The 53,127-nt window shown below is 34.2% G+C and overlaps 2 protein-coding genes and 2 long non-coding RNA genes across 7 annotated transcripts; all 4 read left to right on the top strand.

The window, feature by feature from the left end:
- Positions 1 to 11,148: 11,148 nt before the first annotated feature.
- On the top strand, positions 11,149 to 44,374 carry LOC124448598. Of its 4 annotated transcripts, XM_046999558.1 has the most exons (17): positions 11,149 to 11,166; positions 11,451 to 11,644; positions 15,975 to 16,045; positions 16,128 to 16,173; positions 16,394 to 16,579; positions 17,135 to 17,190; positions 17,472 to 17,634; positions 17,748 to 17,844; positions 18,217 to 18,292; positions 18,907 to 19,032; positions 20,996 to 21,221; positions 21,425 to 21,533; positions 21,799 to 21,888; positions 22,395 to 22,484; positions 23,529 to 24,235; positions 24,328 to 24,706; positions 43,960 to 44,374. In XM_046999558.1, the coding sequence occupies exons 2-17, from the start codon at positions 11,489 to 11,491 to the stop codon at positions 44,253 to 44,255; spliced, it is 2,874 nt and encodes a 957-aa protein (XP_046855514.1). In that variant the 5' UTR covers positions 11,149 to 11,166; positions 11,451 to 11,488; the 3' UTR covers positions 44,256 to 44,374. The 4 variants fall into 4 exon arrangements, with proteins under 4 accessions (XP_046855514.1, XP_046855516.1, XP_046855515.1 ...); XM_046999559.1 differs by lacking the exon at positions 11,149 to 11,166 and having other exon boundaries at positions 11,314 to 11,644; positions 22,431 to 22,484; XM_046999557.1 differs by lacking the exon at positions 11,149 to 11,166 and having other exon boundaries at positions 11,314 to 11,644.
- Positions 32,517 to 34,462, top strand: LOC124448607. Its single transcript, XR_006949170.1, has 4 exons — positions 32,517 to 32,618; positions 33,440 to 33,716; positions 33,933 to 34,066; positions 34,286 to 34,462. It is a non-coding gene; the product is annotated as an uncharacterized LOC124448607 (long non-coding RNA).
- LOC124448609 lies at positions 40,501 to 41,644 on the top strand. The gene is made up of 4 exons (XR_006949172.1): positions 40,501 to 40,662; positions 40,790 to 40,890; positions 41,051 to 41,117; positions 41,612 to 41,644. It is a non-coding gene; the product is annotated as an uncharacterized LOC124448609 (long non-coding RNA).
- Positions 41,658 to 43,907, top strand: LOC124448602. Its single transcript, XM_046999563.1, has 4 exons — positions 41,658 to 41,840; positions 42,296 to 42,344; positions 42,925 to 43,505; positions 43,583 to 43,907. Exons 1-3 carry the CDS (start codon positions 41,673 to 41,675, stop codon positions 43,386 to 43,388), a joined length of 681 nt encoding a protein of 226 aa, XP_046855519.1. The 5' UTR covers positions 41,658 to 41,672; the 3' UTR covers positions 43,389 to 43,505; positions 43,583 to 43,907.
- Positions 44,375 to 53,127: the final 8,753 nt, after the last annotated feature.

The raw sequence follows: 53,127 nt of genomic DNA, 5'->3' as shown, positions 1-53,127 counted from the left end.
TGGTCATATTAATGGGATGGCTGCTCATTTGCGTCGTTTGAATGATAAGGCTCTTTTTTACCCATTGCTACAGCCACAGATTAAATTTAGCGATTTGTGAGTCTATTAATATAATGGATGTAAAATCGATGCTCAATAGAGTTAAAAAAGTTTCTGATTTTTTTAATATTTCCCCTACACGACAAATACCTTTAGAAAAGAATATTGACCTTCATGGTTCTTTATCAGCCGGTAGGAAAAAGAAATTAATAGATGTGTGTCGAACTAGGTGGGTTGAGAGAATCGACGGCTTAGATACTTTCCAGCAGCTTCTTATTCCTGTGTTTAAAACGTTGAGAGAAATGAAGAAAAATGTAGATAAAGATCACAGTCTCAATGTTTCTTCGGATGCCTCTGAACTTCTTGATCTTTTGGAAAAGTTTGATTTTGTTGTTGCCCTGGTTATTTGTAGAAATGTGTTTGATTCTACAATTGGTGTTACTCAGCTTCTTCAAGGGAAGAGTATTGACATTATGGATGGTTTACATCTTATTACATCGTTGAAAACTTTTGTTGTTAATGTTAGGAATTCCATTGATAAGTATCACGATACATGGTATGAAGAGTCTCTCGCACTGGCTCGAGAATTAGATATTGATGAAGCAAAGCCAAGGACAGTGGGAAGACAGACAACACGAGCTAATGTCCCCTATAAAACTACATCTGAGTACTATAAAAGAATTTTTCTATTCCACTTGTTGACCACCTAAACTCTGCGTTGAAAGCTCGTTTCAATACTGATAGCGTTAATGTGTACAATGGGCTTAGCATTGTACCATATAAAATGATTTCTCTTCTTAACAATGGCATGAATTGGAAAGAAAAATTCAAAGTTGTTTCCAATTTTATCACGATGACCTACCCAATCCATTGGCTTTGGACTCAGAGATTTTGCTTTGGGAAACTTATTGGGTTGATTACGAAGGAACCATTCCAGACTCAATTTCAGCAACTTTAAAAGCTTTAAAATTTGAAGGCTTTGAAAACATCAAAATTATTCTTCGTATTCTTGGAACCCTTACTATCACATCTTGCGAATGCGAACGCTCTTTCTCAGTTTTGCGCGAACTGAAAATTATAAGCGAAGTACGATGGTTTCAGAGCGTCTAAACGGTTTGGCCATGATGAGAGTTCATCAAGAAATTGTGCCCGAAACGTCAGAAGTTATCGACAGATTTGCTATGGATAACACAAGATTAAAGTTCGTATAGTCATTATTAACAACAATCAAACATCAAACATGAAAACAAGAAACTTAAAATAATAGCATCATTAAGGCAAAGTTTCGCAACCATTTAACTAAATGGCAGTCAAGTTGACTGTCCATGTCTGGCTGCTTTTTAGAAGCATGCCTAGGCATGCTGATGAGCTCTGATATTGAGCGAAACAGTCAGAATTATTGATTATATTAAGTGCTTCTTTAATCCGAAATCCTTGTTTTGCCACTGCTTCTTTTAAGCGCCGCCCCCTGTTACCGCGCTGCTCTTACGATCAAAAAAAGTTACAGCGCTGCGGCGCTAAAAAGAGCACTCATAGTAATGCTACTTTGAGGGAGGTAAACGATTGGCCTGTATCCGCCACTGAATATAAATGTATAATGAAAATCTTTGTAATGTGAAAATCACTGTATATTACACTTGATGGTCTCCATTGTGCAAATATCCGACGTATTCAAAAACACTTCAATCATTAAGGAATGATTCTTGCAATGATAAAAGTCGATCAATCATTAACTTGGCAACCATATACTGTAACCAAAAATGACAGGACAAAAATCGATTGCTATAAAAGCCAAAACAAGCAATGTTTGTCTGGGAAAAGGTATAAACCTGTAGATTAACCAAAAAAAGAACGTGTGATGAAAAAGTAGAGTTGGAAAAAGCTGTGGTAAGTATCTTTTAATTAAATAGTATGATTTTGACTGGTTAGTCAAAATCATACTGTTTAATCATACTGAGAGCAGCATTGGCTTCTACGGGATTAACCAATGCTGCTCTCACTGAAACAGTTCTACAGGATTTCATAACCAATTGGATTGTTCTGTAGGTATTCTGGATTCAACCATCTGGTGTCTGGTGTGACAAATGTGTCACAATCAAGAAGACAGTTAAAAATGTATAAGATAATAGGCTGGTTCTAAAGGGCTATTCAAAAAACATTTAATACGCAGTGAACCAAGTGAAATTATTCACACGTTTTTCAGCCACAATAAGTTTAAGAAGAACCAGCTGTAACATTAATAATACGTCTAGTGACTGTTTACAACCAAAGAGCCCACAAAACATTTACAAATCTACAATTACAAATATTATACAATTATTCCCATTGCACAAAAATAAAAGTTTCTTCGGATTTCACAAACATTATCTTACAAACAACTCTACCTCAACACAAACGCATATATCACAAACATCTTGAGCAAGCCACTAACCAACCAGCAAACTAAAATTTTAAACAAAGGATTAAATTACAACTTTAAGGACGCGAACAAACTTGACTACGTTGCCGAAAGAAGACATTGGTGACAAAATCACCAATAACATTTGCCACAAACGACCAGTCACCCTAAACAACTAAAAACTACGAGCAATTAAAAACCTACAAAACGACGACCAAATGATCATATTATGAGCTAACAAAAAAAGCAAAACAGTTATCATGGACAGATCAGATTACATGGACAAAGCCAAACCCTCCTACAAGACACCACCACCTACGAACCTCTCCACACAGACCCCAGCAAAATGACCACCAACCGCATCAACCAGAAACTGAAACAACTAAAACACAGAAAGAAACTGACCAAAAACGATTACAGAAGAGTCCACCCTATGACGCATCCACCGCCAAAACATCAGAAAGGACTGCCAGATTTCTTCGATCAATTAATATTAACGTCGCCTACAACCCACACAAAAACTCAAATCGTGTTTCACAAAACATAACAGATACCAGGGGAAAGCAGCCAGTTTTACCAAACATAAAAACAAAACATCAATTCGTGATACAACTGACGCGATCTACATGATACCATGTAAAGACTGCTCAAAGCAATACATAGGAGAAACATCAAAGAAAATCGAAACAAGACTCACAGAACACAAAAACACCATAAAACGACAAGATCCGAACTCTCTACCAGCAGGACATACCCATGGAAACAACCACACATTCGACTGGACAAAATCTAAAGTACTCGGAGGTTCGCAAAGACTAAACGCGCACATGAATTTAAATAAGCTTGGTACTGTAAAGATAACGACACAATAAACAGACATATCGACATACCCATCATATACTCACAACTTAAGAAAAAGGACAATAAAACTACAAACAACACCCAAACTACATCATCACTATTTAATAATATTAACACCGATCATATTCACAATACACCAAAACCCATGGCAACACATTTCACCCCATCCAATCACATTACTCCTCCCCCTAATCAAATTAGACGCTCTAAGCGTCTACAAGCTAAAAACAAGTGTAAATAGATAAATCCTTTTTCCGATGAAGGCTCGAAGCAGCAAGTCAAAAGCTCAATAAAATTATTTTTGAAATCCGGAGAAACTTATGTTTTTGAATAATATAATGCCTGGATTGCTAATCTTTAAACATAATTATTCACATGTATATGCTCTTCTCAACTTCTTATATCCAAACAACATAGTATGCACAGTCTCGGCGTTGGCAGATTGTAAGCCATCTTGTCCGCGATTGTTATTTTGCACTTTTGACATTGTAAGACAAATAACGGACGACATCCTTTATTCACATTAAAACTGGCTTGATTCATGATCGATTTTATTGATCATGGCTAAACATATTTAAACAATTCGAGCAGATTTACACATTTTTGACGCTTCAGTGAATTTAGAGTAAGATAGTTTTTACTGCATTTTGCAGATTTTTCAACACACCTAATTCATCTGGCATTTTCGGAACTACTTGTATATATATGTACATATATTACGGACAATATTCCTGGATAAAAGAGCGCTCAATATTCTATATATTAGAAGAGCGTAAGATAAAATGAACTAAAATAAAATGGACAATTGTTTGCTTTTGCTACTCGGAGTTTCACGCCGTAGGGCGATCTTCAGGCAACTGGCAGATTATATATTATTTGCTGACTATATACATCGACTAAAAGGTGTTAAGTTACATGACGGCATGCACTAAACATATCGGAACGTTTATTTAAAATGTTCTTTTTACGTCCTTTCAGGATAAGTAGCCTTTCTTCAAGGCAAAGACGGCAGGTTCTTCGGTTTTTGTTCGGAGGTGGAAGTTGTTTGATGAAGTCCCATTTAATGTTGTAGTTACGTTTGTTTTCTTTCAGTGTCCACGTGTATTTAGAAAGTTCTGTCTCGTTGAGGTATTTAATGTTCGTAATTGATTTAATGTGGTTTCGATATCGTGTCTTAAAAGCGCATGCAGTAACACCTATATAAGTTTTTGTTTCGTTGTTGTCAGTCGTTGTCACGTCGGCTTTGTAAATCACGTTGGGTTTCAGGCAATTGCCGTTTGTCGGGCATAGGTGTTTCTGTCTGCAGTTACATTTCTTTAGGGGGTTGTTCTTGTGGGTGCCCACGACTTCCTACAACTTATCGACTAACATTTCCCACCAAATACTATACTCTCCAAGATATTTTACCGACACACAATACGCGTAAGCTACAGCTGCGGCGAAAACATGAAAACTTTCATAACCAGACACAACAAGACTATTTTAAAAAGACTTAACCCAGAAACAACCCAGAACAAAAACTACCCCATAAAGAAATGTAACTGCAGACAGGACATCCTGACAGGACGTAAAAAGAACATTTTAAATAAACGTTCCGATATGTTTAGTGCATGCCGTCATGTAACTTAACACCTTTTAGTCGATGTATATAGTCAGCAAATAATATATAATCTGTCAGTTCCCTGAAGATCGCCCTACGGCGTGAAACTCCGAATAGCGACAGCAAACAATTGTCCATTTTATTTTAGTTCATCTTATGTACATATACATATACTTTGTTTGAGTGTTCGAGTACGAAATTCACAATCGATGCAAAAATTATCAATTCATACAATATTTGACATACCGCGCTAGCTATGTTTGTGACTGCCTGCCATACGTGGGGGGATATTATGTGGAAGAATGTAAATAATATTTCATTTTGGAAAATAAAGTCTTATGGCATCATTCCATATTATTTATTCTCTAGTAAAGTTAAAAGTCTAATACATGAAATTTTGAATTATCTGGCTTGCAGTGATGTATTGTGCAACCACAGGCTCAGCTATGTTTGTTATTTTCAGATAACATCTGTAATTGCCACTTAACGTAATTAAATCACAAATACAAAACATTTTCTAAGTACTCTTACGTCTTAATAAAATTATAACAATGATTAAACAAGTCACGTCTTGTTATTTTTCTTGCGAAAAGCGGAAAATTTTGCCAATAAATCCGGACTTGTCATAATTAGTCGACGTTGTTTGTAAGACGCTTATAAAAAATGTTTATTAGACTCAGAGGTTAGTTATGAAACATGTCTAGTAAGTTCTATAGAAGTTAAAAATAAACATCATAAATTCCACAGGCATTAGTGCGAAAAGTAAATTGGTTGCAAAGTTAAAATAGTTTTTGTTGAAGATTTTTTGTAGAGTCGAAGAGGGCGAGAAATGCAACGTTTTGTTTTTACATTCTTACAGTATGGTGGATTTATACAACAGGATTTTTTTATTGAGATTTTTTTCGTAAATTTTTCGATTGGAGTTATACTTCCTGTTGGTTTTATGGTGACTTATTTACAGGCATCCATACAAATACTAGATTCGCTCTTTAAAATATGTTCATCTGACGATAGATATGAAAGACGACCGTCTACAGAGTTTGGTAGTTTCCAAAGTACACAAAATTTAACAAAACATTGCTATCTTTTTATGTTATACCGAGTCTTATATCCATTAATAACAAAGTTTTGTATTTGACTTTCACAATCGATGCAAAATATAAATATTCATAGGAAATTTGACATACTGCGCTATCTTTGTGACTGCAAGTCGTATGTGTGGGAAAATTATTTAAAAAATGAGAAAAATGTTTCATTCTCGTTTCAAGTCTAAGTAGAACCATTCCACTTACAGATTTCATCTCGTGAAGTTAAAAGTTTAAAATATGAAATTTTAGCATTGCAGTGATGTACTGTAGAGTTCCAAGTATAGAGACGATTATTATTTTCAAATTACATTTCTGCCACGTAACATAATTAAATTACAAATACAAAGCAAATCTTTCACTTTCTAAATAGCTTGCGCAACGTTAAATTCTGCTTAAGGAAAATTACTGGTCGAATAATTTATATAATTGTCATGAAGAGTCTAAGTGCAGTTTGTAAAAAACTTTGAGAGGAAACTCACTGAAAAGGAAAGAGGATTTGTCAGAAGTTCGATATTTTTAACACCGGCAGGTTGTTGAGCACTTTTAAAAAAAACAATTTTAGGTGTTAAACCAGTTCTGTCGTGCAATTTCTTCGTGTGAATTTCAACAATGGCGGAATCGACTCGACAGTAAAGACAACGACACAATAAACAGACATATCGACATACCCATCATATACTCACAACTAAAAAAAAGGACAATAAAACTAAAAAACAACACCATAAGTACAACATCACTCTCTAATAATATCAACAGCGAACATATTCAAAATACACCAAAACCCATGGCAATGCAATTCACCCATCCAATCACATTAATTCACCCGCTAATCCAATTAGACGCTCGACGCGTCTACAAGCTAAAAGCAAGTGTAAATAGAAAAATTCTCCTTCAGATGAAGGCTGGAAGCAACGAGTCAAAACCTCAATAAAATTATTTGTGAAATCCGGAGAAAGTTTTATTTTTGAATAATATGATAACTCAATTGCCAATCTTTAAACAGAATAATTCACATGTATATGCTCTTCTTAACTTCTTATATCCAAACAACATAGTATTTACAGTCTCGGCGTTAGCAGATCGTAAGCCATCTTGTCTGCGATTGTTATTTTGCTACTTTTCATTTTGTACGACAAATAATGGACAACATACTTCTTTCACATGAAAACTGGCTGGATTCATGATCGATTTTAACGATCATGGCTAAACATATTTAAACAATTCGAGCAGGATTTACACAGTTTTGACGCTTCAGTGAATTTAGAGTAAAATAGTTTTTACTAGATTTTGCAGGATTTTTCAACACACCTGTTCATATGGCATTTTCGCGACTACTTGTATATATATGTACATGTATACATACCTTGTTGGAGTGTTTGAGTACGACATTCATAATCAATGCAAAATTTATCAATTCATATAATATTTGACATAACGCGCTAGCTATGTTTGTGACTGCCTGCCATTCGTGGGCGGATATTGTGTGGAAGAATGAGAAAATTATTTCATTTTGGAATTAAAGTCTTATAGCATCATTTTATATGATATATTGTCTAGTAAAGTTAAAAGTCTAAAATATGAAATTTTGATTATCTTGCTTACAGTGATGTACTGTGCAACCACTGGCATAGGTATGTTTGTTATTTTCAGATAACATCTCTAATTGCCACTTAACATAATTAAATCACAAATACAAAACAGCTTCTAAGTATTGTTACGTCTAAATAAAATCAAAACAATGATTAAACAAGTCACGTCTTATCATTTTCCTTGCGCAAGCGAAAAATTTTGCCAATAAACTCCGGACTTGTCAAAATTAGTCGATGTTGTTTGTAAGACGCTTATAAAAAATGTTTATTAGACTCAGAGGTTAGACATGAAACATGTCTAGTAAGTTCTATAGAAGTTAAAAATAAACATCACAAATTCCACAGGCAATAGTGCGAAAAGTAAATTGGTTGTCGACTTTCGCCAACGCAAATACTGTAGCTAAAGTTAAAATAGTTTTTGTTGAAGATTTTTTGTAGAGTCGAAGAGGGCGAGAAATGCAACGTTTTGTTTTTACATTCTTACAGTATGGTAGATTTATACCACAGGATTTTTTTATTGAGATTTTTTTCGTGAATTTTTGGATTGGTGTTATACTTCCTGATGGTTTTATGGTGACTTATTTACAGGCATCCATACAAATACTAGATTCGCTCTTTAAAATATGTTCATCTGACGATAGATATGAAAGACGACCGTCTACAGAGTTTGGTAGTTTCCAAAGTACACAAAATTTAACAAAACATTTCTATCTTTTTATGTTATACCGAGTTTTATATCCATTAATAACAAAGTTTTGTATTTGACTTTCACAATCGATGAAAAATATAAATATTCATAGGAAATTTGACATACTGCGCTATCTTCGTGACTGCAAGTCGTATGTGTGGTAAAATTATTTAAAAAATGAGAAAAATGCTCCATTCTCGTTTCAAGTCTAAGTAGAACCATTCCAATTACAGATTTTGTCTCGTGAAGTTAAAAGTTTAAAATATGAAAACTTTAGCATTGCAGTTTTGTACTGTAGAGTTCCAAGTATAGAGAAAATTATTATTTTCAAATTACATTTCTGCCACGTAACATAATTGAATTACAAATACAAAGCAAATCTTTTACTTTCTAAGTAGCTTGCGCAACGTTAAATTCTGCTTACGAAAATTACCGGTCGAATAATTTATATAATTGTCATGAAGAGTCTAATCGCAGTTTGAAAGAAACTTTGAGAGGAAACTCACTGAAAAGGAAAAAGGATTTGTCAGAAGTTCGATATTTTTAACACCTGCAGGTTGTTGAACACATTTAAATAAAACAATTTTAGGTGTTAAACCAGTTCTGTCGTGCAATTTCTTCGTGTGAATTTCAACAATGGCGGAATCGACTCGACAGTAAAGACAACGACACAATAAACAGACATATCAACATACCCATCATATACTAACAACTAAAGTACAACCTAAAACTACAACATCACACTCTAACACCGGTCGAATAATTTATTGAATTGTCATGAAGAGTCTAAGCGCAGTTTGAAAGAAACTTTGAGAGGAAACTCACTGAAAAGGAAACAGGATTTGTCAGAAGTTCGATATTTTTAACACCGGCAGGGTGTTGAACACTTTTAAATAAAACAATGTCAGGTGTTAAGCCAGTTCTGTCGTGCAATTTCTTCGTGTGAATTTCAACAATGGCGGAATCAACTCGACAGTAAAGACAACGACACAATAAAGACATATCAACATACCAATCATATGCTCAAAACTAAAGTACAACCTAAAACTACAACATCACACACTAATAATATTAACTGCGAACATATTCAAAATACACCAAAACCCATGGCAACGCAATTCACCCATCCAATCACATTACTCCACCCGCTAATTTAATTAGACGCTTGACTCATCTACAAGCTAAAAGCAAGTGTAAATAGAAAAATTCTCCTTCCGATGAAGGCTCGAAGTAACGAGTCGAAAGCTCAAGAAAATTATTTGTGAAATCTGGAGAAAGTTTTATTTTTGAATAATATGATAACTCAATTGCCAATCTTTAAACAGAATAATTCACATGTATATGCTCTTCTTAGCTTCTTATATCCAAACAACATAGTATGCACAGTCTCGGCGTTGGCAGATCGTAAGCCATCTTGTCTGCGATTGTTATTTTGCTACTTTTGATTTTGTACGACAAATAATGGACGACATACTTCTTTCACAAGAAAACTGGCTGGATTCATAATCGATTTTAACGATCATGGCTAAACATATTTAAACAATTGGAGCAGATTTACACAGTTTTGATGCTTCAGTGAATTTAGAGTAAGATAGTTTTTAGTAGATTTTGCAGGATTTTTCAACACACCTGTTCATATGGCATTTTCGCGACTACTTGTATATATATGTACATATATACATACTTTGTTGGAGTGTTCAAGTACGACATTCACAATCAATGCAAAATTTATCAATTCATACAATATTTGACATAACGCGCTAGCTATGTTTGTGACTGCCTGCAATTCGTGGGGGGATATTACGTGGAAGAATGAGAAAAATATTTCATTTTGTAATTAAAGTCTTATAGCATCATTCCATATGATATATTGTCTAGTAAAGTTAAAAGTCTAAAATATGAAATTTTGATTATCTGGCTTGCAGTGATGTACTGTGCAACCACAGGCATAGGTATGTTTGTTATTTTCAGATAACATCTCTAATTGCCACTTAACGTAATTAAATCACAAATACAAAACAGCTTCTAAGTATTGTTACGTCTAAATAAAATCAAAACAATGATTAAACAAGTCACGTCTTATCATTTTCCTTGCGCAAGCGAAAAATTTTGCCAATAAATTCCGGACTTGTCAAAATTAGTCGATGTTGTTTGTAAGACGCTTATAAAAAATGTTTATTAGACTCAGAGGTTAGACATGAAACATGTCTAGTAAGTTCTATAGAAGTTAAAAATAAACATCACAAATTCCACAGGCAATAGTGCGAAAAGTAAATTGGTTGTCGACTTTCGCCAACGCAATTACTGTAGCTAAAGTTAAAATAGTTTTTGTTGAAGATTTTGTGTAGAGTTGAAGAGGGCGAGAAATGCAACGTTTTGTTTTTACATTCTTACAGTATGGTGGATTTAAGCCACAGGATTTTTTTATTGAGATTTTTTTCGTAAATTTTTGGATTGGAATTATACTTCCTGATGGTTTTATGGTGACTTATTTACAGGCATCCATACAAATACTTGATTCGCTCTTTAAAATATGTTCATCTGACGATAGATATGAAAGACGACCGTCTACAGAGTTTGGTAGTTTCCAAAGTACACAAAATTTAACAAAACATTGCTATCTTTTTATGTTATACCGAGTCTTATATCCATTAAAAACAAAGTTTTGTATTTGACTTTCACAATCGATGCAAAATATAAATATTCATAGGAAATTTGACATACTGCGCTATCTTTGTGACTGCAAGTCGTATGTGTGGGAAAATTATGTGAGAAATGTGAAAAATGTTTCATTCTCGTTTCAAGTCTAAGTAGAACCATTCCACTTAGAAATTTTGTCTCGTGAATTGAAAAGTTTAAAATATGAAAACTTTAGCATTGCAGTGATGTACTGAGAATTCCAGGTATAGAGACGATTATTATTTTCAGATTACATTTCTGTCACGCAACATAATTAAATTACGAATACAAAGCCAATCTTTCACTTTCTAAATAGCTTGCGCAACGTTAAATTCTGCTTATGAAAATTACCGGTCGAATAATTTATATAATTGTCATGAACAGTCTCAGCGCAGTTTGGAATAAACTTTCAGAGGAAAGACACTGAAAAATAAAGAGGATTTTTCAAAAGTTAGTTATCTTTTAAAACTAGCAGGTTGTTAAACCTTTTTAAGTAAAACAATTTTAGGTGTTAAACCAGTTCTGTCGTGCAATTTCTTCGTGTGAATGTCAACAATGGCGGAATCGACATCTTCAAGTTCTTCGGAAGGCAATGAATTGAATGAAATGAGCGAACAAGCCCAGCCAGTTCTTGTTACGTTTGATGATGTGTCAACAGCTCAGTCAAGAATCCAAGATAGCGTGCCTCAAACTCCTTGCGAGGTAACATAATTTTGCGAATTTTATAAAATAACAAATTTAGACAAAACTTTACTGTCAAATAAAAACTTACTTTAGTATGATCAAAAAACTATGTGAAATGCAGTTTGGTTACTGTCATTTAACATTTTATTTGCTTGTTGACTTTGATTGATTTTTTACTTAAATACTTATGAAATTAAAGTATCGAACATAATTTCTCATTAGATACGTTTAATTCAATTTCGTAATTATAAGCAAGTTACAAAATGTCACAAAGCGGACACGTTTTACTGAGCCAATAAATCCTGGACTTGTGACAATTAGTTGACGTAGTTTGTTAGACGCTTCTAAAAGATGTTTATTATACTTAGAGGTTAAAAAAATTATGGGTCAAAAATGAAGAATACTGACCAGTTACGGCCAGGGGCGGATTTAGACTTTAGCAAACGTTGCAAAAGCAACAGCCATAATTCTCGAAAAATATCAGTCGCCAAATAATTGCATAAAATGATTTATTTTAAAAATTTGTATTGATGTGCAATGCAAGTAAATTCAATAAATTGTTAAATTGAAGCTATTCGGCGATTAACATGAAGTATTTGCTCATAGATCAAGTAAACGCGATCGCATCGTTCAAAATCACCCTGATTTGGATAATGCTGAACTCGCCATAGTATGTTGCTTAATTTAGCGAAGTTTGGCTACAGTCAGGCAGGCTTGCTTAACCAATCACATTGCTAATTGTGGCAACAGTCGAACGATGCTTAGCCAATCATATCACAAATCACGGCAACAGTGGCAAAAGTTCGTTACCATTGCGTAATTTGCTTTATATAACTTAATTTTTTGTGTATGTACAACTTATTTGAGCATTTTGGGCAACATTCACTATGTCATCTCACAAAACGTTGAAATAACTTCAACATTTGTTAAATAAACCGTTTTCCTTTAGGGGAAAGGCCACAATCAATGTGATTTTATCACTTCGGCAAGAGTGCAATAGAATCATTGCAGCTAAATTGAGTAAGGCCGGGGTCGGCGACATAAATGTCCATATATGCCAATTTTCCAAACTGCAGTTCCCTAGAAATAATGAATTACGCTGCATAAATCACACCCAGTGAACTAAATTGATAAATAATACGTACCAAACTGGATTTCACATGAAATTCGACAAATTTTGTAACTTACTCGACTTTATGATGCACTTTATGCTACAGTGCAAATGAATTGTTATTGTGTCAAGTTTTCCAATAAAATTGTACTGTAGATTGCTGTAGGCTCAAAGGCTCTATGACTTCTCATTGCACATGCCTTAAATGTTTCATTTAATATTATTTCAATTGAGTGGTTTGTTTCATAACATGTATTTGAATTCATTTGTCATTTCCAACATCTGCGGCAGTGAAAATTCCAAATAAAAATGAAAATTCACAAATGAAAACACACAAATGAAAATTCCAAAATACCAACTCAATACTTCAAACTACCATTCATCGGACATTACTCACGACACACACAACGCAGACTTACAAACATTATGAAACGCTTCTGTACAGATATTGACATTCGACTAATTTTCACATCATTCAAAATCAAAAACTTTTTCTCATTTAAAGACCCTATCCCTGATTCAATTAAATCTATGGTGGTATATGAATTCAATTGCGCGGGATGTAATTCCCGATATATTGGCGAAACTTCGCGCCATTTATCCACAAGAATCAGGGAACATACCACAACAGACAAAAACTCTCATATCTACCGACACCTTCTAAAATCTCACTCATGCAAAACCAACTATTCACCCTCTTATTTCAAAATCATCGACACTGCCGACACCTCATTAACCCTTAAAATCAAGAAATCCACATTAACAAAACTAACCCTGACCTCAATGTTCAAGTTTTTAAATTCAATACAATATTTAGTTTATAATACACTCGGACGCTCCTCATTATATTATCTTATTTCCTTTTTATTGTTCTAATTTATGTATCATATTACTTTTATATAAACCCTGTATCACCTATTATTTCATTCATACTGAAGATGGCATCATGACATGTCGAAACATGTCTATTTTCAAAAAAGTTGTCGTTTATATTAAATGTGTATCTGCGCTAGTGATATGGGCAAACCCAAGAGCATTTGAAATTTAAATTTAAATGTCAAATGAGTCATTCCGGAATTTGATTATTGTCTATATGGCTTCTATTGCATGGATAGATTATTTATATAAATGCTGATATTCTAATGTAAGTAATGATTGTGGTTATATCATAATGCATAGTTTTAAAGGACATGATTTTGATGCAGGAGAATATCATGTGTCTTCCCTGTGAAATTGAAGTAAATGTATTGCTGTCATAACTTATAAACCATTTAAAAGATAATGTTTTATTTTTATGTCATTTGCTAATTTGCACTTATTCCATTGTATATCAAAAGATAGGACTTCCGGTTATGGCAATTTCTTTATTATTCGTGGTCCATTGCAATGTATGGTGAAGAAACCTTAATCTCCTGTCTTTGATGCATTATAAGCATTGAATTGTTTATGAACATGCCTTATTATCCTTCCCACTCCTTTGATTGAACATTAGCATAAGCAGGGTGCATTTTTTGTTGTAAGGAAAATACATTTGCCATGTATTTATCTAATGCTGCACTTCATTGTATGATGAAAAAGATCCAATTGAAGCAATTTTTGAAGAGCTTTGTAGAAATGCTTACGTGATAAGCTTTGCAAACTTTCCATATTTAATTCCAAATTTGAAGGAAATCGCTATTTCGACCATATTAAATTTCAAAATGTCCCGGGGGAGGTTAACCCTAGAACTCCATACGGGGACTCGTTTCGCTACAGTCATGTAAATTGCTGGATCAACCCCTGAGTTATGCATAATGCAGCATGAAACATATCTGGTATAAGTTCTTTAACGTTAAAAATAAACATCACAAATTCCACAGGCATTAGGGCAAAAAGTGAATTGGTTGTTGACTTTCGCCAACGCAATTACTGTGGCTAAAGTTACAGAGTTTTTGTTAAAGATTTTGTGGAGATTTGAAAAGGGCGAGAAATGCTTTTCTATCAGAAAAACGAAATTTTTGCAACGTTTTGTGTTTAAATTTTTACAGTAAGGTGGATTCAAGCCACAGGATGTTTCTTTTTCTTGAGATCTTTTTGTGGAATTTAGATTGGAGTTATATTTCCTGTTAGTTTTTTGGTGACTTCTTTGCAGGCATCCATTGTCTCAACTTAGTATAAAAATAGCGTAGCCCAAAACGTTAGGTTTTGTGATGTAGCCATCTGCCTTCTTTAGTATAAATTGACTTACACCCAAAATTAGAAATATCACCGATAACTAAACGAACTCATTTAATGTTCAACGTCAATGTCTACAGCGTACGATCGATCTTACAACGGTTGAATTACTTTTATTTATACGACATAATAAGTAAGGATAAATAACGGAAAACTATTTGGAACTATAAAAAATATTGTCATCACTGCACATAAATGCCTTTTAAAATAATCATTTAGTTTTTCACACTTGACTTAATTGTTTACGAATGACAGAAAGGATACGAGAGCATATCCTACATAAATTCCTTATAAAATAAAAAATTGAGCAAAAATGTCACTGTCAAAGGGAAACCTATAATATGATGTATAAAGTATGCGAAATGTAGTTTATGTGCTGTCGTTGATTTTTTTTAATTCTTTATTAAATACGTATCAAGTATAGAACACAATTACTATTAACATAAGTTTGTTCAATTTCGTTTTTATCAGTAATTTGCAAAATATCACAAAGTAAACACGTTCTATTGAGACAATTAATCATGGACTTGTCACAATAAGTCGATCTTTTGTCGTAAGACGCTTGTAAAAAGGTGTTAAGGTTAGGGTTTAGAAAAATTGTGTATGGAATTGGGAGATCAAGAGTTCTAACTAGTTACATGTAAAAAATCGTTAAACACTCATGTTGCTAGGACTTAAAAAAAGCAATATATTCCACAGGCATTAAGGCGTAAGGAAAAAGGTTGTTTATTGACTTCCGACTAAACAATACAGCCAAATAGTCATAAGTTATAAAAAATGTTCTTAAAGGACTTTAACAACTTCTTTTGAGGTGAAAACATTCACTTTTCAATTTTCACTTGAAGTAATTAATCATCAAATGCTTTCTCCATAAATGTTGATTATCGCTCGTACTAATTTCTTTCAAAAATGCTTCAAAAAAATGTATTTAATGATGATTCTAACTGGCGTGCACGTTTGACTAATGGAAATTGTTCGACTAGTGCAGATCTTCAAAAAAATAATTTTCTGTCATCTTTGCAGTACTCAAAAATGTCTGATGCACTGGGTATGGAAGTGTATTTCAAAAAAGATTACCTTTTACCCACTGGAAGGTTTGTAAAATATGTTAACTGAGCAATCTATAATGAGAAATGGCGAAGTTCTATTTACTAACGATGAATCACGTTTTTCTAGTTTTAAGGAAAGAGGAGTAAGAAATGCACTAGAAACGCTGTTTGATGTACGGTTAAATTGCTCTTTGTAATAAAATATGTATATATACATCACATAAACACATTCTCTTTGTATGAGTACATATACCTCTTTAATTTACATAACATTCCTTAATGCATTTACCACTTTTTCTCTCTACTTCATGCATCACTGTATAATACAATATCTACCATCTAATTCACGTATCCTTTTTTAAAAAACATTAACCTTGCCTATCCTCATCTTAGGATCAAAAGAGAAAAGGGGTGATAGCTGCCTCAGATGGAAACCACGCCTTTGCTCTATCATACCACGGGCAACAACTAGGCATTCCAGTCACGGTTGTCATGCCAAAGAATACACCAATTAACAAAATTGCATCGTGTAAAAAATACGGCGCCACTGTACACGAGCTAGGGACGAATCTCATTGAGGTAAGTTACAGAATCAGTAATTGCTTCTGAAAGTTAGCCTAAAACTTGAGGAAAAGATTCTTTGACGTTTTGACGTTGCATGAGAAGATTTTGACATAAAAAAGATTCTTGCTCCTCAGCCTTTGAACTTAAGTGCTTATATGAATAAGACGTCAGACATTAAAAATTAAGATGGACACATAAATATCTTAAAATATACTAATATTTACAGAATTACTCTAGAATAGACCAGTGCGTATATCTTAAGATGTCCTTGTGTAATTGAAAATATAGTAATGATGGAAGTAAAAAGACAAGTGTTAACTGCTATTTTACGACTTTTTAATTTACTATAATTTGTTTGGAGCATGTTAACTATTTTTACTGTGAGCAAACTCTGTTGAAATATAATTTTTCATAGTATTTCTTCAATGTTTTCACTCTTGAAACTCTATTTAAACATTTCATGTAATAACAACCCTTCAAACGAGGGACGTATAGCGAAATGTTTTTGTGTAATTTTGACCTTCATGTTGTATTTACAAAAACCGAAACGCAACTATTTGAATATTATAGTCAGAAAACTTCGCCCTGGAAATGGCTGCGACAAAAGAATTGCAATACATCAACGGGTATGTGACGAATAACTACAGCCAGCTTTTTATACAAGCAGATTCTCAATATGGCATAAAATAGCAAAATTTCTTTCTTAGAAACGAGATCAAAAAATATTTAACAAGTGAGACGACGAATAAATATTTGTTGTGAATATTTGTCATAAAAGTTGTGTAGTAAAAGATCTGCAAGGTCTCAGAAGGATCAATTCAGATAATGCTAACTGTACTTAGGGTATTTGATTACTTTCAAAAAATGATATTTTCTGACTACACATTGATTTAAATTTATTTATAAGATGCGACGATCCCAGCATCATTGCAGGAGCCGGAACGATGGGTCTGGAGATTATGCAACAAGTAAATGATGTTGATGCTGTCATTATTCCTGTGGGTGGTGGTGGGTTGATTGCAGGTGTTGCCGTTGCAGTGAAGGAGCTAAGTCCAAAAACCCTTGTCATAGTGAGTAACTGTCATAGTGCTAAAGTACAAAATATTTGATGGGTATTATTGAATTTTATCCAACTTCAAAATTCAAAGAGTGTAAAAATTAACTAGGCATTAATAATTTATAGGGTGTCGAATCAGAGCAATGTGCAAGTTTTACTGAAGCAAAAAATAAGGGTGAACTAGTAAAGATAGATGCAAATAAGGAGATAACATTGGCTGATGGTAAATTATTAACTTTCTTTTTTCATGTCATTAAAGATAACAATAAAATATTGACGTAACTATAATGTAGTTGGTGAACAGTAAATCAATAACTTAGCTATCATATCATCGGTGATAGTTTTTTAATAATGTGACTGAATTTTAATTGGCTACTGGAAAATCCTAAAATAACTGTAAGGTAAGGTTGTATTGGCTTTTTATAAATCATTGAACAAAAAGAAACATGTTTGGGGTAGGAATCGTTAAATTAAAAACTAACTGTTAGATAATTAGAGTGCCACTGAAGCATCACGGACTAACTGCTTGTGTTTAACGTATGTCACTGGTGGGAAATAGTTAAATCATCTTTGAAAAAACCATATTCTTTTGCAGGTTTATGCGTTTCGAAAGTTGGCATAAATGCCTTTCATACAGCAAAACCTCACATTGATAGAATGATCACAGTACAGTAAGTATTGACAAAGAAATAAAGAATAGTTTAACACATGATATTACGTTCACTTTTCATTCATGCATGCAGTTTCTTGAAATTCAATAAGTGCCTATCATTAAAGGGTTTGCATCTGCTCTAGTGCTTTATCTTCAGTTATTTACCTTTTGAACATAATGCTTCTGTATATTTTAAACGCAAGGCTCGTTAGCATGACAGCAAGTTTTACAGTTTAATTTATCATAATTTTTCAGTTCTTTAAAAAATATTATATGTAGGCTTTTAATATGTAATATTCTCATTATAGCATACTTTAAAAAACATGTTCGTAGATGTAGGGGGTCCAGGTTAGTAGAATCCTGGTATGGACTATTGGTGTCGAAACGTCAGTGAACATCAACAACAACAGTCCTTCTAACAAGTCAACTAACCTGGCCGATTTACATCTACAAACATGTAATAATACTCCTTGCTTCAAACCATTTACTTTTTTTTCAAAAAAATTGAATTTTTCTCCAGAAAATGCTTATATTATTTAAATATTCCATGTTTTGTAAAAGTTATATCAAAATAGAGTTTCTAAGGAAGAGTCAATATTTGAACTTTGTACTAAATTATTAATTTACACACAGTGAAGATTACATCGCACTAGCTGTACTACGATTGCTCGAGGAGGAGAAAGTTACAATTGAAGGTGCTGGTGCAGTTGGTCTTGCTGTCTGCCTTACAGAACAAGTGCCTGAACTAAAAGAAAAAAAGTAGGTGTAATTTTTTTAAGATTTAATTCGTAAAATGTCTATTGTTGAGTATTTTCCTCTATCGATTTCCGTTTTTTCAAAAGAGAAAAAGCCGTTGAATGTCAAACTTGTGTCTTTATTAGGATTGATCTAATGTTGAAACTTAAGACCTCATATACTCCAGTCTAGTGTCTTCGTCTTGTTTTTATATATTCTGCTTTAGTATCTTGATCAGGAGTGGTCAGAGCATGGTAAAATACATATAGTAAGAGTAATATGATACAGTTATAGCTTATGCGGATTTGAGTTTATTACATATAAATATTACAATAAAGTATTGCTTTGAGGAAATGATGAATGTGTTTAGAGACTGAGTATAGTGTTAAAACTTGAACGTTAAGATTAATGTAAGTTTTGTTAATGTGAAATGCTTTTCTGCTTGTAAGTGAGATCAAAATCAAATTGGTGTGTCACCAATGAAAAGAATTAGAGATAGGATATTTGAATGAACAGTAATTTTTGATTTTGGACGAAGTGAAAATTTGTTGGTAATGTTTGATAATTAGACCGATAGCGTAGACGACGGTGCAGCAAACTACAACGGTTTGTTCCAATATTATACTTAAACTAGTAATCTGAAGCTATAATAAAGTATAAAATATATGAACGATGTACTATTTTACTTAAGATAAATCCCTCCCAATCCTTACTTACATTTGTGCTAACCCAACTATTAATTGAAACAAATAACTCATAAAATATACCTCATTTTCTGCACAATTCAAGAGCTTTCCCCGAGCCTCTTGCTTGAAAACAGTAACTGATAATGATCTCAAGCTGAACGCCATGAATAATCAATTACTTTATATAATATAAATGAAGCAAAACAAAACTTGATGGAGCAATAATGTTTATAAGTCTGCGTTGTGTGTGTCATGAATGATGTTTGATGAATGGTAGTTTGATGTCGATTTTTTATGGATTATTCCCTGTTGACGGTCGTGGTTGTTGTATCGCAAGTTTTGGTGTTTACTTTGCAATTAGTATTTGGTGTTTACTTTGCAATTTTTTCTCAGGTATCTTTTGACATTTCTGTTTATGAAGTGGACATCTAGTGGGAAAGAGTTGCGTAATAGAAGAGATTTGATGTTTATCATCTTGTTTTAAAACCATTGACACTGCATAAACTACATTTTCATTTAAAATTAAAGCATCACTTCAAATTGATAAAACTAACACAATATGTAAATACATTTATCATTAATTCAAACCAATATTATATTGCATTATTCAATATCTATTATATGGCAATAATGTCACTTCTGCCAAAATGAAGCGCTTTGATTGACTTAGAAGTATTTTTGCTGGTCCATTGTTTTCTGTAATGTATCACGGTCTAAAAAATGTATTTTCTAGAGTCAAATGTAAACAAACTTCGGTCGGATATTTCTCGGTAAAAACCTCGAGCTTGGTTAATAAGGGCTTAATAATCTACTTACAATTGCTTAAACTATCAATGTATAATATTACTACTTACATCATGTATTGTATGCAATATATCCTCGTCTTAAGGATGGCATTATAAGAAGTCGAAGAATGTTTTTTTAAACTTGTCGTACTCGTTACACACGCTTTGTAAATAATGCCTTTACAAAGTTATGCTAAAACTTAATTCTTTATTTACTCTAATATAGTTTCTTCATTAAGAGTGATCTCATGTTGAAACTTGTATCTTTTTATAATCCAGTCTAATATTTGCTTCCAGACTAGTTTGATATTAAAATTTGAGTGCTTATTTTACATTCTAGACTATTTGTTGGTAGTAACCTTATGTTGAAATTTGTGATATTATATACTCCAGTCTAGAATGTCTAATGTTTTGATCACATGTTCTTGAGTTATTGTGTATTTGCTTGATGCCCCTTATTTTACAAGAAACTATTTTTTTAAAAAAATGAATATAACGCTCTAATGTCGTGTTTAGGGTTGTCATTGCTCTTTGTGGTAGAAACATTGATTCAATTGTGTTGGGAAGGTGTTTGGATCGTGGCCTGGCCGCTGATGGTCGTTTGGTGCGTTTCGTGGTCACAGTAAGTGACAGACCTGGAGCGATAGCTGATGTCACTCAACTGGTGGCCAGTGTTGGAGCAGACGTTAAAGATATTTTCTACGAAAGAGCTTGGTTGTTTTCAAGTGTATTCAGCGTCCAGGTAATGCATTGCATGATCAGCATAGGGAATTTTATATATAAGATGTCTTTACCATAGTAACTATATTACATCAATTTGATCTTCGTGTATAAGTGCTTATTTTATAGTGAGGATGATGCATAAGAAATCATTGTACATGATCTCTCAATTTGTCCGAAATTTCAGCTTATAATTTCGATACCTCCTTCCTCTATCATATGTAGGTCAAGATTGTGGCCAGGGTGCGAGACCGTAATCATGGAAAAAAACTCAAGGAAGCTTTGATTTCAGACTACAGCGACGAAGCAGTGATTTGGCCTTCTTTCGATAACGGTTCGCAATGACAATATTAAATACATTTTACGTAATTTACAAACAGCCCAAGATTGGCACCTATAAATTCTATCAATGCCATGATTATTTATCATATAACAGTAGGTATTATTGTAAACATAGAGACATTTTTTTAGCATGAGATCTTCAGGAAGCAGACTTCACGCTTTCCACCAATCACACCTCACATAATGTCTTAATCACGTGAGATGTTTTGGTAATTACATTATTTTTCTGTGATTTAAGACTAATTGCATTATCGTAGGTTCTGGTGATAGGGAATCTTCGCTATATCAATCAGATAAGGATGATAATGATGTTGACATCGCTGACAAGCTTTCGGGAGAAAGGCCAAGTAAGTTATAGAATTTTATAAAAAGCTATTACCTTGAAAATTTTAAAGTGCTGTGTTAAACGCTGAATACGAGCAACAATCTATAGCCTATTAAGTTGCTTATAACTGTTATATGTCAATTAAATTCTAAAATTTCGAGCTAATGAACCTTTTTAAATGTCATTTGTTAACGAAATTGTTTTAATTGGATATTTTTTATCTAATTGTACATTTCAAATAACTGCATTAATGTAGATTCTAAAAAAGAATCACTGCCAAGCTTTCTATAAAAAGGCCAAGTAAGTAATAGAATTTTGTAGGAAGACCTACCTTGAAAATCTTAAAATTATTTTAAACGCAGAATACGAACAACAATTTATAGTCTAATATGATGTTTATAATTATATTTGAAACAGAATTCTAAAATTTAAGTTAATGAACCTTTTTAAATGTCATTTGTTAACGAAATTGTTTTAATTGGATATTTTTTATCTAATTGTACATTTCAAATAACTGCATTAATGTAGATTCTAAAAAAAGGGAATGTTTGCCATATCAGTCAGAAAAGAATGATAATGAAGTTCACTTCACTGCAGAGCTTTCCAGAAAAAGGCCAAGTAAGTAATAAAATTTTGTAAGACTCCACCTTGAAAATATCAATATTATTTTACACGCAGAATACGAACGACAATTTATAGTTTAATATAATGTTTATACTATATTTGCAACAAAATTCTAAAATTTCTATTTATTGAATCATTTAACCTTTCATTTTTAAGTGAAATTGTTTTAATTGCGTATTTTATCATGACACAAGACGGCGTTTTTACAGTTGCTAAAATCATACAACATACCACATGATAATTTCTCTTATCATCGCTACAATGTTGTTGAATTTATAATTGTATAATAAAACAATCATTAAATTCAGTTTTCGCATGACATCAAGAATTGTAACATTGACCATAATCGAATAATTCTTGGTCAACTACCTGCAATTCATTCTCGATATTTTTAAGTATGATGTCATATCAAACAATTATTTGATGAGGTTGAGTAACAGCTTCGTATCATAACATTGACTGAACAATTCTTGATATCATGTGATATACTAGTTTGATGGTTATTACTACAGAATAGCTTGACAAGATTGGGAAATTTTTGCTCAGTAAATTTTAAATATTGTCATTTGTGTGTTATGTTGGTAGCTGAACAATACAGTACAGCTAAATCTTTTCTTAGAGGACTTCTATTAAAACACGTTTTCAGCTGTTACTAAAACAAAAAAAAAACAACACACAATGTAGAACCGTTAACGAAATCAAGAAGAACAGCATAACGTTTATTGTTTCAATTTACATGTGACTATCATCAAAAATTATTGGAAAGAAACACAGAAGCAATACATGTAACTCATTATATCACAAAAAAAGTTGTGACTAGACAAACCATTAATTTTAAAGTTTAAGCTATCTTACAATATTAACAGATTTGACTGCATATCTGAGAATATTTAGCATATTTAATCGTTGATGGTACGTTTTTTTTGCTAAAATGTACAGTATCGAAATCCTGAGTGCTCAGTAAAGAATTTTGAGCTAATATTATGTATTTAATTGCATTCGTTTACTTGGATATAATACTTTTATATCTGTTTTAAGAATCACAATCGCAAGAGTGGAAATACATAGGTGAATCAGCAAAACATAAAAAAATGTTTTCTAAAATGACCCAATTTTGGCCGAATGGAGAATTTTGTAAAATTGTGGGAGATGTACGTGTGATTTTCTCAAACGAGTTTTGCATTGGCAAAGGAAGTGATGGAAGCCGAGTTTTTCTGGGACTGAAATTGGATGGTTACGGCAAGGCAGTGAAACGAATATTTCGAGATAACTGCATTGATTCAGCTCATCAAGAAAAGGAAATTTTAAGTAAATTCAACGCAAAGCAGTCAAAATATGTTGTCAATTATTACTCCTTAGACGAGGGTACCGGAACTGAATATGTGTATCTGATATTAGACTTATGTGAAGACTCACTAAAGAATTTTGTCAAATCGTCTACTTTGCAAGATCTTAAAAAAGCTCTTCCAGAAATTGTTAAAAACATTCTGAAAGGATTAGCTGATCTTCACAGTGGACAAGAAGCTATTCTTCATCGAGATTTGAAGCCGTCCAATGTTCTCTTAGACTCAAAAGGCAACTTTCTTATAGCAGACTTTGGTATTAGTCAAATTTTGAAGAATGAAACAAACACATATGAAAGCAAGGCTAACAAGGGAACCGAGTATTGGATAGCCCCTGAATCATATTGTGAGGTTGAAGATTCAATTGATAAAGGACGGTACAAAAAAGAATCTGATGTATATGTAAGTGTAGGAATGTTTACATTTACGTATTGTACATAAACTCAATTTTGCGGCATTGTATTGTTGCTGTTACAACTTTTATATTATTCTAGAATGCTGGACTGGTGGCTTATTATGTTGCAACAAAAGGGAAACATCCTTTTGGAACGAAACGGCATAGATTGGATAACATGTTGAATGGAGACCCTGTTGGCTTCAAGGAACTTAAGGATGAAAGCTTAAAAGACCTTCTGTCGTGGATGTTAAATCTGAAACCCGAAGACAGACCATCTGCTAACATGGCGTTAAAACACCCATTTCTGATGTCAGATGACGAGAAATTTGACTTGTTATGTAATGTTGGTAACGAATTGCCTACTACGACAAATCATACCCAGTCAAGTGTCGCTAAACAATTGGATAGCGAAAATTCAGAATGGAAAAGTAAAATAGATCGTGAAGTATATGACTTTTTAAGAAAGGATAAGGTGCGTGATGATAAACATAGGTATAGTTCTTCATGGACAGAATGCTTAAGACTTATTCGAAATACTGATCAACATTGGGGTAAAATATCAAAGCAAAGTTCTCTACCAGAACTATTTTATAAGTATGGAAATCACAAGAAATACTTTCTCGAAACATTCCCCAATCTCCCTGTTCGTGTCCATGTTGCTGTCAGGTCAAACGACGAATTGAAAAACCGTCCAAAATAAAAAGATTTTAATATACAGTTGTTAAACTGCAAAACAATTTTTGAAAGACAATTGGCAAGTACAAAATCGAAGATACAGTTTTGAAAGATCTTCTTTGCATTAATACAAAACAATTTTTTTCTGATAATACATAAAAACGTTCTTGGTGAATTTAATGTATTCAACGTAATTATTTATACTTTATTAACTTTTAATTCTTGAATAGACTTTAGGGTAAGTTTAAAGATATTTACTTTTGAATTTTGCATGTTTAAGATATAGATGATGTAATGTACCTTCACCCAATATAAAAACCATCATAGCAACGAAGATAATAATCACAACTTATTACATCATTTCGTAGCACATTAATTATGGTATTGTAATAACTAAACTCATTCAATTGAATAAAACTGAAACCATTTGCTGTAATTTTGAAGCTGCGCTCTCGGATTGAAATTAATCTACGATAATCTCGTTTCAACTTATTAACATACGCACATCTTTTTTATTTAGACTGTTTTTAATTGCGCTCGTCACTTTCTTAATGGAAATAATTTTGGGCGTAAAAACAGTGCTAAATCATTTTTGAAAGAGAAAATATCAACACAGCTTCAACCTGAAATAACTTATGTGAAAATTGAATGCTGTATTTTTTAAAAATTAAGAAACTTAATTAGCCAATTGCAGTTGAGTCTCTTTTTGAAAGTAATGGCGTATTCACCACTTCAAGGCATCCAGCATGGAGACAGAAAAATTTTCAAACAAATTGAAAAGTTCACGAATATTTTTTCAGGTTTTAGTCGTCTTTTTTAAAAGTTAAGTATGGATTCATGTAGAGAAATGATCTCATTTTTTAGTGATATAATTATTATTTTAAATTTATGTTTGTTTTTTAGGTATTATTACTTTATATAAAGGTATGTGCTCGTAACTGCGATGATAGTTTTAACTTTGGTAAATATATAAAATATACATAATCACTTAATAAAAATTTCCGGCGCACGGTCTGTTACAATGGAATGGGCCGAGTTATTGTTTGTTTATACAATTTAGTGATTTATTGGGCTGCCTATGGTCGTATCGACGACGGCGGAAACTCCATTTTTGTCACTCATACTTGCATCTTAAAATATTATATAGGCATACATATCTTTATCTAAAGTAAAAACTGCGAATGTTTTGTTTCCTAAACCGTAAAAAACAAACAAACAAACAATGCGGAGCCTGCTCTGATTCTTTGGAGCTGCTCTGATTCCTTGGAAGGGTTTCCTTGGAGTCAAAACAATTTTATTCAAAAAGCCGTATGTCGATGATTTTGCTTTTATATATATTTTTTGAAACAATACTGCTGGAAATTTTTATAGAAAAAAAATAGTTTAAAATGATAGAAAAAACGATGCAGCCGGAAAATGCCGAAATTGATAGAAGACTTGTTTCATACTATTCTTTGACGAAGTCCTACAAAAGGTTTGCTAAATTACAAATACTTTACGACGTGGTGGCGTCTTAGACTTAAATCACTCGCGAAAATTTGGCGACGTCTTAGACTTAACATCGTGTTTGCTAAATCATTCTATTAAGTTTTCTTTGAAATGTGTAAGTTTTTGTTTGTGGAGGAGAAAACGGACTGATCACGTTCAGTTCTGTGGAGACGTTCAACTTTCTTAGGAATTGTTGGGAACCTGAAGAGCCAATGTTTAAATATCGCAAAGCTATAGCTGCTTTTGCTTTTTGTGGTTAGATATTTGTTTGTGGGGATTGTTGGGAGGCGATTTTCTTTAGAGTGTTGAGCAGCTAAGCATTGAAAGTGCACAGTGAGAGCAATCGAGTCTTGGTTCCGCATATCATAACATGTTTGTCGTAAAGACGATGTAATTATGATCGAGGGGACTAGTCAGGCACCCTTTAAGAGTTGAGACGGTCATCAAATCGTAAAAAGGATCTTTAGTACACAAATTCATCACTACAATTTAACTTCAATGTTGGAAGTCTTACCACATCCAAGCTTTGATCATCGTTCAGTGATCACTGAGGACAGTTTTATCCTTGCAGGAGAAATATTAAAACAAATTCATTTCTTACCAGCACTGTCTATTTGAACGGCTTGGTAATCAGAAAATAACAAGTAAAGTAAAATAGACAGGGGACGCTTTGATTTCAAGAAGAGTACACAGAATTACTATTATCCGAGGTTGTTAAATGAAAAGTACTGAGTCTTTGATAATGTATATTCGATATCCATGCTGCTGAAAGAGTAACTATGGTATTGTATGAGTTTGGATTTTGTTCAGTCTCTATGGAGGAGGGTTAAAAAATTAGGGCGATATGAGCATTCTCTCACCATAATTTCCTCTCCTTCCCCTGTAGAGACTTCATGCAGTATAGACAAGGTTATTTGATGTAAAAGTTAGATTGTTTTAAAGATAAGCCCTAAACTGCTTTAGTTTGCCATGGTGATAGCAGAGTACCAGAGAAGGTTAGACGGGAGTCCCTATGAACTCTGATGTTTACAAATTTCTTAGTGATATATAAGGATATCAAAAATAGGTAAAGAAGTGTGTGCAGCCTCGTTGGATATGGTGGAAAAAGGTGTGTTTTGCTCTTTTAGATTGTCAGCAGGGATAAAAAGGTTTCCGTACAAAGCCGTAGTGACACCAACGATGTTATGGTTTCCAAACAGTGACAATGAGAAAACAAAAGGAAGCAAATCGAGAGAGAGAGAGAGAGAGAGACTGAAATAAAATATAATAACCATTATATCATAGGTGAAGCACATGTTAAATGTTTTAAGGGCAAGTCAAGAGAAGGTAGATATCAAGAGATACTAATTGAGAACTACAATGTTGGAGTCTAGAGAAGGGCTAAAGAGGAAGCCATGATAAACGAGGACACAGTAGAACAAAAATGATTTAGGATCTTAGTAGAAAGAAAATTATTTGCTATGATTTAAGACAAACAGCTGGAAGAGAAGAAAGAGAAAGAAAAGTTGTATGACTTCATTTGGACAAGACACATACTAGGAAATTATCATAGCCTTATTGCACGGCATATACTCAGGCAATGTCATATATACATAAAATATAAATATTTGCAAAGTAAAGATTTTAGAAATAATACATTAACATAACTATATATGATGTAATTTTGAAGGACAAGCAACTAATTATTGATAAACTGTAGAACAAATTTACATTATTATTTTAAAATATTTAATATCAAAGCGACAACTTTTTAAACAGACATTGCAATATTATTTTCAACAGTAAAATTTTGGTATTGTAAAATTATTAGAATATCTAAGATAAGATTGATGACAACAATTCTGTCGTTAAAATATAGACGTGTTCAATCATATCCGTGCTCTGCAAATAACACCCAAAGTTTATCAACAAACAAAAAAGGCGCATGAATTACAACAGAACGAACTTGATGTCTATCAGTCAACCCTCAAACTTAGCATGTATGATTTTATCTTAATCCTGCTTCACTTGCTTTGTTGTTTTATCAAAATGTGCTTTCCGTATCCAAATGTGTGGACTTTGTAGATTTGGGCTATACTTATGTATTTTAGACATTGTTTTCCTTTCAATTATCCCCTGAATGCAATGACTTTATTTTAATAATTGCAGTTACATTAGTAGAAATGTATTGATGAATCTACAACGCATAGAAAATTGTTGCTAAAGTTGATTGAATATGGACGCAATCCGTCGATGTTGAACATGTAGGTGATGTACGTGTAATTTTCTCAGACGAGTTTTGTATCGGCAGAGGAAATAATGAAACCCGTGTTTTTCTCGGACTGAGAAAGGATGGTTATTGCAAAGCAGTGAAACAAATACGTCGAGATAGCTGCATCGAGCTTGCACAACAAAAAAGAATTTAAACAAATTCAACGCATAAAACATGTAATATGTTGTGAATTATTCCTTCTTAATAGAGGATACTGGAATGGAATATATTTATTTGAAATTAGATTTATGTGAAGAATCGTTGGAGAAGTTTGTGGAGTATTGTACTTTACATGATCTTCGAAGAGCTCTTCTTGATATTCTCAAACAAATTCAAAGAGGATTAGCTAATCTTATAAGCGGTCCAAATCCTATTCTTCATCGGGATTTAAAGCTTTCCAATACTTTCAAGGCAAATTTCTGATAGCTGACTTTGGTATTAGTCGAATATTGAAGAATGCATCAATAACATATGAAAGCAAAGCTAACAGGGGAACTGAGTATTGGGTTGCTTCTGAGCCATATTTTGAAGATTAATATTTCATTGATACAGCACGCTACAAAAAAGAATCTGATGTATATGTAGGTGTCAGAATGTTAACATTTGCATATCATATATATACTCAATTTTGTGAGATTTTTTTGTTTCCATTACAATTTTTATATTATTTTAGAATGCTGGAATGGTGGCTTGTTATGTTGCAATAAAAGGGAAACATCCTTTTGGAACCAAGCGGCATAGATTGGACAACATATTAAAAGGAAATCCTTCTGGTTTGAATGAAATCAAGAATGACAATCTAAAAGACCTTTTATCGTGGATGCTAAGTCTAAGACCTGAAGGCAGACCATATTCTAATGAGGCGTTAATACGTCCATTTCTTATGGCGAATGACGACACATTTGAATTTTATGTAAAATTGGAAACCTACAGTCAATTAAAACAAATGATATCCTATCAAGTGTCGTTCAACAATTGATTAGTCACTCATCACATTGGAAAAGTCAAATAAATAGTGATGTGTATGATTATTTTGCAACAGACGAAGTGAATCGAAAAATTCATAAGTATGCATCTTCTTGGACTGATTGCTTAAGACTAGTTCGAAATATTGTCCAGTTTTGGTACGATCGTCCACGACCTCAACAAGAAACATTTTATAAGATTGGTGATCACAAGGCGTATTTTCTCAACACTTTTCCCAATCTCTCTTTTCGGGTGCACACTGCTGTCAAGTCAAACGACAAATTGAAAACCAATGCAGAACTTAAGAACTTTTTTAATTTCAACAAGAGCGAACCTTATAAATGAATAATTTAAGGCAAGCAAAACCTGGCCTGTTTGAAGGGAAGGATCTTCGTATTTGAATGTAAAGTAGAACCATATTTTATGACCATATTTTCATTGTGATAGTGGCGTTGCTTAAGCCTTAATAATAGGGTGGATAATATTTATTTATACTTGTTATAATTTGCAAAGGACCATTCATTTCAAAGGAACTTAATTACATAGGTGGTGACATGAATTTTTGAAGAATATACTGCACTGCATGCCACGTAACTACATTTCTGGTGAGTTTAAATTAACTTTATAAAATATAGAATAATTAATATTATTTTTTGCTTTTGGTGATTTTCAGGATAGATATTGATTACCCAAACTTATTTTGATGGAGTTTTATCACGAGTTCTCTCGATAGTAAAGAACTTGCGTTTTTAGGAATTTCAACGTCCAGCTGCCAGCTTTGCGTAAAACTTAAAGTCTCAGAATCACTAAATGTTTTTGCTTATTACCCTCTTACAACTTGTTCAAAGAACTTCTAGAAAGTCAACTTTTATACACCCTGTATATTGCCTGTCTACAATTATACAGTGTTAAGTAAATGCCATGAAATTACTTGATTTTACTTTGCGTTATTTACCATATAATGTATTATTTAGGTTTATATATAGCACATATAATGTATTAATGAGGTAAATAAAAATTGGTTCACAAATAATACATTTTTTGTAAAATAAAGAAACATTATTTAAGAAATAAATTACTGCGCACCCCAAACGCCTAATATGAAAAATATAAAGACCATCCAAAACTTTTCCACTTGGGTTTAGCATTGCAATTGCTGAAGTGACAGACGAAGTGCAAGCCATGCAGATGCATTATGCTTTCTTGAAGCTTAGTGTTGTATCAATGTCGTAGCAATTTCGATAACTGGAGGTCATATTCATATTTGAATTTCATAATCAGCAAAACATAATGAATTTCAGAAAACTTGATACGGTAAAACATGAATATATGAGTATCCCTCCCTCAAATTAATGAGTTCAATATTCTATATTGTTAGTATCAGCAACAGGCAAACATTCCATTTTCCTAGTGAATTTCCATTATATTTATACAGTGATCATTTAATTTATCAGTCTTGATTTTACTTTGAGGTAAAGTTACATTTTGCAAATCTTTGGACAAGCATCATATCCTCAGTGATTTACATTATTCTTTCAAGTGCTGTGTACTTTGTTTTATCGAAGGTTGGCGCACTTAAAGGGAATTATTTGATATATCGGTCGTATTAATCATTGATTACACAGCAAACAATAGACACTAAAACGACCATTTGTCAGAAAACTACACAAAGAGGAATGAATGATTCATATATAATTCATTCATGGACAGTCACGAACGAGAAACCACGATCTTTCAGGATCATAAGAATGGAGTAACGTATTATACATATTATGATACGTTATTATATATTTGTATTTTTGCTGCCTCACTCATGCTCGGCACCACACTAATCGTGAGATGACTCAGCCTAGTCTTTCGCCCGACTGAGATGCTGGTGAAATCTCGATTTGTTTCTGTGTGTCTGTGGATTTTTTCAGAAGGTGGATAAAAGTACATTTAATGTATTATTACAAGTAGACAATATATATGTATAAGCTCTCAGAAGTGATCTTGTAGTCCTAGAAACAATTATTTATAATCTAGTATAACTGTTTGAGAATATCAAATGATTTTTGGTTATATTATGTACGTACGTGTAATGTAATGGCAAGAAATACTTGCCACGTGAGACCTCTGCGCTCACGAATTTAGGCATACATTGGTGAGTCTTAATCTGAATAGAATCGTCAACAATAAGCAATATAGTCCTACCAAAGTAAGAAAATACTAAATTTGCGCAGCCTGTGTGCCTAAAATTAGCTATCACCACAGTGCAATGGTGACTCTTGCACTTGGGACACAGGACAATACGGTTACACATTTTATGGATTGTATTAGAACCTATAAAGGTTCTCTAATTACGTAACTGTCACTTCCGCTTGTAATAATTATATAAAAGTTTGCAGCCTGCATTGTAAACTATTAGTCTGATGATGTCTTTGGAATATAGACGAAATATTACACCATCTTTTGTTTTAAACTCTTGTATTATCTTAAATATCAAGAAAACGAGATGTCCGTTTTGGAATTTGTTTTATATATTGTAAGGAAGAAGAAAATCACGAAAATTATAATTTCATCCCGAAAACCTGTTTCGTAATTTCTCATTCTTCCGAGGCACCTTAGCTATTTTATGTTGTTTTAAATACCTCGTTTAGATAATAAAATGAGTTTTTTGGCTTATTTGGACAAAGCCAAAAAACAATTTCATTGAATCCTATTTGTGAAAAAGCTCGGGAATATTATAGGAATTGTAAAGGATTTCGCAGGAAAATTCAGGAATTTTATCTTTAGTTCAAAAAAACATTAAAATTCATTTCTGGAAACCCCCTGCTCATTTTTGCATAAATTTCCAATGGCAGTATGTAAGAGAGTTGTAAAAGTTCGTGTGGCTATCTAGCTCTGAAAATATTGGGAATTGTGGACAAATTATGTCATTCGAAAGACCAGTGGATAGACGTGGGAAAGTTTGTTTAGCAAATGGTGAATTCTTTACCATAGAATAGACGCCTGAGTTGCGTGTCAAAGTATGTAAAGCATTGAGACATCGTAGCTACATAATTGCGCGTGTTTTCAATGAGAAAAAATATAGTTTGTACAGGGTATTCCAAAAAATGTCTCCCCTATACAAATTACTCGACTTTTGTTGGACCTGTGTTATTATACCTGCGACAAATTCATTGTAAAATGGATTTGGTTGCTTCCATCATCGCGATAAATTTGATACTTAAACGAATTATTTCCTGTTAATTTACTACTTACATCATTCATGTGCAAGTCAATTCAACTCCCAGAGGTACAATAATAGTCAAGAATAATTTGTATAGAATATGTTAGTTCACCTATTTGAATTTTCTTGCCTAATAGTTTATATTTTACTTTCTAAAATGGGATTATTGGCTAAGTAATACATTGTGGTCATTTAAAATTTTAAATAAAAATAAACAAGACAAGACACTGCAGTATGTACATAAGAGATCAAGGTTTTCATCAGATTACTCTGATCAAGACACTAGACTGCAGTACCTAAATAAGGAATAAAGTTTTAACATTATATCAATCCTGATGATGAAGACACTAGACTGGAATAAATAAGAACTCAAGTTTCAACCTCAGATCTTTCCTAATGAAGACATTTGAATTAAGTATATAAAGACCTAAGACTCAACAACAGATCATTCTGAGGAAGACATTAGACTGGAGGGTGTAAAAATTATTAAATAATTCAACATCTGATTGCAATCAAGACTTTCAGAAATCAACTAGGTTTCTTTCCAATTAAGATATTTTAACAAATGCCTCAATTTTTTTTTTATGCATGAATAACTTGCATATTTTTTGAAAACAGGATGTATGCATTGAAATTTGCAAGAAATTGGACATTGCTCCTATGGCTTTACATTTCTTCACACTTATGACAACAGACTGTGAACACTGCCTTGACATCGAATGCCAGATAACAGAAAAATGTGACAGACAAAAAGATCATTATTATAATCCCAACCATATAATAATCGGAAGACATTTCCAATCAGGTCTTTTTCTTTCGGCTTGCATTTAGAGCTGTTCCTGGTTTCTATTTAAAAGCTGTGAATGTTGCTACATTTGAATACTTTGTCATGCAGGTAACAACTGTAATTTTGTGTATGTATTTTCAAAAATAACACTTTTTGCTTGCCTTTGTGCTGGTTTGAGGTCATTTGCTGGCTTACCTCAATTTGTAAGTGTTATTGATTTTGGTCACCTTTCTTATTAGCATATATCATCAAATTGTAAGTGACTTTATGTTCTTTGTTAAGTTATTTAATGACAAATGCATAATGATTATCACTAACCTACAGTGTCGATGGGATTACATCAAGCATAGAGTGGACAACTTGTCCTGGAAAGATCATCTCACTTTGCTAGTTCTTGAGTCAATAATCCAAGCTCACGAAAAAAACATAACTGCCAAAGTTCTTGACAAACCGTTGAGGTACATGGTTATTTTATTTTCATGTAACTAGTTGAGGTTGTTGAGATCTTTCTTTAGAAATTGGATCCACTTTTGAAATGTACTCATACATTATGAACTGTTTGTTTTGTTGTTTTTCAAATGGCCATCAGGGCTAGCAATGCTGGTGTATAAACTCATTCACGTGAATGGGGTTGAGCTGTAAAGAAATACTTTTATCTATAAAGTATATATTTGTAGGAAATGCCATATGGTATTGCTCATTTGTTTGTGAGTAACGACTACAAGCCAAAAAAATACGATCTCATTTGAAGACACAACTCCCACAGTTCAAAACTAGCAAACAAATGTAGACAACGCGAAAATCTCGTTTTGTATGTCCTTGAGCGTGTTCCTGATTTTGGTGTTATAAATATTCTGGTGAAAATGGTATCATCTTACTAATACTTCCTGCTCTTAAAACTATTTTGAATATGCTATGATTATTGTTTGTTTCAGTTTTATTACCAAGCTCCTTCGTAGATAAAGTCTTGCCTGTAGAATGTAAGATTCTGATATCACCAAATGGCGTTAAAAAAGACGTACTTACCAGAAGAGAGTACGTACCAATACACTGAATATAAATTCTGTAATGTGTATATTACCATTTTTCACCAAGGTGGTCTGTCAAAAACATTTCAAATAATATAGTTGATCGATAGATAACGTTTAAAGTAAATGGTTTGAACCCGGGGAATATCGTTATATGTTTGTAAATGATGATCGTCCAGGTTAATAAAGTCCTAGAAGGACTGTTTTATTGTTGTTGACTGACGTTTCGACAACCTTAGCGGTAGTCATCTTCAGAGTCAAATGAGGAGTAAACGTCAGGTTAGCCGTATTTGTTGTCTGGTTCTTACGTCATTGTATTGTTATACAGGAAATGTGCAGGAAATGTGTATTGTCATTGTGGATTAGTGTGAAGTGAAATATTTTATTTTTAGTTGTGATGTGTGATTTAGGTGTGACGTTTTAGTTGTAGTGTGTGGTGTCAATTGTGTATTGTCATTGTGAATTAGTTTGAAGTGTAATGTTTTAGTTGATCGTTTGTTTGTATTGTGAATAAGTCGTTTGTAAGGTGCCGGTAATTGCTGTGATCTGTTCAGGGGGTTTGTTCAAGTTGGTATACCAACTTTCTAATGTAAGCCGTTCTATAGTCAGTACTGTAGAGTGATCAGTCCCAGTCAATGTGTTGTGCTTGTGATTCGGTGATGTTCGGCAATGTGATTAGTTTTGTCTTGTTCTAGTAGCTCGTTTGTGCTCAGTAAGTCTTATGTTTAAGTTCCTGCCAGTTTCCCCGATATAGGAGGCGTGGCAGTCGGAGCAGTTATTTTGTAACTGCACCTTGTCGTTCGTTAGGTTGTTCTTTGTCCTTTATGTTCGTTAGTACTTGTCGTAACGTTGATTGGTTTATAGCGACACGTATGTATGTGTAGTGTAAGATACGCGAGATAGTCTCAGACGTACCTTTGATGTAAGGTATCGTTGCTGTTGTCACTGAGTTGTTCGTTTCGTTAGGTTCGTTGGGTTTGTAAATGTTGAAATTGATAAAGTCAGAGTTATAGTTGTTTTTGTCAAAAACACGTTTGAGATAGTTGTTTTCGTTTTGTAGAGCGTCCGGTGAATCACATATGATTTGTGCACGTCTTGTTAATGTTCTGATTGTGGTGGCTTCGTGTGATGTAGGGTTGTAAGATGATTGGTCTAGTAGTCGGTCAGTATGTGTTGGCTTGCGATAAACTGTTGTTCGTAGTTTTTGATTGTCATGTTTTACCAAACAGTCGAGAAAAGGAAGAGTTCCGTTTTCTTCGACATCTTTGGTAAATTAATAATAATGTTCTGTTTGTTGATGTGGTATGAAGTCATTAATGTCGTCTGCATGTAGTGCTGTGATTGTGTCATCTACGTAGCGACACCAAAAGGTAGTGCATGTTTGTAAGTCATGAGTTTGTTCCTCTATAGATTGCATTACAATTTCAGCAACTACAACAGAAACAGGCGAAACCATTGCTGTCCCATGTAATTGTTTGTAGTGTGTTCCTTTGTATTGGAGTAAGTCGAGGTGAGGCAGGCTCTAGTAACTCATAATGTCTTCTGTCGGTATGGCAGTACGTCCGTGGTGTTTGTAATGAGGGTTTTGGGTACAAGTAAGTGCCAGATTAAGTGGAATACTGGTGAACAGTGATTTCACATCAAAAAGACACTAGTATATAGTTGTCCGGTATTTGTATAGTGCACAGTTTGTAATGAAAGTTTCAGTAGATTGTAGCTTGTGTTTTGATTTGTTTGTAAGTGGTTGCAGTGTTTGTCAAATTACTTTGAAAGTTCATAAGTAGGCGAACCACAGAATGATACAATTGGTCGCATGGGTATTTGTGGTTTGTGAAGTTTTGGTAGTCCGTATAGTCTGGGTGGTCGTGGTACTGAACATCTGAGTCGATAGTAAATACGTTCAGATATAATGTTAGATTTTCTCATAGAGAGATCTTGCTGTTAAGTTGCGTACTAGTGATGGTGTTGGGTCGTTTGAGTTGTTCGTACGTTTGTCTGTCGTTAAGTGCGTCCATTTTGTTAAAGTAATCATTCTGTCCATGACCACAGTGCGTCCTTTGTCTGCTGGTAAAATGACGATGTTGTTGTCGTGTTTTAGTCGTTTGAGTGCTTGTTGTTCGTCTTTTGTCAAGTTGTTGTCACGTAGAGGACGATTGTAAAGTGGAGGCATCCTGCTTCTGATCGTCTTTGGTTTGTCTCTACAAGTCTCTTTGATACGCGGTGGCCTCGACACTTGATACTATCGTCTCAGTCGGGATTTGTCTAGGTGTTATGGAATGTTTTAGTCCGTAAGATAGTAGTCGCGTTTCAGTTTCGTCTAATGGGCGGGAAGAAATATTCCTCACCCAGTTATCGTCATGTTTATGTCTTGCATGTGTTTGGTTGTTTTAAACGTGATACTTTACTTTCTACCATACAAACTATGCAGACGAGCAAACAAGACAGAGACACAACACCACGTTCAAGTTTTTGTTGTTGTTTGATTTGGTGTTGTGTCTCTGTCTTGTTTGCTCGTTTCTCTGCAATAGTTTGTATGGTAGAAAGTAAAGTATCACGTTTAAAACAAACTAAAACCGTGGAGACATAAACATGACGATAACTGGGTGAGGTATTTCTTCCCGCCCATTAGACAGAACTGAAACGCGACTACTATCTGCAGTTCGACGTTCCATAACACTGAAAATCCCGACTGAACGAATATTTCCAGTCGAGGCTTTGTCTAGCATATCAAAGAGACTTGTCGAGACAACCAAAGACGGATCGAAGCAGATAACCTCACTTTTGTCGTCTACTGCGTGAACAACAACGACAAAGACGAACAACAAGCACTCAAACGACTAAAACACGACAACAACATCGTCATTTGAGACGCGTGACATGGTCATGGATGAGAATGATACTTTAACAAAATGGACGCACTGTTAACGAACAAACGAACAATAAACGAGACAACACGCAAACTTAACAGCAAGATCTTCTCTATGAAATCTAACATTATATCTGAACGTATTTACAATCGACTCAGATGTTCATACCACGCCTGCCACAGACTGAAAACTTCACAAACCACAAACCATGCGACAATTAGTATCATTCATTGGTTGCCGAACTTTCAAAGCGCGACGAACAACAAACAAATCGAAAACACCAGCTACAATCTACTGAAACTTTCATTACAAACTGTGCACCTATACGGACAATATATACTAGTGTCTTTTGAATCACTGTTCGCCACGGCTGGCGCTCGTGCAAACGCCGCAACGTACTGCCATTACCGACAGAAGACATTATGGAGAACAGGCTTCTGCCTCGCCTCGACTTTTGCTTCAATGAAGACGCCAACAATTACATGGAGGACAGCATGGGCTCGCCGTTTTATTGGCAGTTATGAAATTATTAATGAATCTATGGAGGAACGGGCACTCATGACTTTAATGCACTACTATAACTGCGTGGGCTGTTACACAATCACAGCACTACATGGACGACATTATTGACTTATACTCACATCAACAAACAGAACAGCCACATACCGGTGTCAAGGAAGTCTTCCTTTTCTCGACTGTTTGTTAAAACATGACAATCAAAACACGAACAACAGTTTATGAAAGCAACACATACTGACCGACTACTAGACCAATCATCACAGACCCACATCGACCACCATAATCGAACATGCTGGACGTGCACATCATGTAATTCACCCGCTTACTGAACGAAACAACTATCTCAAACGTGTTTTTGACAAAAAACAACTATAACTCTGACTTTATCAATTTCAACATTTAAACCCAACGACCTAACAACGAACAACTCGTGACAACGCAACGTACCATCAAGGCGTCGCGAGATTCGCTCGCGTATCATAGCTCGCGCCATGTCACAACGTTACGGTACTAACGAACATAAGACGACAAACGACAGGTACAGTTTCAAAATAAACTGCTCCATTACCACGCCTATTATCGGGAAACTGGCAGGAACAAACATAAGACTTACTGAGCACAAACAGCTACTGGAAACAAGACAAAACTAATCACATTGCCGAACATCACCGAATCACAAAGCACAACATTGACTGGGACTCGGCAAATGCATCTGGCTGACTATGACAACGTACATTAGAAAGTTGGTATACGGAACAAACCACCTGCTGAATTACGGCACCTTCAAACGACATTCACAATACAAACAAACGATCAACAAAAACATTACACTTCAAACTAATTCACAATGACAATACGCAATTGACACCCACACACTACAAAAACGTCACAAATCACACATCACACTTAAAATAAAATATTTCACTTCACACAATCCATGATATTTCCTGCACATTTCCTGCATTCCTGTACGCACCAGTACGGTGGCGTAGGCTCAATTACTCATTTGACTCTGAAGACTGAAGGTGAGGTATCGAAACGTCAGTCAACAAAACAGATCCTTCTCAGGTCTTTCCTGGACGATCATCATTACAAACATATAAAGATAACGTTTGTACTGTTTGGTTCAAAACATGCAAAATGTTGGGATTTTTAATCATGGCCGGGAGAAAAGCGAGTTTAATGAAAGCGCATTTTACGTCATACAAGGCACGGAAGTTAATTGATCACCATTACTATAGATTTTATTATATGCAGTTTTCATATTTTTCAGCTTGACGAAAACGAAAAATGCCCGTCACATATTAGGTAAATTGGTGCAGCCACAAACACTTTTTGCAATCATTAATTTTTAGCTTTAAAAAACATTAAAACATACGTAAAACATTATTACGAACATCATTGTTTAGTGGCAAAAACTAATAAGCTCTGTTTATAATTTTACGTAAAATCCCTTAGTAGCTATTCCAAGGAGAAACACATAAAGTAGCTATAGTATTTATCCAGTTGAATTCTTTCGCCGTAGCTATAAGTCCTGTTTAAAGAAGTTCTTGCTATTTTGTTTCAGATGTGTATAAAATGAAAAATATCATCATTTTTTTCACTGTTTCTACAGTTGGTATTTTTATTTCCATTTCAAACTACCTAGCCCTATTCAATAGAAAGCGCCATAATCAACTTAGCGTAAAAAGATCAAGCACCATCACATTCGACGCCACAATACATTGCGATTATTCTCTCTTTGAGCAGAATTAAAAGAAAGGCTATCTGTAGTTACAAATTAAGTTAATTAGTTAGCAGTTCTGTCTCCAGAGTCAGGCCACTATCGCAGAATCCAACATGAAACAGTGTAAGCAATGAATAACCGCAATTGTATTTTGGAAAACATACTGCACAACTGTGACCGAAATATACCGGGCGGAAAGCGAACTTTAAATATAAATATCAAAGCCCAGCAAAGTGCTTTTAAAGAGCCATTTAATGCATAAAAGAAATATTTATTTAAAAGTGTAACGTTTCGTCTTGACTCTCAAGACATCATCAGACAATATTGAATTACAAGTATAGAGGGATACATACATAATGCTATTTTCGTAATATTAAATTACATGGTGGGATAAAAACGTGTTAGTAAATATTGGATAAGATGGTATGACGTGGGATAAGTAGAAACACGAAAGAAACAAAAAAACCCCACAAACAATCATAAAGTATACAGACATGAGGACGGTCAAAATTAGATTAAAGCAACTGAAGGACAATGGAGTTTCCTTGGACGTTAAGAGATGGTTTCATTTTGTTGATTAAGAGGCTTTCGTGAATAAGAAGTTCTTGTGAGTCTGAGCATGAAGAAAGTATTTTAAAATCCTCGAAGGTGGCGGTGTGTGGATTTAAGGTGTGATAGTATGGAGGAATGACAGGGATGTTTAGAAGGTTTACCAGTCAAAGGGTAATGCCCAAATGCTCTGAAATTCGAGTGTGTATTTAATTTTTGTCATTGTTTAGTACGGCAGTAATTATGAATCCAGTAAAGTTGAAGAGATCATCTGCTATCATAAAGACATTGTAAGTCTCGACATAAATCAATCCCAGTCTGGAGAAGTCAGCATCCGCATAATTAGAAAGAACTCGTCTCCGGAGGTATTACTGTTGCTTCAATAATAATGTATTACCCTACTCTTTCCGTGGTTAATGGTGTAGCAACTACTCATAGCGATGTTTGATCTTGAATGTGACATAACTCTTGTGAGTTTTTATTTGATTGTAGGTCGTTTTCGTCGAGGATTCTATGATAAAAGCGAAAAGTCTTATGACATTGATTGATGGCTTTTATCGTTTGCTTGTGAACCCATACAACCTTAATGAAATGTACGTAATTACATTGTTTAGAGCCCGTGACAATCAATGACGTACATTTGCATCAATGATCAGTGGTCTTTAGACAATAATCAGTTTTGTGAATTTCCTTTAAAATATGGCGAGCGATTTTGTTTGGTTCAAGTTTAATCGATTGGATTTTTTGCCTTAGGTGGATCTGGTCATAATAAATCATCTGCAAAACTCCATCAGCAATTTGGGATCCATGGACCGATTGAGTAAGTACTAGTTAACAAAAAACTACTTTGTTAAAATGTGCGTGAATACATTCCTATTTTCGAAATAATATACGTGAAATAGATTTCCATTTCTATTATAAATACGTTATCTATGATTGATTTGTGGCGATGAAAAATCGTGAAATTGAAGTGTGGTACAGTGGCGTAGAAAGCTCGATAATTGGGGCAATATTCATATATTCACGTTTGGCCGTATTAAGTTACTTTGAAATCGAGTGTTTTCTGTGGATTGTAACATATATATGTATATACCCCATTATCTATGCTGTCTTAGCCAATGCCTGGTATGGTAGACGTTTTTCATGAGCATTGATTTTGCATAGTAAGTCCGTGTTATATTCTCCACCACAGTATCAGTCGTCAACATTCCTTGTCATCTCAATTTTTTCTGTATTGTGTTAATATCCAGCATTTGCCTCACTTATCATCATTATTTTTGCATTGCTCTACCATTTACGAAAATATTTTTACAGGCAAAGATGGTTGATAATCTCTTAAAGGCGGTAAAACAAAAGCAATCCATCTGGCGTTTATATGATACGCCAAAGTCCCAAACATTTTGACAGTTATATCCTATCACTCATTCACGGCAATGAAATAAAGAATTACGAAATGTTAGTCGACCATGGCAAGTACTGCCTAAAGGATGGGCCCATGTTTGACAGTATGGTAAAACTTGTGGAGTTTTATAAGACTGAACAGGTTTGTTTTGTTTGCATGGAAAAACGGTGTATTTCATTGATATGGCATGACACGTTTGTGTTCGTGGCAAGACATGTTTTTGTACAGACAAACACGTTTTTGTGCATGCACTTAGCCTATTTGTCGCTGGACAAAGTTGATTATTTGAGATTAATGACATGGATAAGGTTAATTTGAGAAGGTGCAAATTGAACAGTTGTAACATTTGACTGGAAATGAGAGATACTTGTTATGTTGCAATTAAGTTTACACTTGGTTTACGTTTCAAATTGTCATTTGAAAATAATCAGAAAGGCAAAATGAATTTTTTCATTTCTCGTCGTGTGTTCCTTTTTTAGCACATTGTAAGCCTGAGCTTTCTACTCCACTTTAAATTGGCTCTATGCCTTTAAACTGTTGGATTACAAGTCAACTTATATTCACTATAGAAGTATATCAAATTTTGTTTTCTCTAGATCGGTTTTCCGACGGTACTAACGAAATATTGTCCAGTACAAACGGAAGGTAAAGTTTATGTTTGAATAATAGTGTCCATATTTTGTTGTAAAATAAGAAACTTTTCTAAGTGCATGGCTTGTGAAAAGATGGAAAATTGTGGTGATTTTAGTTTAAAAATGTTGTTTTGCGATTGTCTTAGGCACTAGTTACAATCTTTATTATTAGCTAACAGTCAAAGTTTTGTAGTAAACATTACAGAAAAAAATGTTTTTTAAAGATAGCCATTTTGTTATATCTTCTCCCACAAAATGAATAACCTTAGACACAAGAAAAATGCTCTCAAATTTTTATTTTAAAGCTCTCAAAATATATTGAAAAACAATACGTTATGCACAACAGAAAAGTTACAACGAAAAGGTCTTTTTGTGCTTTAATTTTTTATCTCACCCAATGTCATTATATTTGAATCATTTGATTGCATAACTGAGTAATTAATGTTATGTTTAATTGTTGTTATGTTGCCCATTGTTTTCCCAAAAAGTGCACTGCATGTATGTATTGCATTGGTTAAAGTGGGTAACACTTATGCTTCAGATTATTTTCGTTTCACTCACCTCTAAAAGTAATAGTTTTATGTCATTTTAAGAATTGCAGTTTCCTGAGTGGAAATGCATCGATAAATCTACAAAACATAGAAATTTGTCATTAAAGTTGATTCAATATGGACGCAATCGGAATACCGAGATTAAACGGGCTGGTGATGTACGTGTGATTTTTTCCGACGAGTTTTGCATTGGCAAGGGAAGCAACGAAACCCGTGTTTTTTTGGGACTGAGAAAGGATGGTTACTGCAAAGCAGTAAAACGAATACTTAGAGATAACTGTATCAAGAGTGCGCAACAAGAAAAGAATATTTTGAATGAATTCAACGCAAAGAAGTCAAAATATGTGGTGAATTATTTCTACTTAGAAGAGGATACTGGAACGGATTATGTCTATTTAATATTAGACTTATGCGAAGAATCATTGGAGAGTTTTGTGAAGTTTTCTACTTTGCCTGATCTTCAAAATGCTCTTCCAGAAATTCTTACACAAATTTTAAAAGGATAAGCTGATCTTCACAGCGGCCCAAATCCTATTCTTCATCGGGATTTGAAGCCTTCCAATGTTCTCCGAGATTCATCTACAGTTGATAAAGGACGTTACAAGAAAGAGTCTGATGTAATGGTTGGTATAGGAATATGACTATTTACAAGGTACAAATAAATTTCATTTTTTGCATTTTACATTGTTTATCATTTTAGAATGCTGGAATGGTGGCTTATTATGTTGCCACGAAAGGTAAACATTCTTTTGGAGCTAAACGGCATATACTGGACAATATGTTGAATGGAAACCCTGTTGGCTTAGATCAAATCAAGGATGAAGCAGGGAAAGACCTTTTGTTCTGGATGTTAAATCTACGACCTGAAGACAGGCCATCTGCTAACGAAGCGTTGAAACACCCATTTCTTATGTCGGATGACGAGAAATTTGACTTTATGTAAAGTTGGAAACCAACAGCCAATAAAGACGAGCGAGACCGAGTCAAGTGTAGTCAAGCAATTAAATAGCAAGTATTCAAATTGGAAAAGTTTCATGGACACTGATGTATATGATTATTTAAGAACAGACGAGGTAAATGGAAAAATATATAATTATGGTCCTTTATTGACAGAATGCTTGAGACTTATTCGAAATATAGGCCAACATTGGTACGATCGACCACGGCCAAGACCACAAACATTTTATAAGATTGGCGATCACAAGGCATTTTTTATCAAGAAATTCCCCAATCTCCCTGTTTGGGTGCATGCTGCTGTGAGGTCAAATGAAGAATTTAAAACAATACAGAACTCAAGAACTTCTTTAATGAAAGCGAATCACGTGAATGAACAGTTTAAAGAGAAAAGAACCTGTTTGAAGGAAAGGCAATGATAAGTATTTGTATGAATGTACATTAAAACCATTTTTACTTCCCAGTTCCATACGTTGTATATAGTTGTTCGGTATTTGTATAGTTCTCAGTTTTTTAATGAAAGTTTCAGTGGATTGTAGCTTGTGTTTTGATTTGTTTGTAAGTGGTTGCAGTATGTCAGTCAAGTACTTTGAAAGTTCGTAAGTAGGCGAACCACAGAATGATACAATTGTTCGCATGGGTATTTGTGCTTTGTGAAGTTTTGGCAGTTCGTATAGTCTGGGTGTTCATGGTACCGAACACCTAAGTCAATAGTAAATACGTTCAGATATATATTAAATTTTATCATAGAGAAGATCTTGCTGTTAAGTTTGCGTACTAGTGATGGTGTTGGGTCTCGTTTGGGTTGTTCGTACGTTTGTCTTTCGTTAACAAGAGTGTCCATTTTGTCGAAGTAATCATTCCTGTCCATGACCACAGTCACGCGTCCTTTGTCTGCTGGTAAAATGACGATGTTGTTGTCGTGTTTTGTCGTTTGAGTGCTTGTTGCTCGTCTTTTGTCAAGTTGTTGTCACGTATAGTGAACGATTGTATAGCGGAGGCTATCCTGCTTCTGATCTCGTCTTTGGTTGTCTCTGACAAGTCTCTTTGTTACGCTAGGACAGCCTCGACACTAATGTTTTAGTCCGTAAGATAGTTGTTGTGTTTTAGTTTCGTCTAATGAGCGGGAAGAAAAATTCCTCACCCAGTTATCGTCATGTTTATGTCTTGTACGTGTTTTAAAACGCACTACAACACGTACAAGACATAAACATGTACGTGTACCGTTTACTCAACTTATGTCTTATGGCAACTTATACGGAACCCGGACCCCTATGTGCACTTGGCGAATTTTGGTTCACTTGGGCATTATTTTTTATTTTGTGAACGTAATGACTCACCAGTTGAATGAAACCAGTAGATGTAGATCTCAAGTTATACCAAAAACTAGTTTAGTTACAAAACCAAGCTGTTGCTGATGTTTCTTCACTGGTGATTTTCTCTTGACTCACACATAGGATTGTTGCTCATGTTTTTCATGAAAATAGATTCTTGGCTAAACAAAACTTTCTTATGATTTGTTAAAATCCACTCTGGATTTCTATTACTTTACAGTCCAAGTGTTGTTTTACTTTCAGATCATGAATTGCATCATTATCTACCAGCTCTTTCTACATTGCACGTTGTAACAAATATCCCTGGGTAGGTTGTAATCACAAACCACATAATCTGTGGGGCTGCTAACTTATTCTCGAGTTAACAATTGTTTAACAAAAGTGGAACATCTGGCATGAATTAGATTTTAACAACAAGATTGGGCATGAATTGGATAACAACAACTGTTCACATTTTTTTAAAAGCTTGCAAGATAAATATTCGAGCCCAAGAAATAATTTTAAACATAGTCATAAACAATTTGGTTTTATGAAATTTATTAAGAGTGACGTTTCGTCTTTACTCAAGACATCTTGAGACCAATTAGGAAGTTAACAAGAATATAGATATATAGAGCTATTTGCATAGTTTGAGGTATCAGATTACTGTGAATGTGTAGGTGTTATGTGATGTATTGTGTGATATAAGTGTGATGTATTTTTAGGGTGAGGTGTTGAGACTAGAAAAGCCAAAGAGGGATGGAACTGCCTTGGGTGTTAAGTGAAGGTTTTAGTTTGGAGATGAGGAGGCTTTCGTGGATCATGAGGTTGAATGTGTTTGAGCAGGATGAGATGATTTTAAAATCGTCTGGCGAAGCAGGTTGGTTGGAGGAGTTACTATGAGAAAGAATACTTGACATTAATGGGTTAGTATAGCGTTTTCCAGTCAAGAGAAAGAACATTAACAAGACGTGCACAAATCATATGTGATTCACCGGACGCTCTACAAAGCGAAAACAACTATCTCAAACGTGTTTTTGACAAAAAACAACTATAACTCTGACTTTATCAATCTCAACACTTACAAACCCAACGACCCAACGAACGAACAACTCAGTGACAACAGCAACGATACCTTACATCAAAGGTACGTCTGAGACTATCGCGTATCTTACGACCATACAACATACGTGTCGCACATAAACCAATCACAACGTTACGACAAGTACTAACGAACATAAAGGACAAAGAACAACCAACGAACGACAAGGTGCAGTTTACAAAATAAGCTGCTCGACTGCCGCCTCTATATCGGGCAAACTGGCAGGAACTTAAACATAAAGACTTACTGAACACAAACGAGCTACTAAGAAACGAGACAAAACTAATCACATTGCCGAACATCACCGAATCACAAAGCACAACATTGACTGGGACTCGGCAAATGCATTACTTACAGTACTGACTATAGACAACGGCTTACATTAGAAAGTTGGTATACTAACTTGGAACAAACCCCCTGAACAGATCACAGCAATTCCGGCACCTTACAAACGACTTATTCACAATACAAACAAACGATCAACTAAAACATTACACTTCACACTAATTTACAATGACAATACACAATTGTACCCACACATTACAACTAAAACATCACACCTAAATCACACATCACTACTAAAATAAAATATTTCACTTCACACTAATCCTTAAAGACAATACATTTCCTGTACACACAATACAATGACGTAAGAACCAGTTAACAAATACGGCTAACCTGACGTTTACTCCTCATTTGACTCTGAAGATGACTACCGCTAAGGTTTTCGAAACGTCAGTCAACACAACAAAAACAGTCCTTTTCAGGACTTTATTAACTATAGTTTTCTATTGCGCTCTCGGAACAAAAATAGCGGCGAGAGCCCATGTGACCGTATTTACCCAATCATCATGCAGAATGCAGAAAACAATACGTGCCCAACCACAGAACTCATAATATACCAACTCTGCGGTCCCAACTCTTACATATAGAGGGCTCTGGATAGAATTAGCGTTGTGTTCATCTTCTCGTCGTCAATTTGAATGTGCAAGTTCTGTGATTTAGACATAAAACACGAATTTTGACAACATTTACTAGGGTAAGTTTACTTAAATGGTTTTTATCATGAAAAGAGCAAGGGCAAATGTCATAACTATTTTTGAAACATTTTATAACAACAGCGCAGTGTAGTGTTTACAACAAATTGTTTGCAATGTAAGTCGCATTTTAATTATATTTATTTGATTGTATTATAATTAATCTGGATGTATTATTATAGACTAGAAAGTATAAATGTAATAAATGTTTGGCGTCGGCGACTTGCCTAAAATTCAAAGATTCCGGAAATGTTAGCTTATTCGAAAATATTAAATATATTACCACTTACTTTGGTTATACCTCGTAATTGTACGACAAATTGCCCGAGTAGATAGCTTAAAGCCTTAATATTCTCCAACATAATTTTATCGCTTGCTGTGGACGTTTATGTAAACAAATACAATCGCAATTTGCGCGACAATATGATGTAGTTCTGTGAGATGATTCATTGATCGTAATTTTACATGTTAAGTACTTTAAGTTGTTTGACAAAACATAGTGAATCATGATAAACTACTCGCGGGTCCCATTTAATCTGTTTACAAGCCTCAATGCGAGCATACTTGTTTACTTTTAAAATCGAAATCAGGGTGGATCAATGGTAGGCAAGGCACTTGCCAATAGTGAAATTCCTAAGTTGATCTCAATTAGATTATATACCATAATGATACTAGAAGAAAAGCTTGTAAGTTAATTGTTATGTGGTTTGCAGACCAGTTAGTAATCAATTTAGTAATAGCTCTGCTATTGATAGGCCGAGAGAAGCCAACTTTTGCCTAACTCATCTAGCTATTTGACAGGTATATATTCATTTTGCCTGACGTAGACAAATTTTGCACAATTGACATCATCTGGAGGATTACTTATTCAATGAGTTTTATAAATTGTGTGTGTTCATTGGCCTACTTTTTGCCAAACTTAAGCAGTAAGCAAAATGAATCAATCATGGCAGTTACTAAGAATCGTTGTGTTTAGCATTTTAGGGAAGTAACTAAATTGTGTATAAAATTTACATGTGACTGCTCAATTTGCATTTACAAGATATCATTTAGTGCGTTTAAAGGACACATGCAAGCTAGAAGACAACTTTATTTTATTGTAATGCCTATAGCGTGAAAATAAGACGTACCAAGTTTCAAAGTCGTCCGCGAAATATTTAAAGATATTTAGGGTTATAATCGGTAAAACACGATATTCGATGACCATTGCTAAAACGCCGTGAGATTGTTTAAGTCTGGGAACTGGGAAGAGTGACGTAATAGTTGACATAAACAAGTTTCGTTCTTATATCGTTCTACGACTTGCACGCAATTCTTTCACGGCTTTCGGTAGTTTGCTATTACTGTTTTTATTTAACAAAATTAATGGATTCTTCTGAAGAAGAAAGGCGTAATATTGTCGTCAATAACAATGAGGTACAACCTTACATGTTTGAGCCTTTGGCCAACGCGCAAGGTGATCATAAGTAATGACAATTCTTCGTCATCGGAAAGCGAAGATGAATACATTCACACAATTGGAAATGTTGAATGGTTAGTTGCATTTTATTGATGCTTCATTGTTTTCCCAAAGTAGAAAGAATGTTTTATCTTTTAGGTGCGAGTGTGGCTTTTGTGTGGTCATGAGTACAGGACGGGAAAGTATATGTTGCCAAGAGATAAACAAAACTGATCCTCTGATACATGGCGATCATATTTGTATCACACAAGAGGAAGAGTTTGCCACAGTGTGTATAAACGAAGCTGTCGTAAAACAGCTATGGTCGTAATACATGACATTGGACCTATGCCTGAGAGTGAAGAAAACAAGTAAATATTACCTTAGAAGTGTAATTACGTGTATGTCGACAAATGTATAATGCCGATAAGTATCTTAGACAAAATTTTGTATCGTTCAGAGCATTACGCTACACGGCGTACCGACAGTGGACGACTTGGGTGCATAACGGGTTGGGGAAAAAGTACCGACACCTTCTTGTGCTGTGGACAAAATCCGGAAAGCATTTCCTTCGCCTTCTGGAGAATACAAAGGATTTGAATATGCTCCACTTTCTGAATGGTAGGGCTTATGGCGTATGACAAAGTCTGTTCATTTGTAATTATGTTTATTTCATGTGGGACGTTATTTCTTTTATTTATTAAAGCGAGGATTTATGTTGCTTAATGGCTTCAGCTTTGCTGATTTTTGATTTGTGGTGAGTCAATGGGACAGGTATTTCTTTCACTCAGCGACATCAAGAGCTTTGGAGTGTTGGATTAATGCGTCTGCAGTACAAAACTTCTTTCATCAAGTCCTTAACATATCCTGAAAAGCAAATCATTATTTATGTTGGCTTTGCATTGCACTTTGAGAAAAGGTAAGTTTATTTTCTATACTAACCATAAGTTATGTCAACTTTCCTGGTTTGATGACCCTTGTCCATTTTTGACTTTAAATAAGCCACTCTCCAAATCAAGGCCTCTTCTGTTTCCACACCATTCTTCGTTTTTCTGGGTTTATTTCCATTCTCATTGAAATGAAGAGCAGCAATAAACAATTTACAAATGAATGTTAAGTTATGTTTACAACTCTTGCAACTTATGCTTTTGCAATGATGACTTTTTTAGTAATCATACACTAGTCATAATTATATTACCTTGCTTCCATTGATCTGAAAAAATGGGTATGTTTTGGTGCAAAGAATCACAACTCAGTGGAAACCTTCGATGGATGAAGTCTGCTTCTACATAACTGAGTTTTCCAATATCTCTCATGGATACTTGGACTCAACAAACGAAGACAGCTCAACATAAGCTTTTGAACTAAGATCAGAAGTTAGTTGACAAAAGAAAAAGAATGTGATGCTACTTTGAAATTTATTTGCTTACAATACCTTTTTATCCACATTCTAGGCTCTAACATATCATGTTCACATTTTGGGAATACATCACTATGTCCCTCATGGATGTCCACATATATGATTGAGAACTGCAACCACTTTGCCTTGACAAGTTCTTCATCACCATTGCTGGAAGCAGCACCAGTATACATGGTTGGAAATTGTGGGGCCCAATCCGACAATAATTTGCAACCACTTTTTTTGATGCTGCCAAAATTTTCTTTTTGATTCCTGTTGGAATTTGATTATTGATGAAAATGTAAAAGGTTGGTTTGTGATGACAATCTATACCTTTGCAACATACCATACATCAAAGTAGTGCTCGATTTTTGGTCTTTGTTTTGACATGTAGGTTTGATTGAGCATGTCTGTCTGTAGTCATTGACTTCACCTTCATCCCCTTTCATCAAACTTTACGCAGACATCTCTTTAATCCCTCAATGTAAAGAATAGTCGGGTGACTGGATAGTTAGTACTAACGTTGCATTGTCATTGTCGGATTCTTCATTTTTCGCTTAACTCATTTGAACATTGAGAGTCTGATCCATTGTTGCTATTGCTCATCGTCGACGTGCTTTCTGTATCAGACCATACAGCGCTATCCTCAAAATGTTCAATTTCACATGACGTCGTCTATGTGCTGTGATTTTTTGTTGAAATGAACTCAACCTCCGTACCTAGCATTAAATTATCGTATTGCTGGATTTTCACAAAAATCAAAACGGCCGGAATGGAAAGTCTATACCTCTACTTATCATATTTGGCACTTTTGTTTGAGTGGTTCTTGACCTTACGTGTTTTGCGGACGGATTGTTATGGCTGCTTGGCATTTCATTGCGCTTCTAAGGTACGTTAAGGAATTTTTTATGAGTTAAAATAACAAAGAAAGATCAAACGACATAGTCTGAATGAGTTACCACTGTATAAGTTTGTGTTTCGCTGTCTACATATTTTGACATCATTCATCTTAGACAAACTTCCTTTGAGGTAAAACGCACAAACATTTCGAGCCGATGTCGACACATCGTGGTCGTCATACAAGAGAGTCGTCAATAATCTAAAATTATAAAATTGTCTTCAATTTGGTAATGCTATATAGCTTAGTTTTTGATAAATGTAAACAAATATTGCTAACTATAACTATAATATTCACCTCTTCTCTCAAATGCAGTTCTAACATTTGTTGGCTGCTTCCTTTTAGATGCTACACTTGTGGGTTCCACAGAGTATTAAAAATCGTGGATACAGCATCCTTCTTAAGGCGAAGCCGTCCTGCATCCATCCTACTGATTGCGTCGCTTCAAAATTTTGCACGAAGCACGAACTCTCGAAATGTTGCGAGCACAATTTTGAGCTCTTTTGTTAGCTTCCAATTTTTGCGTCGGATTTTTCAATCCAAATATCCGCATGCGCTTGTTTTCGGAAACGAAAAGAAACCTTTGCTGCGTTTCGTGGTTCTTAGAAGAACCGTTTTTACAATTAAATGCGGCACAATAAACCATATTTTCAATGCTAAATTGTCGTGTTGTTAAGAAATTACCAATATATTTTGAACGAAGCGCGCAATTGACCGCGTTTAGCGAATGTCAACTATTACGTCACAACGACATCGGTAGCTGTCGCTAGCTCGTCGGGCATTTTCAATACGTTATCAGTAAAGCATCAACTTTAAACCTCCTTTTTTTCAAAAATATTTATCCTTTGAGTCTCAAACTTTGGTGAACTATTAGTTGTAGCTATACCTTCATGTAAAGTACAAAAATAACAATCCGAATTTTATGTTGCATGTGTCCTTTAAGCAATCTCTATAACAGCTGTTGTGTATTATTTATGCCACCCATGCTGAAGTTTGACCAGTACAGTAATAAATCAATGTGGAAAACCACACTCTTTACGACAATAATAAAACTCCCACTGTGTAAATGTGAATATGTGTTATATTTATGAATATTTATACTATTATTTGTATATTAAGTTATAAATATTTTTCTATAGATAGGTCATATATTTGCATAATTTCGTAAAAGCACTATTGCCAATACACATTTAATATACACGACAACTTTTTTGAAAATAGACATGTTTCGACATCTCATGATGCCATCTTCAGTATGAATGAAATAATAGGTGATACAGGGTTTATATAAAAGTAATATGATACATAAATTAGAACAATAAAAAGGAAATAAGATAATATAATGAGGAGCGTCCGAGCGTATTATAAACTAAATATTGTATTGAATTTAAAACTTGAACATTGAGGTCAGGGTTAGTTTTGTTAATGTGGAGTGCTTCTTTGATTTTAAGAGGGTGAATGAGAATGTCAGCAGTGTCGATGATTTTGAAACAAGAGGGTGAATAGTTGGTTTTGCATGAGTGAGATTTAAGAAGGTGTCAGTAGATGTAAGAATTTTTGTCTGTTGTGGTATGTTCCTGATTCTGGTGGATAAATGGCGCGAAGTTTAATGTATCGGAATTACATCCCGCGCAATTGAATTCATATACCATAGATTTAATTGAATCAGGGATCAGGTCTTTAAATGAAAAAAGGTTTTTGATTTTGAATGATGTGAAAATTAGTCGAATGTCAATATCTGTACAGAAGCGTTTCATAATGTTTGTAAGTCTGCGTTGTGTGTGTCGTGAGTAATGTCCGATGTATGGTAGTTTGAAGTATAGAGTTGTTATTTTGGAATTTTCATTTGTGTTGGTTGTGATCGTCGTGTCAGGAGTTTCGGTGTCTAGGTTGAGGTTGTTGCTATGTTTGTTGTCGAGATATCGTTTTACGGTTCTGTTAATAAAGTGAAGTGGGAAAGAGTTTCGTAAGAGGGTGGATGTGATGTTTTTTATGTCTCTTTGAAAGCCATTGTTCGTATTGTTAAGTTTGTATGCTCTGTCGATTAGTGTGCGTATAAGTCCGGTTTTGTATGAAAGTGGTGTGAAACTAAAATAGTTCGTCA

The sequence above is a fragment of the Xenia sp. Carnegie-2017 genome, unplaced genomic scaffold, assembly GCF_021976095.1.
Source record: "Xenia sp. Carnegie-2017 unplaced genomic scaffold, XeniaSp_v1 HiC_scaffold_23, whole genome shotgun sequence".
NCBI classification, from domain to species: Eukaryota; Metazoa; Cnidaria; class Anthozoa; order Malacalcyonacea; family Xeniidae; genus Xenia; species Xenia sp. Carnegie-2017.
Note: the sequence above shows the minus strand (reverse complement) of the source record. Positions and strands in the feature narration are given on the sequence as shown.

What these genes read in the sequence shown, in the direction of transcription:
- LOC124448598 (XM_046999558.1), top strand. Translation starts at nt 11,489, where the DNA reads ATGTCAACAATGGCGGAATCGACATCTTCAAGTTCTTCGGAAGGCAAT. An exon ending in TACCTTTTACCCACTGGAAG is followed by an intron (nt 16,046 to 16,127) that starts GTTTGTAAAATA and finishes ACGTTTTTCTAG; the next exon opens with TTTTAAGGAAAGAGGAGTAA. An exon ending in CCTGAACTAAAAGAAAAAAA is followed by an intron (nt 19,033 to 20,995) that starts GTAGGTGTAATT and finishes TGTCGTGTTTAG; the next exon opens with GGTTGTCATTGCTCTTTGTG.
- LOC124448602 (XM_046999563.1), top strand. Translation starts at nt 41,673, where the DNA reads ATGATACGCCAAAGTCCCAAACATTTTGACAGTTATATCCTATCACTC. An exon ending in AGTTTTATAAGACTGAACAG is followed by an intron (nt 41,841 to 42,295) that starts GTTTGTTTTGTT and finishes TGTTTTCTCTAG; the next exon opens with ATCGGTTTTCCGACGGTACT. An exon ending in TTGTCCAGTACAAACGGAAG is followed by an intron (nt 42,345 to 42,924) that starts GTAAAGTTTATG and finishes TGTCATTTTAAG; the next exon opens with AATTGCAGTTTCCTGAGTGG.